At 38.6% G+C, this 72,089-nt stretch overlaps 1 long non-coding RNA gene across 1 annotated transcript; it reads right to left on the bottom strand.

Moving 5' to 3' along the window:
- Positions 1–5,023: 5,023 nt before the first annotated feature.
- LOC137502891 (uncharacterized) lies at positions 5,024–43,592 on the bottom strand. The gene is made up of 3 exons (XR_011018900.1): positions 43,485–43,592; positions 30,393–30,475; positions 5,024–5,159 (listed from the first exon to the last, which is right to left on the bottom strand). It is a non-coding gene; the product is annotated as an uncharacterized lncRNA (long non-coding RNA).
- Positions 43,593–72,089: the final 28,497 nt, after the last annotated feature.

Below are 72,089 nucleotides of genomic sequence, written 5' to 3' on the forward strand. Positions count from 1 at the left end.
AAGAACACAACATCTAAAGCATTCATTTTAGCAAGCACTTCAAACAGTTTCCATTGTTCTGAAATTCGTCGCTTCGCTTAATACAAATGAGTTGTAACTCTTTTCCAGATTATAAAAACGACGTAAGATTCGCTTACACACGAATTTTCATAAAAATGATTTAACACGTCAATTTTTGAGAGGCAATGTTGTAGAACTCTAAACTCCTCTCTTGAAAATCATGTATTTTGAATTGTAATTCTTTCGTTCTGTGTCATCGAATTATACAGCCATGCCCAATCATGCATTAATTCATCATTCTGGTAGAAGCTAGGAAATTACAGCGAACCAATAACAGAAAGTCGGCTGCCCTCAGAAAGAAATGTTTGTTAGGCGGGGATGTACCCCACGTCTGTTGAGGGGGCCGTCAAATGACGATAAATCGGCTTGTCAATACCCTCAACGTATTCTTAGAATAGTCGACTCCATAAAAAAAATTAAAATTATCATGCTTTATCAAAATTCGAGCGATCCATTCAGGTGAACTCTGGAGTCCAAACTACGGACATTTCGGAACATTATTTTATTAATTTATTTTAATTTACTTATTTTAGTAATTTATTCAGAGACTTTATTTTCCGCAAAAGCATGAGGCGATTAAGTGCTTTTTCATATTCGTATTAATTTTCATCATATTGCAGTGGTGAATTATTAACATTATATTATAAATGGCGCCCAGCTTGCGGCTGTTAAGTATTTTATTTCATTCATATTTGAAGGGTACACAGGAAAAACGAACAATGACCAAAAATTCAAAAAAATAGTTATTAGTCCCATTCGTTAGCTTAATAGTGAGAAATATCAAAGAGAAACAATGAACGACGTCCGAGATATGAAGTGAAAAAGAAATGGTACAAAGAGGAAGAAAGAACAATGTATGCGTGGAACTACATTAAAACGAACAGAGTCCACCAACAGCTCGCCGCCATTGCAGTTTAAGGTGATTGATGGCTGTGTCAGATGATTTGTTCTGTCTCTGTATTGTGTAGGTTTGTTACACTAATATTTTATGTAGTACGATGGATGCTGTGATGGACACTCATGTCTACAATTCAAATGATGAGAGACTCAAGTAGCGAGCATGGGGAATTCTACAAAGAAGAAAGTTAAATTCGGGAGTGTGAAAAGTGTTATGAAGAGGTTACGAGATACTACGTATGAATCTGGTGAAGAATGTGACTGCAAACGATTACAATGTTTTAAGCGGGTCACTGCAAGTGAACGGAATAAGCTAATACATGATTTTAATAAGTTAGGTGACAGAAATGCCCAGAACTCGTATTTGGCGGGATTAATTACCTTAATTCCTGTTAAACGAAGGCGACCACGGCAGCCAGCACAAGAGGCCCGTCTGCATGATTTTTCTTATGTGTGTAAAGTTCGTGTCGTGCGTGAAGGGACACTCGCTGAAATTAATGTTTGTTTTAAAGCAATCTTATCTTTTTTGGTGTAACTGACCGCCGTTTACACACAATTAAATCGTCCCTGGCTACAACAGGACACTCTCCAATTGATGAAAGGGGAAACATGAGAATAGAGGCAAAGTAAACTTCCTGAGGAAACATACGAAGCAATGACTACATTTCTCAGTTCTCTTAAGGGACGCAAAGCTCATTATAGTTTACAACATACAGGAAAAGTTTACCTACCTGAAGAACTGAATGTGAAAATGCTACTTATCATGTTTCTGGAACGCTATCCGCATGTTCAAATTTCTTATGAGACATTCAGAGTAACATTTGTCACAAAATTTAACATTTCTTTTGGGTATCCCCGAAGTGACACGTGTAGCATATGCGATAAACAGAAAGCATCAGCTAGTAACTTAGAAAAGGCTAAAGAAACGTCATCTAATCTGGAGGAAATAAAGAAGGTTGAAGAAGATTCGAAGAAACTGGATAACGAAATGAAACTGCACAAAGTTAGAGCTGACTGGTTCTACAAAAGGAAGAGAAGCGCAAGAAGAGAAGGTAGAAAAGATACGAGGGAATAGCTATAGATTTTTGTAGAAATATCCCGTTACCAAACATATCAACCAGAGAGGCCTATTATCATAGACAACTTTCATTTTATGTGTTCAATATACATGTTTTAGCAACTGGTATGTCGGTGTTTTACACTTACGATCGGACAGTGGGAAAAAGGGAGCAGACGACGTAGTTTCAAAGCTACATCATTTCATAACAACCTACCTAGATCATTCTGTCCGTAAACTCCACATTTTCTGTGATTCATGCAGTGGACAAAACAAAAACTTCACCATGATTAGATTTCTTCAATATGTAGCAATAACTCTGAATCGCTTTGACCAAGTAGTTGTCACATTCCCAATAAGAGGACATTCATACATGGAGTGTGACAAAAACATGTGCCTAATCCAAAACAAAATCTCCAGCAGAAACTCCAGATGACTGGTGAGAAGTAATTAGAAATGCTCGAGTGAAACCTTCTCCTTTTGAGGTAGTCGATTGTAAAACATATGTTCAAGTCCTGGGGTAACTTCCTAACACCGATGTATAAGAAAACTTTTCCTGCTATAACCCGGCCCATCTTGGAACTTCAAATTACACCCAGATATCCACAGACAGTTGAACACCGTGAAACATACAATGGTCTCTTCAATTCCACCGTTATTACAGCAACGGCGTAAGAACCTGTTACACGGCCAACATGAAGTTGCGCAAGCATATTCAGGACCCATTCCTTTGCCTGAAGAGAAGTACAAGGACCTTCAGATACTGAAGTTTTGCCGAGATGACGCACAGGAGTTCTTTAGTCGTCTACCCGTCGTAAAAGGGTCGACTAAGAACCACACGAACGATGACGATAGTGATGTTTGATAAATTACTGTGGTAAAGGGATTAAATTATATCAATAATTACATAGGAGGACAGAGAAGTATTAAAATGTGTATTACGTTTCATATGTGTACGGCCATATTTAGTTATAAAAATGTTGAAATTATTGTTTATTCTGTTTACCAATTATTTTAATTTTTGAAGTCGAAAGCCAAACTTTTTCAAATTGAACCTTTTTTAGAAAGACATTGATAGACACATTTTAATATGAGCATATTTAAAGTAACATAACACATTAAATTCATAATTGACTATATTGCTTTATTTCAATTTGTGTTAATTTGAGTTCATTATTATTCCAAAACATTGTAACATAGTCTCAAAGCTATTTTTTTAATATATTGAGGCATTGTTAATGCTATATTCAAGGAATAATCAGTGTAATATCATGCAAGTGCCCATTCTTTCAGGAGAATCCACACGAAAATCGCACATAGTCCTTGAACTAATAAACTAAAAATGTATTACTACAGTACTTGTTAACCTAGAAACATCATATTGATGGATGAGATGCACATATATGTGACAATAATTTAGACACCTCCATACAAAAAATTATCTCAGTATTTTGTGTAGAAGTGTTCAAACTTTAAAATCTCTCTCCTGTAAAATTTGCTTTTTGTGACAATGTTAGTTTTTTCTGTGTAACCTTCATTTGATTATTTTAATTTTGTGGCAATGGTTATTAATGATATAAATCGTTATTCACATATATTACAGTGTGTAATATATTGTATATAATTCGTCGCCGTAAGACCTATCTCTGTCGGTGCGACGTAAAAAAATATTGTATATCCAGTTCGCACCCTAAAAGAAAATTCTTACAACACCCATTACAACAATTTTGGCGCTATCCAATAATCTCAAAAATATGTTGTCGAATATTATACTTGGTTGAAATTTTACCACATAGAAGGCAATGATGCGGACGAGTCTAACAAGCGCTGTCATTTCTCACGCAAATACGATATACATAACCAGGTGCATATTCCACTCAGACTTTCGACAGAAACTGTTACACACATCGTCCTCAACAAGGGCGAGACTCGTTTTCGGAAACTTCACTTGGTAAAATACCAATTATCGCAATTATGACGAAGACTGTGTTGTCGAAGAACTTCCCTCTCAGAAAAATTCTACCCTCAGACATCACTCGAATATGGACCCTCATCACTATGTGCAAGCAGATGAAGGTCAAAAAGATTAGATTTGCCAATGACCTTCCTACCAAATTCCTCTCACAGGAATGTGGACGCTCACCAGTATCTTGAAGCTGATGATGGCGAAGGGTAGACATCTTGGAAAACGTCTTACCAAATATATATCAAGAACATGGACGCTCGCCAGTATGTGTATGCAATTTTAGGCGAAGGGACAATTTCTGAGATAAACTTGTTTCCACACACCTTACTGAAAAGTGGACGCTCACCAGTATATGTAGGTGTTGCCGACGATGAGACTTTCAAGTAAACTACTTACCAAATTGATCACAGGAATAACGATGCTCACTTGTATGTGTAAGCAACTGTCGGCGAAGAGTAGATTTCTCACAAACCTTCGTACTACATTCAACACATGAATGTGGCCCCATCATTGGTATGTATAACCAGATGTCGCCGTAGACTCGACTTATGGAAGAACTTCCTACCACATGTCTCACAGGAATGTGGACCTTCACCAGCATGTATAACCAGGTGTTTGCGAAGATAATCACTATGAGAAAACTTCTTACCACATGTCTCACAGGAATGTGGACGTTCATCGGTATGTGTAAGCAGGTGTTGCCGAAGAGAAGTCCTCCTAGCAAACTTCTTATCACACTGATGACAGGAAAGTGGACGTTCTACAGTATGTGTTATCTGGTGATCGCGAAGATACACCTTATGAGAAAACTTCTTGCTGCATATTTTACAGGAATGAGGACGATCATTAGTATGAGTAAGCAGGTGTTGACGAAGGTGCGACTTCTGAGAAAACTTTCTATCACATTGATAACAAGAATATGGACGATCACCAGTATGTGTAAGCAGGTGTCGCCGAAGTCTCGACTTAAGAGGAAACTTAGAAGCACATTCATTACAACAGAATGCCCTCTGTCTAATGGGATGGATAGAGCTAGCTTCAGGGTCACGTAACACGTCTTGGTTGCTGTCATTATGAGTGGGCAAAATGCACATTACCTCACTTCCGTTTTTCAATATGTTGCAGCTAGTGTTACATGAACCCTCTGGAACTTCGGTCAATAATGCAACGTTCCCGAATCTAGAAAAAAAAAGTTAATATATTTTACGAGTAAGATAACAAAATGAAATACAATATCCAAAAGCAAATGCAATATATGTACCAAAATTGCTTCTAATCACATTGCATAGAACTCCAAATCAAAATAATTTCAGATAAAGGCCCTAACACATAAGTCCATATAATTTCCAATTGCCAAATTGAAAGTTTGCACTTAACAACAGCACATCCAAACAATTCAAGAGGGTCCAATATGGAAGGAATGACTGTGAGAATCCTTCTCTTAGTGATTTCCTTACGTGCAATCTTTAAGTTTATTTGTAACTGAAACTCATGAAATTAGGGATGCCAAAAAATACCTAATAATTAAGCTTGTAATTCGTAATAAGACCTTTAATTATTTCCAGACATTTAAACAAAGACATTAACACTGGTTCCACATGGCGACGACTTAGGTCACTGGCTATTGGCAAATCACTTGCGAAGCATACTGATCCCGAGGTGTCCCTTGATTAATTAAATACATATTTCTCCAAGGAATGTCTCACTCCTGTTACAACGACAGTACAAAACACCATTGACAATATATTAAGGCAACAATCCCCAGTCTGTCCTGTATTTGAATTTGATACCGTTACAGAGCATGAAGTAAGAAGGGAAGATATTTCAATAAAATCTCACGCAACAGGAGCTGATGAAATTCCCATTTCATTCGTGACTTACATAATCGTCATAATATTGCCCATTTTTACGCATTTACTTAATACCTGTCTTACTTCAGGCAAAATCCCAATTAAATGAAAAGATGCACTCATTGTGCCTGTCCAAAAAACCTTTCCTGCAAGCAATACATCTGACTACCGACCTATCTGCATACTCACAGCACTTTCTGAGGTTCTAGAGAAGATATTGCATAAACAAATTGTTAAATACCTTGAAAAACATTCTGTACTTGACCCCTTACAGTCTGGTTTTAAGAAAGGACACAGTAATGCAACAACACTAATCAAAATCACGGAAGACATTAGACGGGCTATGGACGAACGAAAACCGACAAAACTTATCGTTCTAGACTTTAGCATTGCGCTTGACACTGTAAATATAGACATATTGTTAGCTAAGTTACAAAAACTTCACATGGCTCCTGCTATTCAGCCAATGGACTCATACCTCAAAAACAGACACAAGCGAGTTGTATCAAACATGAAGACTACAGAATGGAAGACTTAGCTATTTGGCGTTCCCCAAGGGTCTATACTTGGACCTCTTTTATTCTTAATCTATATTGGTGACATTTCTTCTCATCTGAACGACTGCAACTATCATCTTTATGCTGACGATCTTCAGATATAATCACACCTTAAAGTCCTCGACATTGACAAAGCAATCCACCATATGAACTCGACATTAAATTCAATTAGCTCGTATGCTAAAGAGAACTGCCTATTTATTTAGCAGAAGAAAACGCAAGCAATCATAATAGGACAATCTAGACTTTTAAATACAGTAAACATCATACAACAGCCTAATCTCATGCTCTGTGTGAAACTATGCCTTTTCAGAAGTCTGTAAAAACTAGGCACTGTCAGGAATGACACATTAAACTGGAATGACCATATAACAAGTGTCTGCAGAAAGGTATATGCATCTCTTCACCCCCTAAAAATGAAACAATCCATTCTTCCAAACAGCATGAAAATAAAACTTATTCAAACTCTCATTTTTCCAATAATTTATTACTGTGATGTCGTATTAACCGATGCAACTGCAGAACAAACTATGAAACATCAAACGGCAGCGAACTCTTGCATACGATTCTCACCGCTCACCACCCTCTAGGCACCCCGATACCACCTAGGGGTGATGAGGTGAAAAACCTTATCCACCAGGGAGAGAGAAAAAGAGAGAGAGAAAGAGAGAGAGAGAGAGAGAGAGAGAGAGAGAGAGAGAGAGGGAGAGAGATAGAGACCCTGGTGAGAAGGTTGTTAGCGTGTCCGCCCCAAAATGGGAGTAATAGCGAACACGAGGAAGAAGAAGGGCACAAGAAGAAAAACACCGAAGTTCAAGCACAATTTAAAAACAAGAAATCATAGAAATAACTTACCGGGAGCAGCGAGGAAGACAACTAAAAGGCCGTGGAAGTTAATCAGAGGCAGTGCTCCACCGAACGTGGCGAATGAAAACCAGCATTTACATGAAGTTTAAAAAACTTAATGGAAGGGCAAATAGTAAGTAACAAACCAAGTTATTAAGATGATAAAGCCTAAGTTTATTTTTAAAACGTAATGGCAAAATGTAAATAAAATCAACATACGGTTGAAAAATGGAAAAGGAAATTAACAATAAGTAAAATAAGTTAGAATATACCCAGGTGGGGTTTTAAAGAAAATTAATTCATTACTAAATAACAATTAATGAAAGATAAATACTCTTTAACAGATAATAAATGGGGAGCTTTATGAAAACAACAAAGAAGGAAAGGGGTGACCTCCGTACCAAATAAAATGTAATCAGAAAACAACGGAAAACCAATAGACTCTCTTACATAAGTACAACTTGAAATAAAATGTGATCGATCACGGATAGTTATTTAATAAAAAAACTAAGTTAACAATTATTCAATAAACTGGATCTTCAACGCGGTCGTTTCTAATAATTACCAGATTTGAAAACGTTCAGTTTACACCAAGGACAGTTTCCAAGGCAAACAGAATTTTACGTAAAAATACCTCCTCACGCGGGGCAAGGAAATGGTAACACAACATTTAAGGAGGAGAAAATAAATAAATTAATTTAAACAGTAAACGATACACTCAACCCCGAAATATATATAATTCAAGATCCACACAGGCTCAACACGCCAGACAACAATTCACCCGACAACAATCCACACACGAACCGTCGCCAAGGTAACCACCAAAAAACAAGCAAGGCCTCCTAATACCCGGAGGAAAAACAGGCCAGAGAAAATAATTAAATTCACCCAAACCCCAGAAGGGGGGGGGGAGAAGAAAACCTACCAAACGAATTAGAAAACAAAACACAGGAAAGCAAACAGAAAGCCGAAAGAGGTAAGGTTCGGTACCTTGGAGACTGTACCTTGGTTTACAAAGAAAGTTACAATTTAAAATGCCAAAGTAGATCAGTAAAATTTTAAATTAATAATTCCAATTTAGTTCATGGTGAACCTTCCACATTACTGTGATTAGTTGCCGAAACAGTTTTCCAGATTTTCGATACCACACACGCAAATAGGAATAAATTTAACGGCGAAGTCCAAATATTTATTATTATTATTATTATTATTATTTTTCCAGAAATCTTCGAAAATATCAAAATCCTCTTCAGGACGACGTTTAAAGTGTGTCAAACACTGGTACGTACCTTAGGTGATGAAGAAATGAGAAGAATTTTTAACCTGACATTGTTGACGAAGAAATACAGTCAAGCCACCGGGATCCAGACCTCGTTGTGAAGTATCCAGACGAAAAATAAATCTAAAACATGGTCAGAAGGAATGGCAGGAGGTCTCCAATTAGTTCATCTGGGGCAAATCCCCGTTATCGGGAGATTACGGTGGTTTCCAGCTACTCCACGACTCCATGACGCCGGACACAAAACCACACGAGCTCGCTATCATGGCGGACTCAAGCGAACTGCCTCTCGCGTCGGCAAGCAAGCGAGGAGGAGGCCAGTTTTGCCTGGTAGCAGGTCTACGCATGCGCAACCAAACAGAGCTAGGAGATACTGCGCGCGGCTTACATTAGTTTAAAACGGTATGTCGAGCAGTCCATTGACAAAGATATTCTAGGGCTCACAGGCCAGTTCAAAATGTTTATAAGGGGGAGGCTCACATTATTTAATATTGTCACACGATTGATATTTTCTTTCAACTTCAGGACACATATTTCCCCTTATAATGAGAAGCTCTCCTGGCTGAAAATTGATCAACTGAGGAATTTAAATACTGCGACACTAATTTTTCGACTTCTGAACGAATCTACACCAGAATACCTATCCTCATATTTTAACATCCTCTCATCTAACCATGGACATAATACCAGATCGACTTCTACCCTTATGATACCAGTTAATCATTAATCTGTATACAGCCACTCTTTCCAAGTGTCTGGGGCAAGGCTATGGAACACACTCCCTGTCAGTATACGTAATAGCACTTCAACAGTCTCATTTAAACGGTCTTGTCGAGATTTCCTCTTAAATACGTGATCAACTTGTATGAATGTTAGTGCGTATGAGTGAGAGGGTGATTTAAAACTAGTGTTAGGTGCTGTAGATGTAGACAGGCCGGATAATATTAATCATTAAAATTACAATTATAATCTGTTATAATATTACTCCATAAATTCAGGTAGCTCCTAGGGACTGTTAATGTTACTTTACCAAAGTATGTGATTATGTACTGTACGTATTCGTTAAGTGTAAGAGAGGGCCATGGGCCCTGAAATAAATAAATAAATAAATAAATAAATAAATAAATAAATAAATAAATAAATAAATAAATAAATAAATAAATAAATAAATAAATAAATAAATAAATAAATAAATAAATAAATAAATAAATAAATAAATAAATAAATAAATAAATAAATAAATAAATAAATAAATAAATAAATAAATAAATAAATAAATAAATAAATAAATAAATAAATAAATAAATAAATAAATAAATAAATAAATAAATAAATAAATAAATAAATAAATAAATAAATAAATAAATAAATAAATAAATAAATAAATAAATAAATAAATAAATAAATAAATAAATAAATAAATAAATAAATAAATAAATAAATAAATAAATAAATAAATAAATAAATAAATAAATAAATAAATAAATAAATAAATAAATAAATAAATAAATAAATAAATAAATAAATAAATAAATAAATAAATAAATAAATAAATAAATAAATAAATAAATAAATAAATAAATAAATAAATAAATAAATAAATAAATAAATAAATAAATAAATAAATAAATAAATAAATAAATAAATAAATAAATAAATAAATAAATAAATAAATAAATAAATAAATAAATAAATAAATAAATAAATAAATAAATAAATAAATAAATAAATAAATAAATAAATAAATAAATAAATAAATAAATAAATAAATAAATAAATAAATAAATAAATAAATAAATAAATAAATAAATAAATAAATAAATAAATAAATAAATAAATAAATAAATAAATAAATAAATAAATAAATAAATAAATAAATAAATAAATAAATAAATAAATAAATAAATAAATAAATAAATGTTTTAATAGCTTCAACCTTAGTGTGGCTACATGTTGACAAGATTTCTCTATCATCTACATGGACATTGGCAAGGGCTTCTGGACAATTTGACATCCAATTTCTGATTCACATGTGTACTACAAAGCCAGGAAGAAATTTCTGACTGAAGCCACTCAGTTACTTCAAATGAGCTAGTACCTGTCAACACGGCGTCAATGAAAAAAAAGAAAATGCAAATAGGGTGAGATTCTGTATGTTCCTCAGCAAGTTGAACTTGAAATTTTGGAGCAAGAAATGTGGCAGAACTTGCAAAATTAGTAAGGTGGCAGTCTTTGATCTCTTCATCATAGGATTCATGCCTCGTAATATTCACAAGACATCAGTGGTTGGGATGTATTAACACAAATTTGTATATCTTAGCAATATCAGCTGAAAGAGTAACAACTTCTGAAAACAGTAGACAGGAAGTCAGGCTGAATTTCAGGATCAACAATTTACAAAGAGGTCAAAGCTATTCCATTTCAATGTTTACAACATCTGCCAAACTGAACACTTGGCTTGGTTTTCATGCTAGAATCTTTGAGCACACAATGATGGGGCATATAAGAGCTTAATGAATTAGATGTCTCAAGGAGTGCAATTTCCATGTGTCCCGTTTCACTGTATTCACCTATGAAAATTACATATAGCTGTTTCAAATCTAGAAATGCAGCAAACTTATTTTCAATGTGTTTGAGCGTTTTAACAGAATTATGCTTAGACTGAGCTACTGGTGACACTTCAGGACGAATAAGAAATTTGCCAACAAAACCGCCAGAATCATCCATTTGATCATTATTCAAGAAAATGTCCTTCACATGCCCTTTCTTCAGGAGTAAGAAATGGTTCAGGGAGTTCTTTAAGCTTCCAAAACCTTTGCCATTTTGTGTAAAGAGAATCAAGATTTATATGCCTGGCACACCGAACCTTGGCGTTATTCTTAACACAGAACTCGGGAATGGTGCCTGACAATCCCCAAACAAATTTGGTAAGCTACAAAGGTGGGATAACCTTCCTTATGCAAGGTATTAGAAGACAAAATTTCATAGTAGAATTACGTCATTAGCATGATATAATTGGCAGAATGCTGATTAAATATACTAACCCTTAAAATGATATCACGAGCAATATACCAACTGAAGCATTCAATTTGCTGTGCAGGAAGTTGGCTTGTGGTTGTATTCACGACTACACGGTTCAACTTCAATGTATAATCTTATGCAATAGAGAACGAAACAAGGTTGCATATTGATCTTCAATATTGCTTATACCAAATATAGGTAGCAAAAATCGTAGTACAAATGTCAAGCTTCGTGACAAGACTACAAGACACTAAGGATAAGTGACTTCCCCATTGTAAAAAAAATCTTTAATTGGACAATTTCTCCTGAACTGTTCTTCACTGCTAATCAAGCTGTGCTTAGCTAAATATTTGAGAGGGTGACACACTTGCAGAAATTCTAATATTTATGTCATCATTGGGAATCGTTTGGTCATTACCAACCAATAAGGTGTGGGGTCCATTGTACCAGGGACAGTTGTGTTGCTTACACTGTTTAGATAAAAGAAAAGCAAAGAAACATAGAGACCAAAGGTTATTTTCCCCAACAAACTTGCGGCAATAATGTTTGTTTTTTGTTTGTTCGAACTTTGTACAATCAGGATTGCAATGATTATCAAGTTTGCAACACTTACAATTAAAGGAGGTGCTCTTGTTGGTATTATGAAGTAAAATCTAAAATGAATGACAATGACAAAATGACCGTGAGTCTAAAACAATCAGTAGATCCAATTCACAATGCCTTATTTTCAGAGTTAATGCATGTTGTCCAAAAGGGTCCAAAATCCATGTCACTGCCCCTTGCAATAGTATTAATTACTGGTAATGCAGAGCCATGGCCATCCTCCAATGCTGGTAATAATCACAAGTATCACACTCATGGCATTTGTCGCATGGTGGTATTAATCACAGGTAACATACATAAATGGCACCACTCACAGGTAACACAGACCAATGGTGTTCCCCACATTAGGGTACTATTCACAAGCAATGCAGACCGATGGTATTCCACACATAGTGGGACTAAACATTCTCACCGACTAGATTAATGATGATGACGGCATTTCTTGTTTAAAGGGGCCTACCCGCAAGGTACCACACCCCACTGGTACGAGGTGCAACAGAATGAAATGATAATTAAAACTTCAACATATATTCATTGACAAGAATCTAAAGTGAATTACGATGACAAATTAGCATGTAATCAAAACAATCGGTGGATCTAATTGACAATGCTTTAATAACTTCTCTATGCAGGGTAAGATTAGAAATAATTTCAGGATAAAACATACAACTTAGCTTGGAGTCCCAACGCTCGATTCTGCATCAGCCTGTTTGCATCCCGTCATCCGTGTGGTTTCCTCCTCGACAGAGCGAGTTTGCTGTATGATTTATAGGTCCTATGGCCAAGAATATCCACTCAAGAGATGGTAAATTCGAATCCGCAGCTCAGAAGATAGTTTTAAACTGGTTTCACATTTTCATACAAGCTTCTTAACATAATGTCACTGTAGTGTGAAACTCCTCCTCAAAGACTTAGTAGAACTTGATCTCCTCCTTATGGAGTACTCGGTACTCATTTCCGTTACAAAGTTTAGTAAACCGCATATATATATCGAACCTCTTGACACACATACAAAATTACACCTTTATCGAATAGACCTAAATGAATTGCTGTTAAAATTTATACTTCACCCATTCAGATTAAAATAAATGCCTTCCTGACCACCACCATTAAGAATTAAATCCTGAATCTCTGAGTTCTGAGATAGAGAGATTTGAACCCCAAAAACTACAAATTCCATAACAGATAAATGTGTTGACACTTGTATTCACTTAGCTAACTGGTATTCATATGATCTTTTGACAGACAATTGGTTCATCATGAGATTCGACTATTGAGTAGTAAGAATGAAAACCTGCAACCTGTTTTCCAGTCATTGACCGGGTCAGGGAAGGAATGAACGAAGCCCCCATCTTGCGGCGAGGAGAGGAATTGTGCCGGCTGCCGAGCCCTGTCGCACTCCTGTGAGGCAATGATTAATAACTGACAGATGAATGACATTAAATGATATTCGAGTGTGTTGCTGGAATGAAAAATGACGGGGAAAACCGGAGTACCCAGAGAAAACCTGTCCTGCCTCCACTTTGTGCAGCACAAATCTCACATGGAGTGACCAGGTCTTGAACCACAGAATCCAGCGGTACGCGGCCGACATGCTGCCGCCTGAGCCACAGAGGCTACTATTGAGTAGTATCACTATTATAATTAAACTTACGTTTTAGTGGTCCAGCTTTTCAATCCTATATTATGCAATGTGTATAGACTATATAGTATTGAAAAAGTGGACCATTAAAACATAAGTTTAATTATTATTGTGACCACAATTCAATACGGATCAAAACCATGAAGTTCATATCCTATGATATTGAGTAGTATGGCAAGGCAACTATGAACTGTGACATAACAACTGCAACAAAACAAACAGAAAGCACCATCAGTAAGAAATATAGCACTTGCAGGAAAAGCTTCTTCCATGGTGTCTGGAAATTCTATACCACCACCACCACCACCACCACCACCACCACCATGAGGACACCAAATTGCGATAGAGAAGAACGCAGGGAAGCAGGCTAGGACCCTGGAAGACAGTGATTCCCCAAGCCCAAATCACTGCATGTAGCTTGCTGTTGCTCCTGAGGAATAAATCCCACTTGTATTGACTGGCAGAACACACACACACACACACCTCTCAATCTCTACATCAGAGTGATATGCTAGCACAGTTCCATGTACCAGTTGCGAACTACTCGCTGGTATTTACGCCATTAAATATCAGGATCTAAGCAGATGCAGCAAAAAACACCACATTGCTCAGAAAAGTACAACAACGCAGTGGCACAGCAACAAACACTGGTCTTCTTGACCCATTCTAAATACTGATGATTAGAAATCTGAATCTAGATATCAACCACTCACTTCCAATATAAAATATTATCACCAAGCTTCTGCCCAATGCCACAAGAGATTATTTCCTAGAAATTCGGTAGAGCAAAGATGGCCACACCACCAAAACTTCTAGAAATTATTACACAGTCCTAGTCAACAAAATAAGACTGGCGCATTTTGGACACATGGCGCAGCACAGAACCTGGCTCACAATGCGGCGCAACTAACTGCCTTTGAGTCCAGCCTCCACCTAGTCAGTGGTGGCACATGGGGTTGATAGCAGCCACATGGACGACGTTATTGCTGGCCATCTTCAGAAACAGGGACATCAAATATTCCGGCCATTCAGATCCGGAATTCTAACGGACACACCTCGCTGATGCGTATCCTCTCCCGGAATATGGCATAAATGAACCAGCTTCTGAGGGTTGGTTCTTCGCTGATCTACGTGAAGCGATATCATTTGGGAGGCCTCATGGTCATCTTGACATGACACTGACGGAGACACTGCGATCACTGCCAATTCTATGATCACCCTAAAATTACCTTGTTCAAAATATATGTGTGATTTGTAGTGGTCAACACACCTCAAGTGCTTTCACAAAAAAGGGATCACTCATATACAAAACTAGCAGTGAAGATCATCCACCTTCTCAGTTAAGTGCAAGGGTAAACGTTAACCTTCTCCCACTCAGCCTTCCACTCTTCTCCTACTTCTACTGAGAACATTCTAAAAACCATCACTATGGAGCTCCAGAATATTCTCCCATTCGAATGCCCTGATGTTCTGTATCAGATCCAGCTAGCGGCGCGATTCATCTTCCACACTCACTTTGACGGAACGTTCTCTGGGATGTGAAAGCACTGTGCATTATTTGTCTTTGATCCTAGTTCACTGTTGTAGTAAATGAAAGTTTATTATGATAATGTGTGTTCTTTAAGGGTCAAGTGACCGCTGCCCCAACAGACGTCACGGAGCGGTAGCAATTAGTATTCATAAATCCATCCCTCCAGAACAACATTATCATTCTTACATGAATATCTATCTGAAAACTTAAAAATAAAAATCACAAATGGAAAGAAAATAATAGCCTTAGCAAGAATTTATATGCCTCTTGGCTATTGCCCACCTGAGATATTTGTAGAATATACCAATCATAAATACAGTACTTACATCATGATCACATATTTTAAAATTACATCATATACACAACAATAACAAGAAACTATTTACGATCAACTATTGCATGATGTTGACTTACCATTCCCTTTCCCCAAACCGTCCAACATCAAATACGAGCCCTGAATGTCTGATCCTCAGCCCAAACCTAGCAACGAACTGTAACATTACCATTCTACCTTCAGTGGGAAATGACCATGTCCCTGTCCTACTGAATATCAAAACTGTGCTAACAAACCCACAGCAACATAACTAACATCCCCAAACAGTCACACGGTATATATGAGCCTATTGGGTAGCACACAGACAAACAATATAATTTTTTTTTTTGCTAGGGGCTGTACGTCGCACCGACACAGATAGGTCTTATGGCGACGATGGGATAGGAAAGGCCTAGGAGTTGGAAGGAAGCGGCCGTGGCCTTAATTAAGGTACAGCCCCAGCATTTGCCTGGTGTGAAAATGGGAAACCAAACAATATTACACATGCTGAGCCACCTACTTCACAGCACCAATTACAAGATAAAATAAATTAGAATCCCCACTAACTATTGTCAACCGACTACATATTCCCCACCACACCTCCAATCCTCCCAAACCTCCCCTGCCATGCTAAGCACTCCAAATATTAAAATATTCCCATGAACAATAGAAGGCATACCTTCCAACCTGTGACCCAAATATCAGGAAATACTGTTAGAGATGCTTGATCATTCATCAAGGCTATTAAAAGAAAAACATGTGCAAATACTTGCACTGAGTTTTCCAACACCACTGACGCTCGCAAATACCGGACCAAGTTAAAACAACTGACAAATTAAAAGCAATCCTACCCCTATTATCTAATAATACTTAACAAATCTGCACTCAGTGATAATAAAACAAAGACTGACATTTTTGCATTTCATTATAAAGTAATTTTCTCGCCATCTTTTGATCCCAATATCTACCATCCTGACCACGATACAATATCGGAATATGCGGGTATCATAAAAATCCTATTTGCCCTATCTTTGAATTCCCTCCAGCTCTTGACTCTCGACATCCCCTGAATTATCCTATTACAGTCTAAGATACACAAGACACACTCAGGACTACAAAGAACACTGCCCCTGGACTAGATCAAATTTCTTACCGACACATAAAAGAAGTTCCATATCCCTTCCCACAACTCTGAAATAAAGTATACACCATAATTCTCGATACTGGATTCTTCCCCTATCTTCCACCCAAATTGGGTACATACCAAAATTTTGTTATTTTGAAAACCCCGAAAACTACCATCCCAATTAAATTCATATCGTCCCATAAGTCTGCTAACAGTGTGTTCTAAAATATTAGAAATCATCTTAGCTCACTGTATATACACCTATCTCGACTCCCTCCATCTCATACCACAGTACCACGCCAGTTTCTATCCTCGGCACTCCATAAATAACCATGTCTTTCATATCTCTGTATCCATCATTCATTAAATCTCAGCTATAGACGCCCAAGAGAGTTTCGGTTTACTCGGTCTGCCATCTAGTGGGCCTAGAGTAAAACGGAACGTCGAAACTGATGAGCAGACAGACAGATGGCGTCAAATTGAAATGTCTGCACACGGTACCTGAGGCCATATGTTTATTATTATTATTTATTTTTCTGTATCCATCACAAAATATTTACCTACAAAAATACGTGCAGCCCTTACCAGTCTTGATGTTGAGAATGCCTTTCAACGGATTGATATATAAACTCCATCACCTTCCAGTTCCAATGACAATCACCCATTTCCTAGCCAAAATCAGTATCCATAAGACATTTACCTACAAGTTTCCAATTAAAGCAGGAGTACCACTCTCACCACTTTTGTATGTCCTGTGGCTGTAGAATCCAATATCTGATCCTTGCAATCCTGTCTTCAAACCAATTTAAATGATCTCGAACAATCTCTGACAAATCAAAATTAATTTAAGCAAAAAAAATATATAATTTTTTCCTAATCATAATTTGTAGATGTCGTCCCAATAAGAAACTCCTTCTAACCTTAAGTAATCAACCCCTAGCTGTAACGACCACACTTACATACCTAGGCATAACGTTTCAAAATAATTTTCAATGGAATGTATATTTGGACCAAATTTATAAAAAGGCATCCCACAGCATTCACCTCCTGCACTGGCTGTTAGGTCAAACCTGGGGATTAAATGCCATACAAATCACACCTCCTACCAAGCACCGCTTCCGATTCAGACAATAGATACATTTAAACTCAAAATGGAATTATGGACAAATACAGATCACACGTCTCATGCCGAGGTTCTTCAACTTATTTTTCTCATTTAAAGTTAAAAACTTCATGATTGTTCCGTATTGAATAGAGAAATAAGAAGATGTACAATATTATAGGGAAGGATCCACCTTTCAATACTCCGTAGTAAGTTGAACTAAAAAGTAGTTACAACCTGTTTATAAACAGGTAATATTGTACATCATCTTATTTTTCTCTTCCTCAGAAATTATGACAACTTGGCTTATTCACATGGAGAGGAATTGGTTAATGATGTTATGTCATCGATTGTATACTTAAATTTAAAATATATATAAACTAGCTGATGTACCCGTGCTTTGCTACGGGATTCTCAGAAAGATTGACTTTGTGGTTTTCCTAACTGAAGTCAACATAGATAGATAGATAGATAGACATGATTTATTTTAACTGGCAAAGTTAGGGACACGTGTCCCTATCTTACACTTAACCAGTGAAATACATAATTAACATAAAAATATATAACATGCTGAATAAATGAAAAAAGAGACTGAAACAAATTACTACGGTACTATGCTATCCTGCTGTACATAAAAATAACTATTATAATACACAATATAAATTAACAGTTTGCTTCCTGCGAAGAAATTAACATACAACAAAGATCGAATTACAATTTCAATAATAATAATAATAATAATGTAGATAAACCTACTAATATTTACAATTAATTGGTCCAATTCCAGAAGTATATCACATTGACGAATGTTCAGTTTTCATGTGATTGCTGTGGGTGAAAAACATTGCAAAATGGGGATAGGGATAAGGATAACTATGCAGGAAACCACAGCTGAGTACTTTCTAACACTACTGATGAATAATAATAATAATAATAAGAAGAAGAAGAAGAAGAAGAAGAGGAAGAAGAAGAAGGACCATGGGGAGAAGAAGAAGAAGGAGGATGAGAAGAAGAAGAAGAAGGAGGATGAGAAGAAGAAGAATTACCATTAGTAGAAGAAAAAGAAGACTGTCGCACTACGGGCTCGTTTCATAGAGATATTTTGAACACACACTTTTAAATCTTCCGTGGTTTGATATCCCTCTGACCTCCTGCGGAAGGAAGTTCCATTCACAGCTGGCCACAACAGTGAAGGAATTGTTGTAGGTTGAGGATTTATGCTTAGGAATAGCGAGCAGTGTCGAGCTCAGCGCTCTGGTGTTTTTATCATGGTGTTCAGAAAGGCTATGAAATCGTTCATACAGGTAAGATGGGGATTGTAAGGTAAGGATTCGGTGCAATGAAGTCAGGGTATGCAGCTTGCGTCTGTCTTCAAGGCGTAGCCATCCGAGGTCGACGTAAGACTGGGTAACATGATCTGAAAATTTCAGATTACATATAAATCTTACACAGGCATTCTGTGCACGTTGTAGTTTATCTCGAAGCTCGGTTTTCACATCTTTGTAAACTACGTCACAATAATCGAATATTGGAAGAACGAGGGTTTCAACTAGTTTCTTCTTTAAACTGAACGGAAAAGTAAATTTGAAATTGTTTAATGTGTGCAACGTAGCAAAAACTCGTCTACTCACAGATATTACCTGATCCGTCCACGAGAGGTGCTGGTCAATGGTTACTCCGAGATTTTTTACGCTCTTGCAAAAGGGCAAAACTTGATTTTGAAGTTGAACGTCGGGGATGGACGTGCGGAAATTGTCGGAAATAAGTCTTGGGTGGGCAATTACTATAGTTTGGGACTTTTTTGGGTTCAAAATAAGTCCATGCTGGTAAGACCATTTACTTATGGCCTCTAGATCCATGTTAATTTTCTCGATTGCTGTCAAAACGTCTGTTGGTTTTGCATGGATGTACAATTGTACGTCGTCAGCATAGATGTGACGTTTACAATGTGTCAGCTGATTAGCTAGGTCGTTGATATAGACAGAAAATAGCAAAGGAGCAAGGGTTGACCCTTGTGGGACACCTCTTTTTACATATTGCCACGAAGAAAATGCACCTTGATTGGTGACACGTTGTTGACGTTCGTGTAAATAAGCTCCCAACCATCTCAGAGTACTGTAGGAGAACCCTAGGTGATAAAGTTTGGATAGGAGCAACTCATGGTCTACAGAGTCAAATGCTTTGCTAAAGTCCAATAATACTAGGATAGTCAGTTTTTGCTCGTCAATAGCCTGCCTTATATCGTCAGTCACGCTTAGTAAAGCAGTACATGTACTGTGATTGCGTCGGAAACCTGACTGGTGTGGGTCTAATATGTCGTGGTCGTTGAGATAGTTGGTGATTTGATTATGCACTATATGTTCGAGTCCCTTGGCTACTATAGACAGTATATTTATAGGTCTGTAGTCACTGTTTAGTCTAGGAGATTTTATCTTTGGTAAAGGATGCACCAGGGCCATTTTCCAGACAGTTGGAAATACACTATTTTGAAGGGAGAAATTGTATATGAATGTCAATACTGGAATAATAGCGTCGATAATTTTCTTTAGCATTATAATACATATATTGTCCACCCCTGTGGATTTAGTTTTGATTCGCATGATAGCCGCTTTCACTTGAAGGGGTGAAACATAACTAAAATAAAATGTGTCTCTGCCTACGGGTGGTGTGTTGTAATTTGCACACAAAAGATTTTCTTTTGCTTCTTCGTTTAATTGTACATGGGAGGATATGAAGTGATTATTCAATTCATCAAGAGAAACTTCCAAATCGTCTACCTTGTCCGGTTTATTTAGTCCAAAATGGCGGATTGACTTCCATAAAGTAGCGGGTCTTACGTCAGGTTTTATAAGGTCATGGGCGTACCGTAGTCGAGCGTTTCTTACTGTCTGAGTAGTTTTATTACGTAGTCGTTTGTAATAGATAAAGTTTTCCTCTGTCGGGTAATGTTTATATTTCCTATGAGCTGCATCCCGCTTAGCCATCATTGCTCTAATATCATCATTTAGCCACGGGGAGAGTCTTTTACAGACGCGTGCTGTTCGTATAGGGGCATGTTTGTCAAAAATTTGTAGTATCATGTTATTGAAAGTGGTGACCATGTCGTCAATATTAGTTTTATGAGTTATCTCCTGCCACGGCATCGAAAAAGCGTCTTCCAATAATTTTTCGTTGTTAATACGGCTATAGTCTCGGTAAGTCACGTACTTAGGTTTATGTTTAGGGCATTGCAGTGCGTAAGACATAAAGATGATGTCATGGGCTGACAGTCCGGGAGCAGATGTCTGGCCGTGATGTAATACTCTGTCAGGGTTGTTCGTTACTATTAGGTCCAGTAGTGTGTGTGAAGTTTTAGTGTGGTGAGTGGGAGAAAGTGGGAGGACAGCCATGCTGCATGCCTGGAACGTATTCAATAGATGGGTGGCTTCGGAAGAATCTGGATCTAGAAGATTTGTATTAAAATCTCCCATCATTATAAAATGTTCGTACATAGGTAACAGTCTGTTAATATCAGTCTCTAAGTCATTCAGACGGCGAGCTTTAGGCGGTTTGTATACTACACCTACCAAGCATTTAACAGTAGCGACCTGTATCTCTATTAACATGTACTCAGGTTTACGCTCGTACTGTTGAGGCGACTGACAGATAATTTGAGGTTTCAAGCGCGAAGAGACAAAAGCACAGACCCCACCTCCCCCTTTGCCAAGTCTGCCATTCCTCAGAAGGCAGTAGCCAGGTAATTCAAGATTCTTAGCTTGATGTTTGACTTTCAACCAACTTTCACTGCATAAGATGATATCAAAGGACAGTGGAATGAAAATCGCTTTTAGTTCATCTATACGAGTTTGAGAAACTAAACTCTGGGCATTAAGGTGACATATGTGAAGCGCGCTTTTATGTCTATTTAGAGCTGATTGGAGAATGTGTGTTGTAGCTTCAAGGGGTGGGGTTCGGGTCAATGGACTAGCAGGTAGACAGGTTGAAGGGCTGGGCGGGGAAGGGGAAGTGTGACAAGAAAAAGTATTGCAATGGTCAGAGGGATTACTGCTGTTAGTGGTATGCATTGCCAATTGCTAAAATGAAAACTAACTAGAAGTAGAACACAGCATGCGAATACATCCAATGAATAATCAGCAATTTACGTATTTTAGATAGCTAAATTGTCTATAATAATAATAATAATAATAATAATAATAATAATAATAATAATAATAATAATAATAATAATAATAATAATAATAATAACGTGCAACAGTAGATTACGCGTACAGAATAACTCGAGTAGGAGCTTATTCTACGTAGTGTAGATGTTAGATCTATGTAGACGTAAATACGGGGGCCTGATTTAAATTTGATCCAGTTAGGAAAGTGATTAAAGAGTAAGTCAATCGACAGATGGTAGGATTAGAAGACAGATAAGCTAATCGATATTTAGATCAATTTATACGGTAAATGGATGGTTAGATAGATAGACAGATGATACATAGATAGATAGACAGATAGATAGATGGATTTTCTTAAACTAAATAAAAAGATAGCTTCTCGGCTGTGACTTACGGTAAAGGATGGGAGTAGACTCACATTGTCAAGTGATAAAGCAGCACTGCAACAGAAACTTATGCCATAGGAAGTTCCTTTAACTGGCAAACTCTTAATTTCATCCCGTCCGCCTTCTTGATTATGATGTCTCCTGAATCAGTCCAAGTGTTTGTAAGTCCAAAACGCTGGATTGCTGTCTTCAAGATGGACATTCTGACAGCCGTAAGATCTTCACGGATTGTTGTAGATGATCCTTTCAGTTTCCTTTTCTTCGTGAAAACGTCCTGCCGTGAACGATAAGATACAAATTTCACTAGGATAGGTCGTGTTTTTCCTGGAGATCGAGGTCCTACTCTGTGACACCTATCGATGTCATTAAGTCTCACATCTGCACCTACTGCTTTGCACACGTTGAGCACTAGTTCATCGCAGTTTTCGTTCGAACTTTCAGGAATGCCGAAAATTCTTACATTATTTCTCCTGCTATATTGCTCCAATGAATCACACTTAGCGTCCATATCCTCCTTCAGTTTGCGGATTTCCGCCTCCTTCTGATCAAGTTTTTCAGTTAACTCTGACAACGCTTCGATATTAAATTTTAAACTTTTTTCAAGTTCTTTTATGACCACTTCTGTTATGCGGGTCGAAATGGCCTGCACAATTTTTTCAAGGAAGCTGTCCGAGTTAATGAAGTCGTCCAGCGCGCACTTCACGAGGCGGTCTACGTTGGCAGCACTGGTAATGGCTGGGCTTCCAACTCCGTTGTTTCGGCGACCCATTTTCTTTACAATGCGAATTTCGAAGAAAAGAAGATCAATACCAACAAAACGTGTGTGTATATTGATTGGTAAATACAAATATTACACTTCCGCAAATTTTTGTCACTTTCACTGCTGTATAACACCTTCAAATCACTTGATTACTGTGGAGTCTCACTCACTCACGTCCATCACCAAGCCCGTTTATCAATGACATAGGTCATTACAAAAATGTCCTTAGGAAAGTAGCGATTAACAGCAATTTTATCATATAAAATATGTGATCAAATGAGGAACCGCACATTTTCTTACCTTTAACGAACAGTACTACGGTGCCGATCTAACAGTCCAAAGTTGCAGAGCTGGAATGACCATACCGCAGACAGCTGTGAGCACTCCTCTGTCATTATAGCTAATTAAAATCAGTGCCTCAGAGCAGGGATTGAATTCTATGATCCTAAAGAAGGAAGTTATCTAACTCCCCAGCTACTTCCCGTCAATATTCAGGCAGACTGTTACACACTGTACGACCAGGCGAGTTGGCCGTGTGGTTTAGGCGCGCAGCTGTCAGCTTGCATCCGGGAGATAGTGGATTCGAACCCCACTGTCGGCAGCCCTGAAGATGGTATTCCATGGTTTCCCATTTTCACACCAGGTAAATGCTGGGGCTGTACCTTAATTAAGGCCAAGGCCACTTCCTTCACACTCTTATCCCCTTCCTATCCCATCGTCGCCATAAGACCCATCTGTATCCGTGCGACATTTGGCAAATTAAAAAAATACTCGGTACCCAGCAGTAATCCTATCTATCGGAGATGAGTGGCAACAGAAAACATAAATCACATCACAACAAACAATGTTTAATGTAATGTTACTGTTGATCAAGTTTATGAGCTTTCTGTATTGTAGGCCTTCACATTTAGTTTTCATTCGACTCTGATATATGGGCGCCATATAAAATTACTTACAGTGCACACTGTAGTTCTTTATTCCCCGACTTTACATACCGATTTTCATTAAATTCTGTTTACCCATTTTCTCGGGACTCGGCGTTGATATGGACAATCCAAATTCATAAATATCTCTGTAATCATAGTCGGTACAGTAAGAATGCATAAGACATAAATGATCGGAAATTAAACAACATATAACCTTAGTTATGTAGTATTTATCGATACGACCACTAACAACATTTTAAAAAGTTCATTTTTCATTTCCTCTAAACTACCATTTTACCCAGCGTGAATAAAATTATTTGTCACAGATTATAGCGAATTCTTCCCCGACTTTGCATACCGATTTTCATTAACATAGGACCACTAAAAAATATTGGAGCATTACTTTTTAGGCCTTCCCCTAAACTACCATTTTTTCAGCGTAAGAACAATTATTTATGGACTAGATTTTAGCGACTTATTCCCCGGCCTCGCGTACCCATTTTCGTTAATATACAACCATTAATAACAGACATATTTGCGAATTTAATGTCAGGGCTTCCCCTAGACTACCATGTCTTTCAGCGTGAATACAATTATCTATGGCTTATATTATAGCGACTTATTCCCCGACTTTGCATACCGGTTTTCATTAAGATATGACCACTAATAACATAAATATTTGAGAATTAAATTTTATTAGTTCCCCAAACTTCCATTTCATTCAGCGTGAATAAAATTATTTTGGGGCTAGATTGTAGCGACTTATTCCCCGACTTTTCATACCGATTTTCATTTAATTCTCTTCAGCCATTTTCTCGTGATGTGCGTACATATATAGAGACAGACAGAAATTACGAAAAATTAAAAATCCTTCTTACTGTGAACACGACTGATACAGAAATACCATCCTTTTTAAATTCTGAGCAATGTACAGACAAAACTCTTATTATATATATATATATAGATGTATCTAAGTAAAAATATAAAATAAATATATTTAACACTGTTTTACTTCGGGAAAAACAATGTTTTCTGTTCTGTTATTATATTTGTAGTGATTCAATACTATAACAAGACAACTATTTTTATTTCTGACAACATGTTTTACAAAAGCAGAAGAAAAGTTTTGTTTTTTATTTACATCCATAAAACGTGTGAATTTAGCACACAACCATAACTAAAACGAATATCTGTAAATGTAATTGGCCAAAGAGTCCATTTGTTAGACTGATGGCTCACTCCCATAATGGGGAGAATGAAATAACTATTAAACTAAAAATATTGGTTCATCTCTCTTTGCCTCTCTCTGTCATTAGGAAAATATCTACCATGAAACAACCTACCCCGGGTTATATTTGCAAAGATTGTGGAAGAACCTTCCTCTGGGGTTGCAACAAGAGTGTCATAAGATCTCGTAATAGTTCAATTTTTGGTGCAATCAATGTAAAAGCCTGTTCAAGAACCCTTCCAACGGCAAACACTATGAAGAAACCTGCAGTGTAGTTTCATCCAGAAAGAAGTTTAAAGAGCTCAAATGTATTCTACCAGATAATAATTTATTTATGAATACGTCTGTAGCCGTACAGTAGTGGGCGGGAGTATCAGCTGTTTCCGTGCAGTCGATCCCTCTCGATCGATGACTAGTGTGACAAGGTCAATGAATTTAGTCGTTAGTACTCGATGGCAGTTGGTCGCTCTTGATCGTTCAATGCTCTGTGTTTACCAAAGTTGAGAGATGGATGGGTGTTTGTACCATATTTAGAATTAGATAACATCTTCTGAGCCTAAGTTAGTCTATATAAACTTGATATGCTACTAAGTTTTTAATAATGTTATTTGTTTTACGTCCCACTAACTACTCTTTTTTTTTTTTTTTACTAAGTTTAAGTTCACTTCTGACTATCATTCTTAGATCAGCCTTTCAGGCTGATGGCCATACAGTATATCAAGACTCAAAAAGCTAGTGCTCTGTCACCTGAGCTACTCAGCCTAAGTTAGTCTACACAGACATGAAATGCTGCTATGTTTCAACATCACCTCTGTCCAGTGATCATGAGATCAGCCCTTTAGACTGATGACAGTGCAGTTTTCAACATGCAAAAAGCTACCACTCAGCTCCTTTAGCTACGCAGTATAAGATAGTCTACACAGACATGAGTTATCTTTTTAACACATTTTTAAAGTTCTTAACCTAAACCTTTAATCCCTAAGTGATGTAAACATTATGGTAGTGCGGCCCCGTGGTGTAGGGGGCAACAAGTCCACCTGTCACCCGGCGGCCCCAGGTTCGTTTCCGGGCTGGGTCAGGGGTTTTTAATTGTAATGATTAATATCCCTTGCCTGGGGACTGGGTGTTTACGACGTCCTTAATCTTCCTTTCCTCACATACAACATTCCACGCTACTGCCATTCTAATTACGTTGCAGGTTCATACAATGTGATGCCAGTAGGGACAAAAGATCCACATGGGTCGATGCCCTGAACAAATAGCATTTACAATAAAAAACATTATGGTACGTAATTAGAAGTCTCTAAAGTTCAAATCTATAAGTTAGAAAGTTAAAATCAACAAGTGAGTGACTCTGTGGTCGCTCAGCTCTGAGACCCTGAGATCGACCTCCATTACATCCATAGAAGCAGTTCAAATGTGTAAGGCCTTATACCACCTCCCTAGTCCCATATAAATAATGTATACTCACTACAATGTACAAAACTACAAGTTAAACTCTGAGTCCCTCAAGTTGCCTATCATTATGCCTCTATCGGTATTAAAGATAGCATCTTCCCAGTCCATTAGCTAAATGTGTAGCCACCATCTTGTTCCAAGTCCAGCAGCAAGTCCCGAAGATCACCCTCCAATATGTCCCCCCTATGAATAAAGCATACGTATTAAACCTTACACCACGTCCCTAGTCTCATTAGTACAATGTGTGGCCGCCATTTTGTCCCAAGTTCCGATCCACGGGAGCTCATGCTTCTGCACATTGCACAAAGATAATTGGAGGTATGTTGTCAACGTCAGAAGCAGCATGTGGCTGAGTATTTCGAAGGCTGTTAATGACCTCGATCTCTGTGAAGTAAAGATTGGAGCGAGAGAGTGATAAAGGCTGAGCTCTGTTTGGGTACATATTTCTGCTTTCTCCGGCTCATTATGGCTCCCTTTAAATTTCTCACTGAACGTTGAGGCAATGGCCTCAGAGGAGGCAACTATTGTCATTAGAGTAATATGCACTTTGTGCTGATTTGTCATGTTTATTATGAAGGTATTAACATTTGACTTTACTGTTGTTACTTATCTTGTTTATGTAGTTTTTGTATGCTTTGTGGATGAGTTTCTTGGTGGTATTCCCCACGCATTTATATTTCTCCCACAGAAGATTGCTTGTATCCTGTTTCCACCATTTTGACTATTTCTTTTGTGATCTATGGAGAGTTCTTCTTGGTAACGATGAGTAGATGTCTTCTTGGAAGTTATGATAGCAGTTCCCAGCCAGCTTTTTTGTAGTAATAGATTTGTCTATCACATTTTTTACTGGTTTTTTCTTGTATTTTATGGTAGCTGTAACTGCTAGGTGTTCGGAGGAGCAGAGGATCACTTCTGTTTTCAGTACTGAGGATGGAGGGTTAGTAAGGACAAGAGTTTTCATTATTTGGGTTAGTTCAGTAATTAATTGTTCCAGGAACAATAGGCAGAATTCTACAAAGAAGGTTGCTGCTAATGGACTGGTGGGAAGAGGCAGGAGGTGAGGGCAAACATTCTGCCAGAACATTTCAAATGGAATAATAATAATAATAATAATAATAATAATAATAATAATAATAATAATAATAATAGACATTATGGTATGTAATTAGAAGTCTCTAAAGTTCAAATCTATAAGTTCAAAATGATAAAACAAACAAGTGAGTGAGTCCGTGGTCGCTCAGCTCTGTGACCCTGAGATCGACCTCCATTATGTCCATATATGCTCAGAGTGCACAGGGTTGTATTCAGGCTTCATGGCAATAAGTTTTCCTCCTACTGAGGTTTCCTAAATACTGTGTATGACTGAGGTACCATTTGTATGTCATAGATTTGAAAATTTTGGCAGGATTCACTAACGCATGCAACTGGTGGGTCTAAGGCAGCAGGAGTAGCCAGAACTGCCAGTTTACGCTTCACATATTTCAGGCTGTCAGCATTCAATCAAAACACAGTAATGGTCCTGTTTTGTGCAGTCTAATATTCTGAGTTGCTACCATCACTATATACAGAGTTTGACATCATGTTAAAGAATGATTTTGAGATTGAGGAGAACTACATTTCCAACATGACCATGTCTGCACCATCGAGTTAATTTTCTACAGTAGAGATGTATTGATCATTGCACATATTCTCTGAACTGGTGAGTAAAATAATGTACACGTCACAAATAGATGATTTACATGATGTTTAGAATTACACACGTTACACAGGCATTTGAATGAGAATTCTGAGTTTGGTCCTGCGTTCAATTCCACATCTCTACTAAGAGCAACTGAACGCATCACAAGGTGGGGAATTGATACGGGCGGTTTGGCAACTTTGCTCCCTCCAGCAACTCTCAAACCCCCAGATGTCCGATACCCATTGCTGTGGTGGACGGTAGACTTTCACTTCTACACCATGCCCAAGAATTATCTCACATTTAGATACTACTAATAAGCACTTACTAATTTCTAAATCTGTATACAATTCTCTGTTTTCAAGGAGTGCTTTGATATTATTCTTGCAGATGTTATTACACTTAATACCATTAAAAACATGACACAAACTCGGAGAACTCTTATCACTACGGAGCTTCTTCCCACCATACTGAACTATTTTCTGGTTATTTTGTTATTATGAGCTGCAGATTTAAATATTCGAGAATAACATTCTTGCAAAAGTAGACATTTGATTCCTTCACTTTCATCCAACAGAGCCAGACAAGAGGCAGTGTTGTCAACATTCCTATTCCAGAATATACTTTCCACCTGCCTCAACACTGAGGATGCCGAGGCCAACCTCTCGCTCTGAATCAACCCCCACTTTTGTTTTTGTTTACTCACTTAATTTAACCATACGAGGCTCCCTATCTCAAATAGGTAGCTTACCTGTTACTCATGAGCATATTTCAGTTTTATTGATTTGATACAGTAGGTCTTGGAATATTGTGATGAGTGAGTGAGTAGTGTTTGGCATTTCTATTATACATTGCCAGATTGTGCAGAAATCAGCTACTTATTACAGGGTCAGATGTAAGAACAAAGATTGTGAAAGAGCAACAGGAGGCCAAGTTAAATGTCTGAGAGTAATGAAGTCTTGACATTTAGACAATTAAATATCTCCAAATTTCATGGAGCAGTGTTTATAATGAGGTGACAGAGGTGAAGAAGAATAAACAAAATACAGATGATGGAATATAACACACCAGCCTCTGTGGATCATTGCTGGATTTTCAGCCACTGGATCCCAAGATCAAATTTTAAAAGGTCAGAATAAATTCTGAGGATGGAAAGCAAAGTGAGTATTAGAACATGGTCATTCAACTGCAAATAATCAGGCCTTGAAATATAAGAAAGATTCCAGGCAGATGTCTCATGTTATTCTTCCATCTGAAACAACATTAAAAAGTATGTACCTAACAACACCAAGATAAAAATCTACTATGCCATCATACGAGCCATTATGAGTAATGGCTTTGAAACTTAACAAGCCACTGAAGTCGACAGTAAATATATCAATATCACAGAAAGAAGGTATTTGCGAAGAGTTACTAATGAAAGAAATTGGGGTTTTGATAGAAGAATGCAAAGACATACAGAGGTAAGAAAAGAAGCAGAATCAAGTGCCTAATTCACAGCAGGTTGATTCGCTGCACTGGTCATGTTGCAAGAATGGCAAACAGCAAGGTCATGGTCAACAGACATCTCAGGAACACCTATTACAAAATGGAGAAATACACTGGGATGGTAATATTAATCATCATTGTACTGGATCAGATACCAAGTGGTGCCAACTAGGTGGCCTGCTTATCACTAGTTAATACAGGCTGATTTAAATTTTGTAGAATTTCCTCATTAGCCAGGATCAAACCAACAAGTTCAGGCCATGAGTGAAGCAGAGGACACAGAATTCAAGAATGATCTGGATGGACCTCAGCTTGCCTTGAAAGTAAGATATTGGGATATTGAGGACTTCACACTAACACTCGTCTTCAGAGGGAGCTGCTGAACACATTAATACCAAATTCCATTTTGTCGAAGGTTAAGGGTGTAAAATCTAATTAAGCTAAAGAGTACTTACCTGTCTTTTTCTTTGAAACAAGCGACCAACTGACTTACTGTGTGTTCATCAACGCATATTTCATCCTTAATATTGGTGGAGGGCTGTAAGGAACAAATATGTAAAACAAAGTAAGAAATGTAGAGTAAGCAGATAAATTAAGTAAAAGTTCATAAACAGACATGACATACCTGACAAAATAAACTGCACAGTTGCACAATAAAAATATAAATTTATTATCTGAATGTGAAAAGGAAACAAACAAACAAACAAGTGTCAAGTCAAAATTATATGAAGAACAGGAACAAGAAAAGGAACTCATGAAAGGATAAAGTAGACAGAACTGAAAGAGGGAGCAAAAGAAGAAGAAAACATGAAGGACAACAATAATCTCTGCAATTTTTTCTCTTCCTACAACTTCCTCACATCGTGTTCATCCTATTATGTGTTGTTAAATGACTGGTCCCTTGTTTCTTTCCTGTGTTCCCACAGATGACTCTGATTGTCAGACAGACATACATTGGATCTTAACCTGAGAAAGGTCAATCTCCAGCCTACCATGTTCATGTTTGTACAACAAACAGTCATTTGTTGCACTTTTCATTGAATCTAGACAATCTGAATACTTTATCAATATAGATTTACAACATTTAAATTCAGATTTTAAGGGACAATGCTGGCCATGTTTTCTACAGATAGCAAGTACACCACATTCCTGAAAGCCCCAGAATTGATTTTTGGACAAGTCACAGAATATTAACAGAATCTGATGGCTAGTTGCTGGTCCAGTCAGGCTATATGAGAACAAAGGTGTTAATTGATAGAGAGGTAGAGCACTTAGTCTAAAAAGGCAAGAAAAATGGCCAAGAAATGTTGTTGGGCTGATCAGGCTGAGCAGCAGTCACTTGGCAGAGTAATGCTCATTAGTGCTGAAGAGCCAATCTCTGTTCAGAGAGTTTAAAACTACCTAATATGTTTCCTAGACATGAGCAGAATAGCCTAACATTTTTATAAATCATCATTCAACTCATGTTGTCTACACTTGACTTTGTATGCAATGTTAGATTAATGTTATCTCTCGGGTTTCTTCAAAGAGAGAAACCTTACAATTTGCTTCCTCACAAGTTAACTTCCCACTTTTCTAACAAAGGTGAAAGGATTAACTTTAGTTAATGTCATTGAGTACTTCATCAAAAGAGCAATATTCAAATTAATTCATCTATCTAAACCTTACTAATTAAAGTTGAAGCATCATTACTAATGTCATATAGTTTGAAACTAACAACCAGCAAAAGAAAATCCTATTGTCTTGTGTAGAAATTGCTGCAAAAAGAATTCACGGAACCAAAGCACATGGGTAAAACTGCCCTGGAAAATCACAAGGCTCAATTCTTCTCAGATGTTTCTCTTCAGGATCGGCTGCATCTATGGATATGCCACATAGCACATGTAGAATGATATTAACTTTAATGTAAAATTTTATATCGGAAAGGCAACCCCATTTGTTCACAACAAAAAAGCTTTAAACAACAATCTATATTAACTTCATGAGAATAAACATGCTTTAAACAGGTGATTCTCCAGATCTATCCATAAAATATTTTAAATGGACTGGTCATATGAAGATTAAGTAGGCCACAGGTGGATGAAAACAAAAATGATGTTTAATTAGCTCTAGAAAATGAAGGTGAACTGAACAATGGGAGATAAGACTGTTGGAACTTTAATAGTTACAACACTGCTGCAGAGACGCCATGCAATGGAATCTAATAATGTCACTGACAGCACACGTTAGCTGCATACCTACCTCACATCACACGCATGCAAACTGGCACATTAAACACAGCCTTGGGTTAGCTGGCAATCTCAGACAGTGCTGTCACAATGTTTTTGAAACAGGAACAACGGAACTGGATAAAGGTTGAATGTGCCAGACGTCGTACAGCATGACAGTGTCTTCAAGGTCTACAAGAAGCCTGCAGCAAGACTGCATAGCCTTACAGGACGGTGGCACAGTGGGTAAAATCCTTCAAACAGGGATGCCAATAAGTGGTAGGCATGTGTCAGTCAGATCATCATAATGTGTCAGTGAAGGACACTGGTTGTTGTCATATGATATGTGAGTTGGCCCGAGACACCGGGTTAGCAAATACAACTGTGCTGCATAGAAGAAGGAACACCTGGGCATGAAGAAAATTTCATCAAAATGGGTTCAGCATGATTCGACAGAAATGCAGAAATGATTACGATATGATGATGCTCGTAACCATTTGGAGTACTGTAAGTACGAGAAGAGGCTTTCTTATGCCATATCGTTATGCTGGATGAGACATGGGCTAAATTGTATGAGCCACAGCTGAAATTCTGATCGAAATAATGGCATTATTATGGGAAGCCACACACAAAGATTGAGAGTTCATGAAAAACCCAGCAGTGTGAAAGTTATTGTTAAACTCATGTATGACTGTGATGGTTTCATCCCAGAGCACTACATTCCTCCACAGCATTATAGCCTACGCAGTGGCTTCCACAGTATGCACTAGCCATGCGTATTGGTGGGTGTGCTATTTAACAACTGATGAGCCCAACCTAGCACACCGGGGCGAAATGCTCGCAACTGGGATTAATTAGCTGGAAAACATAAAATGTCCGATAACGGACCAACTACTATAGTATTATAAATTTACTCATTCGGGACATATATTTCAGGTTCCCTATGGGAATCAACATCTATATCATTGGATGGCCAGGCAGGCATCAATTTTGGAAATGAGACAAAGCCACTCATAATGCACTGGCACTGCCAGCGACTCCAAGTAGCCTACGCAGTGGCCTCCACGGTATGCACGAGCCATGCGTATTGGTGAGTGTGCTATTTACCAACTGATAAGCCCAACGTACCACTGGGGCTAAATGCTGGCAATCAGGAATGAGTTAGCTGGAAAATTGATAATGTCCAATAATGGACCAACTACAATGGTATTATAAATTTACTCATTCGGGACATATATTTCACAGCTGCACATATTTACCTCTGTCTATTTACTGGATTTGTTAATAATAGAGGATTTTACCACCCGTACAAGTGGATACAGTTTAACAGAAAATAGGACTTCTTAAGAAAGCACTACCCATGAACGCAAGCACTGATTTATTTTTCAACTATACTGGACTCAAAACAAGAACATAGACATACGCAAGACGTATAAATTCATTTCAACGAAGTGTTTTATAGTTATTATTGTAAAGGATTTTAACATCTACCGTGTATTTTAACATGTGATTTTAAAATGCACTATGTATTTTAAAGTGTTTAATGTACTTGCAATTTAGAATTAAGTTTATGTTAGGTTCCACAAACGAATTTTAGGCCTAAAAGACAGCTCCACACCTAAGTAGCTGGATCGCATTGTATAACTATTGTACTCTCAAACATGCCCAATTTGGATGCTTAGACATAATGCTTCCCCATGGCTTCTCCATTTAGAAAGGCATATTAACTATTATTTGACATATGTAAAGGTATCAATGTACAGCTGATGATGACTGTTTAGGGTCGAAACCAGTCCTGTAAGTTAATTCTTACTATAAGAAAATTGTATTGATAAGGTGGAACCTTGTCTTATATATATATTTCAGGTTCCCTATGGGAATCAACATCTATATCAGCTGATGGCCAGGCAGGCATCAATTTTGGAAATGAGACAAAGTCTCTCATAGTGCATTGGCATGGCCGGTGGCTCCAAGTATCCCACGCAGTGGCCTCCAATGTATGCACTAACCATGCGTATTGGTAGGTTTTGCTTTTTACCAACTGATGAGCCCAGCTTAGCACACTGGGGCGAAACACTGGCAACCTGGAATGAGTTGGCTGGAAAATCTATAATGGCCAATAATGAACCAACTACATTGGTATTATAAACTTACCAATTTGGGATAAATATTTCAGGTTCCCTATAGGAATCAACATCTATATCATACGGAACTGTTCCGTACCAACCTATAAATGTTTGTAGTTGTAGTTACTAGCAAGTGATAAGTCTTGCACCACATGTAAATTACACCTTGAAGTTCAGTAAAACTTCTAAATGGAATCCACCCTTCTTAGACCACAGAATACTGTATCAAAAAACAAAATACTATCTGCTTGCGCTTGTTAGTAAACAAACATGGCTGATGACTATGTAGATATCTTAAAGTGGTTAGAGAAAGATAATGAGAATGATTTTTCTACAGAAGACAGTGCTATTCCTTACACTAATAATGATAGTGTTAGGGAAAATGATTCTAGTGATGGCAACTGCATGGACGATGTAAATGAAGACTTAGGTGCTGTGACTGCTTTACGAGATGGATCATCAACATGGAATTGGACAAACCTTTTCCAATACACCGAAAACAATTGCATTCACTGGTCTTTCTGGTCTCAGTGCCGTTGTTTTGAGAAGACTGCGTATTAGATGTATGTTCAGAATTCCTTGGGGACGAGATCTGGGAAATGACTGCGATAGGAACCAATGACTATACTGCCTTCCAGGTGAATAACTTGATGAGAAAAAATCTGAAATGTGATAGTAAATGGTATCCTTGCATGGTTGATGAAATAAAAGTCTAATTTGCTGATGATTCTCATGAGTCGGGTAAGAAAACCTAAACTCAAGTTGTGCTGGTCTAACAGAAAGTTCCAGAAAGTAAAATATTTCCAGAGACTATGATATTTGAACTATTCCAACAAATTTCACTATTTCTGCACTTCTCTGATGACATGTTTATTGATCCAAATGACTCGCTATGAAATATCAGACCAGTTATTTCATATTTGCAAACAAAGTTTCAGAATATCTACAATCTTGACACAGATATTAGTATTGATGACAGTGTTATGAAATTTCTAGTTAGGCTCCCATTTGTGCAATAAAATCCTTCCAAAAAAGCCAGGTTCGTTATTAAAATTTATAAACTATGTGAATTAGCTTCTGGATACTGTTCCCAGTTCAAAATTATACCAGACAAGGCAAACAGGGTGTTATTCCAGCAACATAAGCAGCAGTGTTGTAACTAATGGAAGCAAACTTGAACCAAGGATATATATTATATCATGATAACTGGTATGTTTCCCCTGAACATTTTTGCACCTTGCTGGAGAATGGAACTCATGCTGTGGGTACCGGATGCTCTAACAAGAAGAACGGGCCTCCAGAGTTTTGCAGTAAAACTGACGAAAGCTAATAATATTCTCGCCATAAATGGAAAGACAGAAAGGATGTGCATTTACTTTCAACTGTTGATAAGGACTTGGACTTTGATGTGAAAATTCGAAGAGAACAAGGTGGAGGAGAGGAAGTAGTGAAAAACTGCAAGGGTATTGGAAGATACAACCGGAAAATGAATGCAGTATATCATCAAGACCAAGTCCTTGCATGTTTCCTGTGACGCGATGGACTATCAAGGGTTATAAAAAGATAATACTGTATCTATTGGATATGGCTATCTTCAATTCATACGTTGTGTTCATGAAGCCAGCTACATTATACAGAAATTCTCACAGCATTTGCCAAGCAATTGTTGCAGAGGGTTACTCTCTCACCTAAGACAACAAAAGGGAGAACACGCAGTCAAGACGGCCACCTGCGGCTTCAGGCAAATGTAAGGGGACATTTTCCAGTGTCTATTCCTCCAAGAGAAAGGAAGAAACATCCTTCTTGGCTCTGCAAAGTTTGCAAGGGTCATAAAATAAGGTCCAGAGTGAGGTGGCTATGTGAATAATGCCGTGTTCCACTCTGTCTGAGGAGCTGCTTCTAAAAATATCACACAATGATTCACTACTGAAGACTGAGAAACAGTTAATGAACAGTTAGGCATTGACCTCTGATGTATATAGCTTTGAAAAGATGCCACTTTTTTACCAATCCTCAGCAAACAAAATTAAAGCATAATTTTCAAAAGTAAATAGAGTTTTCTGTCCCTGCAGGTTAGACTATTAGTCAGGTTCCAATGTGTTAATTAAGGTATAGTTTCAGAATTTGCCTGGTTTGAAATTGGAAAACCATAGAAAATCATCTTTGAAAGAACGGCTGAAAGAGAAGTGCAAGGATGTTCAAGGCCTTATGTTCCTAGGAAAGGTAGAATCTGCATGCAGGAAAATCAGGAAGCTTTTGGAGAAAGGAAAACTAGGTAAGAAAGAGTAGTGATGGGTGATATGACAGTACAATTACAAACCATCACTCTCATTTTTGTTATGTATTCAAAACAGCAATTCACTTAGTTTACAAAGATATTTATTACCCCACCTATTCAATACAATTAATACCATGTTATGTGGTTAAATAAACATAGAAATATTAAATTTTAAGGGGACATGTTTTGCCCTTCTTTTATTGGGAATTATCAGCCTTATTTAATCTTAAAACAAGCATTGTTTAGGGCACATTGACATTTATTATTTATAAAAATTGAACTGTGATTTCTTAAGGTAATAATACTAAGGAATAGTAGTTATAAAATATGATGATGGGACATAATATATACAACACATGTTAAAATCATTGTATACAAATTTAAAAACATTGTCCAAAAGAAAATTTGTGTCATATAAAATTCTAAAAACGGCACGTCTGACACAGACGTGGATCCTCTTCATAAGAAAATTTGAGCATATACTTGCTTATTATTATTATTATTATTATTATTATTATTATTATTATTTATTTTCCTTAAATTGTACATGTACAATTTAGGGGTGGTAGATGGAAAAAGGGCAAGCCCCACATATACAGAAGTGCCTCCATCTCCACATGTGTACATAAACTCTCCTGAATATTTACATATAAAGTTATGTAGATAATTTTAAATTTACATATTTACACTCCAAACACTGTACCCTTAGAATAATAATTATCTTGATTTATCCTAAAAATATTACAGTAAGAAGACCCAGTCATTTATACTCTCACTCATACCCCTGTATACACACCCATTCACAACCACTCCCACATGCGCACGCATACACATTCGCACACCTACACCTGCACTTGCACCCATCCTTCTTGCAATTCTACTTTATACAAGTTATATACATCACATATGGGTTTCTATTTACATATACATTTTCTTTACTTCATGGAGAAAGTGAGGAAGAGGAAGCAGCTTTACCTCAGATGGTAGAAGGTACCAGGTATGAGCAGCCCTTGCGAAAAACCCATTTAAATATGAGGTTGTTCTAGTGAAGGGAGGGAGAAGAGTAACTCCTTGGCCTCTTTTAACAGAGCGGTAATTAAGCTGCAGGCGGTGGAAAAGGGAGAGGTGTGTATTGTCTGTGAGGGATTTCCTATGGAAAGCTACGTCTATTTGTGTACATAACGAGTTCACTGCTGGCAATGACCTGACTGTCTGGACACCCTCTAGTTTCCTCATATTTTCCATTGTCGTTGGATGCCAGGAAGGAAGGCCATTTAGTAGTATGGGCCGCACTAGGCAAATATAAGCCGTTCGTAGGGCTTTACTTCTTCCTCCCAAGAGATATCTACGGACGAAACCTAGCGCTCTGTATGCCTTACACCTCACTTCCTCCACATGTTTATTCCATTTCAGATTGTTCATAACGTGAATACCGTGCAGTCTGATGGAGTTAGAAGTCGGCAGTTGGATCCCACATAGAGTAGGTTGGTTCTGGAGTCAACACAAGTCTTCAATAGACTAGAATGGTTGAAACATTGAGGTTGGATTTTGTTTATTTTTTGTAAACCAACACAAAAAATATTGGCTAGGTTGAAATGTGAATGTTTTAAATTTTCTTACTAAATTGATTGATCCAAAAATTATCGTAATAAAACCAATGCAAAAAGACGTTGATGTGCTGGTTGAAGCTGCTTTTGAGACGAGTATATCAGAGTACTTGACAGGTATGTTAGGCCGTCACGTGAAAGTGTAGTCCCTCTAGAAGATGTAGAACACTGTGGAAAATAATGTGGTTATACTGTAATGATACAAAAAACCTGTTTGATGTGTGTGTTTAAATTGTATGTTAATGCTCAAGAATTATGTATTATGTAAAACGGGTACTTACTCATTCGCCGTAACTACGTCTTAATGTATTAGCAGCATTGGCCTGTGTGCAGTTCCTACTCCTCGCGTTGTATCAACGTGATAGAGGAGATGGGGAATGCTGAGGGTAAGCGGAGGTAGGCGGAGCATTACATGTCAATATTAATGTGGGAGGGGGATTGTTTAGAGGGGCAAGTGCAGGCTTAGTATTTGGTGAGTTAAGGGGAGTTTTTGATTCAAAGGATTTAAATATTCGTGGGACTCTGTTTTGATTTGGATTGACTATTTTTAATAACTTAGGCGTTAAAGTATTTAAGAGACTTTTGACTTTGGTATCATCATTAAGGTTTCGATCCTTATTAAATATTTTGTCCAGAAAAAAATTATATATATATATTCTCTAATTCCTTTAAAAGTTTACCTTTTAATAAAGTTTACCATTTAATAAAGATCGAAACTTTAACGATGATACGGAAGTCAAAAGTCCCTTATATAGTTTAATGTCTAAGTTATTAAAAACAGTCAATCCAAATCAGAACAGAGTCCCGTGAATATTTAAATCCTTTGAATTAAAAACTCCCCTTATCTCACTGAATACTAAGCCTGCACTTGCCCCTCAAAACAATCCCCCTCCCACATTAACATGTTGGCCAGGAGAAATGGTGAATATTTTAAATTATCTTATTAAGGTGATTGATCCAAAAATTATCGTAATTTAACCTCCCCTCATCCTCTATCACATCGATACAATGCGAGGAGTAGGAACTCCACACAGGCCAATGCTGCTAATACATTAAGACGTAGTTACGGCGAATAAGTAAGTACCCGTTTTACATAATACATAATTCTTGAGCATTAACATACAATTTAAACACACACATCAAACAGGTTTTTTGTATCATTACAGTATAACCACATTATTTTCCACAGTGTTCTACATCTTCTAGACGGACTACACTTTCACGTGACGGCCTAACATACCTGTCAAATACTCTGATATACTCGTCTCAAAAGCAGCTTCAACCAGCACATCAACGTCTTCTTGCATTGGTTTTATTACGATAATTTTTGGATCAATCAATTTAGTAAGATAATTTAAAACATTCACATTTCAACCTAGCCAATATTTTTTGTGTTGGTTTACAAAAAATAAACAAACTCCAACCTCAATGTTTCAACCATTCTAGTCTATTGAAGACTTGTGTTGACAACTGCCCCAAGCAAGTACAGTATATGCTCAAATTTTCTTATGAAGAGGATCCACTTCAGTGTCAGACATGTGCTGTTTTTAGAATTTTATATGACACAAATTTTCTTTTGGACAAGGATTTTAAATTTGTTTAAAATTATTTTAATATGTGTTGTATATATTATGTCTCAACATCATATTTTATAACTACTATTTCTTAGTGTTATTACCTTAAGAAATCACAGTTCAATTTTTATAAATTATAAATGTCAATGTCCTCTAAACAATGCTTGTTTTAAGATTAAATAAGGCTGATGATGCCCAATAAAAGAAGGGCAAAACATGTCCCCTTTAAAATTTAGAATTTCTATGTTTATTTAATGACATAACATGGTGTTAATTGTATTGAATAGGTTGGATAATAAATATACTCCTTTTGTAAACTAAGTGATAAGACAGTGCCGATGGATTGGTTATGGAGGAACACAGTTAACAGCTTGCTGCTAATCCTATGAAACTGCAGTCCAATCATTGGGCTCACTTCATATGTGCACCTTTCCCACTGTATCCAAGGAAATCCCCTCTAAAAGAGCTCAGATAGAAATAACCACTAGGGAAAAAAAGACAAAGCAGAAATATGGCAGGAACTTATCCAACACCAGTATCAAGGTAAAGAAGTAGATGATAGGGTTCTGGAAAAATAAGAGGCTGCCTATGAAATGGGAGTCCCAATTTTGAGGTCAGAATTTGAGAAAGTTTTGACAGACCCAAGTATAAAGAAGGCATCAGGAATTGTCGACATACCCTCAGATTTACCGACTGCTTTAAGAGAAACCATCATGGAGACGTTACTCTATTAGTGTGCAAGATGCATGAAAATGGAGAACTGCCATTCAACATTTGGCAGAATCATGTTATATCTAATCCCATGAAAGCTGGTGCTGACAAGTGTGAAAACTATCGCAGCATTAGTTTAGTATGGAAAGACAAATTGAAACCGAGTTGGAGGACATCAATTTGGCTACAGAAGACATGTAAGAACACGTGAAGCAATCCTGACTTTACGCCTGATCTTAGAGGATTGAATTAAGAAAGATAAGCACACATACATAATGTTAATAGAAAAACAAAAGGCATTCATTATCAGATAGCGAGAAAGAATTATTTACAATCTGCACCAGAATCAATCTGATGCGATAAGAATTGAAGACTTTGAGAAAGTATCAGTACACCATAAGGGAGTGAGGCAGGACTGCAGGTTTCCACTCCTTCAGAATGTTCATATAGAAGAAAGAGCCAGTAAAGAAAATCAAAGAGGAATTTGGAAAGGGTATTGCAATAAAATGAGAGGAAATCAAAACTCTGAAGTTGGCTGATGATATTGTTATTTTATCTCAGACTGCAGAAGATCTGGAAAAATCGCTGACTGGTATAGACAGAGTCTTGGGGAAAGAGTACAAGATGAAAATAAATAAATCCAAAACAAATGTAACGGAGTGCAGTAGAACAAAGTCAGCTTACGCAGGAAAATTACATTAGCAAATGGACTTCTAAATGTAGTAGGTGATTATTGTTACTTGGGTAGTAAATAAACTGATGACAGCAGAAGTAACGAGGACATAAAATGCAGACTGCAAGCTAGAACAAGCAAGGAAAGCCTTTCTTCAGAAAACAAATTCACACTTTTCAAACATTGATAAACGGATTACTTAGATGTTTTTGAACACATTTTTCTTGAGCGTGGTGTTGTATGAAAGAAAAACATGGACAATAACCAGATCAGGAAAGAAAGAAGGTAGAAGCTTCTGAAATATAGTGTTAAAGATGTATACTGAAGATAGATAGCGAATTAAATTGGTGAAAGATCAACTTGGCTAAATTTGACATGAAGAGACATATCTTAATACTCCCAGGACTTGTTCAGTTCATTTTTGAGGGAAGTGCAGTCAGTAAGAACAGTAGGGGTAGACCAAGATATGAATATGACAAGCCGATCAGAGCAGACGTAGGATGTAGAAGTTATCTAGAAATGAAAGGGATACCATAGGATAGGGTCGCATGAAGGGCAACAACAAACCAGTCTTTGGAATGATGACTCAAAAATTAACAAGTGAGAAATTGTGTCCTGGTTAACAGGGACCGCAATTCCCTTCCAAGAGGGCATGCTGAGAAACCGGTTATATTCATTAATCAAGATGAACAAGCCAGTCCAGTGCATTTATAAATAGACTGTATTTAAGCTAAACATGCTCATACCATACTACACCTTTCTCCATATCACCCAGAAATGAATCCCATTAAGCTGATACGGGCAAGTGTCAGGAATGACATTTATGAACCTAATGAGATGTTCAGAATGGAAGCATTACAATAATTTATGGTATGCAAAATGCTTCTATTAAAAATGAGGACTGGAAGTAAAATTTCTTAGCACTAAATAAATTTGAAAACCAGTAATTTCAAGTGAAGGTTTATTGGACCATGGTAAACAAAAACATGGGAAGTGAAATGGACAGGAATCATGTAAGTGACGGAAGCAATACTGAAACTGCAAGAGAAAGTGATACAAAAACAACGGACACTGCCAGCAGAAGTGAAATGGAAAATGATACAGAAAATGATGAAACAGTGGGAGGAGCATTTTCTAAGAGATTTACTATACCTAGCAATAGTGAGACTGAATGATCCATAGTCTTCTATCATGTCACTAACCAACTTAGTTATGTGTAATGTGCATTTATGTGTGTAATTATTGGAAAGATTTGTGAAATTTTCTTAGCAGGAATACTACAATTTACGATAAGATTGTATGTTTTATAAGGCATGCATTGTACATCCTCACTTATACCCTCCCATGTACGCTCGATCCTAGTCTTGTCACCTTCCACTACAGCGCTCTTCCTGTCCTGCACTTAAATGAGTGTTCTCCACAATTTGCACAAGCTGTACACAAAAATTGTAACATTGTCAACACAACAAAATGGAAATCTTTCTGATGTACAACATACAGGCAGACAGGTTAAAAAAATTGTATATCTAGGGAGTAATATAGGACCATTCTGCTGAAATCAAATGCTGGATAGAAGAACAGAGTCCATATTCATTAGCATGTGGCAACTCCTATCTTGAAACGATGTCAGAATAAAGCTCAAAAAGATAAAAACAACTTGCTGGGTCCTCTCCACCCTATTAAATACTGTACAGCCCTATATACTTTATTACCCACAGAAAAGAGAATCCAAACTTTCAAGATGTGGATATGTAATAGCAAATTGTCTAATTCCAGTGGGTTATTTTCAGGTCGCAACAACAGACATAGGTCTTATGCCGACCAAAGGATAGGAAATGGCTAGGAATAGAAAGGAAGCAGCCGTTGGCTTAATTAAGGAACAGCCCCAGCATATTAGTCATTTGAAAATGGGAAACTACAAAAACCATCTTCAGGGCTGCTGAGAGTGGGGTGCCCCACACGATGAGCTATCGACCTCAGCTTGGCAAGGCAATTAAACTCAAGAAGCTGAAATACGTGTATCACATTATGACAAGTAGTATTTTGAGGAGAAAATTTAAGCAAAAGAGGATCAATATTTTGAAGAAATCAGTTGGAGTGATGAAACCAGCCACCAGATGCCATGCAGTGGAGGGGCTTTGAACAATAATAGCTGCTTTATATTACCTAACACAAAATTTTGAACTATATGAAGAAAATATGAAAATCATTTCAAAATATTGGAAATCTCACTATACATCTTTTCGAGGATCTTTAAAATGTCTGCCTTAAAAATGAGGAGTTGCACAGTAAAGTCTCTTCAGCAGTTTGTTACAATTTCAGTTATCAGAAAAATGTAATCAAAATATTAGATTACTTCAAATGTGTTCACCTGTGTTTCTCTTGGCTCTGCCAACTCTGATTTTGGTTCTTCTTTCAAATGCATCTCTTCTGATATAATTTTGTAATTGTCCTGTGGAAAAGTTTATATATTAGGCAAATTTTTCAGACACACCTTGAAATGTAGTTATACATGAGTGGGATTAACAATTCTTCATTTATTAATAAATGAGACAGTTTCAGTTTCAAATCTTCATTATCATTTGTCAGAAAATTTCTATGTCGAGTATCAATAAAAGCATGACAACTAAGGGACCTTCAGGAGTGGAGGAATGTCCTGTTTGAATGCTCAGAGATATTTTTGAAGAGCAGCCAACAATATAATATAAAACCTTCTAAAATAACACCAAATGATCAGAACAAAATACAGACATTCATACAAATAATCTGCTCATTATAAACAAACCAATTCTGAAATATTTGGAACTTCATAATTTATCACTGTAATCATTCACATCCTGTACCAACAAATACAACTCAGCAGGAAATATGTATCTTCCATATTTCCTCCTGTAGGGAAGGTCTTCACAAGAAACATAATGATTCAGGTTTCAATGTTCTCGGTAGCTATTTCCAAGAGGTGAGTGATTCTACACATTTCAGGCTTCAGGCCAACTCAACTGTGCATCTATAACCCCAGTATCCCTATTGTTACCTCAGCAAATATTTATACAACTACATCTTAAATAATCTTTGTCACTTGGCAACATCGATTGATGGTAGTCCACATTTTACAGAGGAGAGTTTTTAAAAGAAAGGAAAAGTTGGGCTATTTCACAGTCATTCCTCGGAACTTAGATGTTTAATGAAACAGCAATTGTTGCGGGACAATTAACAGTTTTGTGTCTATGTTGACTTAAGTGAGGGATATTTAGATATTGGGGAGTATGAAGTGGCCAAGGAAGCATTATACTTTATGCTGGTAGCACTGAATAGGAGCTCAAAAATACCAGTGAGTGGAGGGCGCATACAAAACAATCATAATAGTCAGCAGCTGTGATGGGATTGTGACTAATTGCCTTAGGAATGAAGTTTGTTGGACTGAACTGCCAGTGTTCATTTCCACATCCAGCAGAGTTTGAGCAAAAGGCATTACATTCCCCTGATGCTGCTCACAATATGAAACTTGCAATGAATTCCCTAGCAGAAAAGTAGGTTCTCGTAGATGGTAGTGCTCCAGACCAAGAAAATATTACTGAAGTGAAATACCTCTCAGAACTTGGTACTATTACAGGAAGTGAAAGGCCTGCACACTGCTTATAGATTAGGGAGGAAGAATTTAAAGTGGGTGAGACAGAAGATAAATATTTCGTTAGGTGCATAAACCTTCATTAATTCTGTGGCTGATATCCTTAAATTTTACAATGATATGAGTCTTGAAGAGTTTACTGATTGTGAAAGTACCATTCAGTGTGCAATGTTCCTAAATCTTGCATTTGATTTAATAAATTCATGCCATCTTACGTGTAAACAAACCAAGGCTGCAAACAGATATTCCACCAAGGCCAAAATCTGTACTGATATTGAAAAATGCATAAGTTATCCTAATAATAGTATGCTAACTGATGGTTCATCCCTCTGTAACTCTAAGAAAATAACTGCAATGAATGTACACTGACTGACAGAGCAAATGCAACACCAAGAAGGAGTGGTCAGAACTTTATGCCAATTGCAGGGTAGACTGACGTCACTGAGGTATGCTCATGATGTGAAATGCGCCGCTGTGCTGCGCACGTAGCGAACGATAAATGGGACACGGTGTTGGAGAATGGCCCACTTCGTACCGTGATTTCTCAGTCGACAGTCATTGTAGAACGTGTTGTCGTGTGCCACAGGACACGTGTATAGCTAAGAATGCCAGGCCGCCATCAACGGAGGCATTTCCAGCAGACAGACGACTTTACGAGGGGTATGGTGATCGGGCTGAGAAGGGCAGGTTGGTCGCTTTGTCAAATCGCAGCCGATACCTATAGGGATGTGTCCACGGTGCAGCGCCTGTGGCGAAGATGGTTGGCGGAGGGACATGTGGCACGTGCGAGGGGTCCAGGCGCAGCCCGAGTGACGTCAGCATGCGAGGATCGGCGCATCCGCCGCCAAGCGGTGGCAGCCCCGCACGCCACGTCAACCGCCATTCTTCAGCATGTGCAAGACACCCTGGCTGTTCCAATATCGACCAGAACTATTTCCCATCGATTGGTTGAAGGAGGCCTGCACTCCCGGCGTCCGCTCAGAAGACTACCATTGACTCCACAGCATAGATGTGCACGCCTGGCATGGTGCCGGGCTAGAACGACTTGGATGAGGGAATGGCGGAACGTCGTGTTCTCCGATGAGTCACGCTTCTGTTCTGTCAGTGATAGTCACCGCAGACGAGTGTGGCGTCGGCGTGGAGAAAGGTCAAATCCGGCAGTAACTGTGGAGCGCCCTACCGCTAGACAACACGGCATCATGGTTTGGGGCGCTACTGCGTATGATTCCACGTCACCTCTAGTGCGTATTCAAGGCACGTTAAATGCCCACCGCTACATGCAGCATGTGCTGCGGCCGGTGGCACTCCCGTACCTTCAGGGGCTGCCCAATGCTCTGTTTCAGCAGGATAATGCCCGCCCACACACTGCTCGCATCTCCCAACAGGCTCTACGAGGTGTCCAGATGCTTCCGTGGCCAGCGTACTCTCCGGATCTCTCACCAATCGAACACGTGTGGGATCTCATTGGACGCCGTTTGCAAACTCTGCCCCAGCCTCGTACGGACGACCAACTGTGGCAAAAGGTTGACAGAGAATGGATAACCATCCCTCAGGACACCATCCGCACTCTTATTGACTCTGTACCTCGACGTGTTTCTGCGTGCATCGCCGCTCGCGGTGGTCCTACATCCTACTGAGTCGATGCCGTGCGCATTGTGTAACCTGCATATCGGTTTGAAATAAACATCAATTATTCATCTGTACCGTCTCTGTTTTTGCCCCAACTTTCATCCCTTTCGAACCACTCCTCCTTGGTGTTGCATTGTCACTGTCAGTCAGTGTATAATGTCTGATTTGTTAAGTGTGCAAGGTCTTGCAGAAACATATGTCTGGGGAGAGAATTCTGTAGTAAGATACTTCCTCACATGGAGGTTAAGCCACGATCACCTGGAACTCATCCTCTCATGTGTGAGGAACAGAGATGATAATATACTGTAATTCTGGTCAACTCAAAGCTGCATACAGAAAGTGTCTCACTGGTCAGATCGACCCATCATGTAATTCTTATATGTGTTCTTGAAAGGTACTGTTTTATTGAACCCTGGTCTTGTACAGACAATTCAGCAAGAAATTGATTTTGACAGACTTAATCAAGATTAAGACACCAATTATATAGTCCTTCTTTATATCCCTTTCAGACCCAGAAGTTCAAGAATTTTGAAGTCTTATAGTCATGAAATGTTTTTTTTTTTTTGGTTCAATGCTTTTTCCACTTTAGTTCTAACAATCAGTGAATGTTAGAGTATGAAACACATATATTCTATTTTCCTGCATACTAGTTGTCTAAGTAACTAATCTATACAATTGTGTAGTCTAGGAATGACATAAGGAACATGGTTTTTTTTACCACAAAAGAAAGCTTTCTTGAAAAATATTTATGATGTAATTACATCAATGAGAACACTCAGCAAAATGTAAGGGCTACGTGAAAAAAAGAAAGAATATATAGTCTGTTTTCAATCAAATTTTTGGTCATATCTCCCAAAATAACTTAAAAATCCTCTGGCTACTCTCATGGTTATGTGCGAAACACTCTGAAACAGATTTTGTCCTTAGTTAAACACAAATACATGTTGCATTTTTCACATTGCACTCTTCACCTCGAGGTACAACCTCCCGTTTGGCAAGCCCTAGCTGTTGACAGGGAATCAAGAACTGGCCAATGCTCATAGCCATCTGTTCATTTGTCCTCACCAGGAAAGGTGCTCGTCAGTTTTGAGGTCTGGTTTGTGGAGACGGGTTTTCTTCATCATCCAAAATTTACCTGGGACAATCAGGGCTGCAGAGGAGAGCTTCAGTTAGGTTCATCCTGAATTTCAGCAAGTCAATGGTTCGGAAGTTCAAAATGCCAATTTTCCTACTATCTTCACGGAACTCCAACCAACTGTTGACAACAACAAGATCCAGGAAGTACTTTGAGTGTCCACTTTTTAGTTTTTATCCATGTTCTATAACATTCTAACAACTGATTGAAGAGATCCCATATACTTATTATATTTTATTACAAGGGCAGAGCAGTTTATATCAACATTAGCAAGGTCACTCTTCTTCCACCTTGTATCCACACCAATTGGAGAACTTCCAGTCACTCAGGGTAGAAATGTTGTACAATTATTGTCCTTCCATTTTATTGCAGCAAACTTCCCATCAGAGGAGCAAAATTCTTCAAAATCCCTCCAGTGATATCCCAATCAGAGAAGAAAGTGAAGCGCTTCAATCTGTTTGACATCATAGTTCCTGTAGCATAAAAATTTTCTTCATACGGCTTTTCCATCAGGAACACTGTTGTAAAATACCTGTCAAAATATAATACAATGAAGGGTGGAATGGAATCCTTCAGTCTGAGAAACACAGATGAACCAAGTCCTAATGTATTTTTCTCTGGGAGATTGCTTCCTTTCCCTTGGTAAATTTCAAAGTCCATCATCAGCCATGCAGATGTAGTTACAACAAAAAATTGTATTCCAACTGGCCTAGTCTTGTTTGGAACATACTGTTTTAATGTACATTTACCTGTGAAGGGCACCATTTGTTCATCAACTGAAAAATTACCAACAGCACGTTCAATACGATAACATGCATTACGAACTTCATCAATCACAGGCTTCGACCATCAGGAGGACTGCTTGTATCAACAACATGAAGACAGTTTCGCAAAAGAAAACAGCGATCATGTGACATAGTCTCTGCCAAAAACACAGTGAAATTCCTGATTGCTAATACATCCAGATATGTGGGTATGGAATACAACCCATTACTGAATGCATGCTGTACAGTTTCTTGATTTCAGTAGCATCAGTTTTGAGTTCCTTGCCTTCTGTTTTAAGACAATACATAGCTGTATATTTGGCAGTATCATCAACAAAAAAGAATCCGAACAGTATTTGCTGACATATCCCAAAGGAGTTAAAATGGTACATTACTCTTCATTTCCTTCCTCAATTTGGGAATATGGTTTTGAAACAAAACTGTCCTTATTGCATGAAATGCTCATAACGTCACACAGTGCATTTTTGCGGATCACTTCCTCCTCCGATTCCTCTTGTGTTAAAATAGCATCTCGCTGGAGAATATCACAATGATCATCATCGGAATGGTCTTCAATTTCTGAGTCATCATTCAACAGAGAGTTCAAAATTTCATCAGCATCTCTGGTTGAATCCAACGAACCGGTAAAAATGATTATTATTATTATTATTATTATTATTATTATTATTATTATTATTATTATTATTATTATTATTATTCCAGATAGACCCCCAGGTACAAAACATACCCATGTTAATACACATTATTCATGAGAAATGACCCATTCTCTACAGTTGCAACATATACTGCACATATTTGGCTTTACCCCCAAATATCTAACCTACACAATTGTGCAGGTAAACATTCAAAACAGAATTCTGTTGATACTACTAACTACTTGGAAAACAAATTCCACACAACAAAACCAACATCTGTTTATACATGAAATATCACAACACTCTCTCTTAAATAAGCATAATGTGAAAATATAAGCAGTCCTTACGGATTGCCGCCTTGCCAGCTTCAGCCATGATGGCTACACAACAAATTAATGCAGTGCTGCCTCACAGTGGAGAGTGCAGGAAATGAACTAAAATTCCAAGGAATAGCTTCATACCTACACGATTGATGCACATAGGTCTGGCACTAATAATCAGTTCTACATAGGAAGCATAAAATAGAAACCCAGCCTACACACTTGTGTACGTTAGGATTATAGCCCTACCTAGAAAATTATGTACGCAGAGTCTGAAAAGGATACAGTGCATATGCTGATTATATTGCAAGAAGTGTGTAAAATATATCACTAATTAAATTGTGCAATACTTGCATCTTTTGCATTGTTACATAATATCAGCTTCATATGCGTACTGGCAGTACTGAATTATACACCTAAAAGACTTTATTACATCCCCCTAATCAATACGAACTTCTGGGTAACTTCACTGATAACTTCAGGCCATGCTGCCAATATGAGATAACACGGACACTGCACTAATGCAATTCTTATCTTGTATTGAATATGAGGATCTAACATTTCTATAAAGGTATAATTCTTTTCTAGTGCACAAGCACTGACACATGTGGATTGGTGCAGTGTACTGAGTCTACATGAAACATATCCTTTTCTTATCATCATAGTTGAGATGCACAGTATGGAAGATTTGACACATTTATTGTTCTTCACGTCAGTGCTTAGACATTCCTGATTTCCTATAGGTGTCCGTTCAAAAAATCTGCAACAGGGAAAAGTTAATATTATTATCAATATTCAGAATTGCTAAATTAAGATTCGAAGGAACATTCCTTGAAAATTTTGTTTCATGCTTATTCTAATATCAAGACTCTTCCTTAATGGGGCTGACTGATCAAAAATTACCAAGGAGGTGAATTAAAAGTGAACCAACACTCAAATCAGATAATGTTTTTGTTTATCATGTAATAAGGCAATACACTGATGATTGTATGTAGGAATGCATCTAGTATTTTGTACTGTATAAAGAATAGAATATATCTTCCAGAAAACAAGACCGTGCTGCCAATAGTGGCAAACACGGGCACTGCGCTAATGCAATTGTTATCCATGAGCACATAATGAAATGTCCTGTTAAAGGAATAGATACATACATACTTCTTCATTAAAGACTATTTTTCCTTTTGGTGTACAGCCTGCAAGCCTCTGAGAATATACTAATCACCACAACAATCCACCATTTCAAACTAGTTCTATATATCTTATCTTTAAATCATTAGAAACTGAGTCTAATCATCATCATCTTGGTTTCCCTGTATTCCACTTACCCTCCATGACCAACTCCATCATTCTCCTAGCTAATCCATCCTGCTCCATTCGCCTCACATGACCTTATCATGATGCGCTTCATGAGTACAGCTCCATCCATTGAGTTCAATCCTAACTTAGCCTTTATCCCTTCACATCAAGTACCTTCCTGCCGTTGTTCTCACATGATTTTACCAGCAATCATTCTTGCTACTTTCACGTCTGTTACTTCTAAGTTGTGAATAAGTTATCCTGAGTCCACGCAGCTTTCACTCCCGTAAAGCGACGTTGGTCTGAAAACATACCTATGTAAAGATAGTTTCATCCAGGAGCTGACTTCATTCTTCCAGAATACTGTTGATTGCAACTGTGAGCAGACTGCATTAGCTTGATTCAAGTTCACTTAATATATTACCAGCCTGGGAGTACACACATCCTAAATATCTGAAATTATCTACTTGTTCCAACTTCATATCCCCAATCTGACATTCAAATATCTTGGATGTCTTACCTACTGACAACAATTTGGTCTTAGGAAGGCTTACTTTTATACCATACTCATATTTTCAAGTTCCAAGACAGGAGACTGCAGGCTTTTGGCAAAATCTGCTGTTAACCTGAATCCGCCCTGCATGCCATGTATGGCACGGCAAACTACACTGTATTCTTGAACTCTTATTATTGAAACCATGCACACTGAATTATTTTTTTGCTAGTTGCTTTACGTCGCACCGACACAGATAGGTCTTATGGCGACGATGGGACAGGAAAGGGCTAGGAGTGGGAAGGAAGCAGCCGTGGCCTTAATTAAGGTACAGCCCCAGCATTTGCCTGGTGTGAAATGGAAAACCACGGAAAACCATTTTCGGGGCTGCCGACAGTGGGGTTCGAACCTACTATCTCCCGAATACTGGATACTGGCCGCACTTAAGTGACTGCAGCTATCGAGCTCGGTGCACTGAATTATTAACAATGGTATTGTCGTGTTCAGCAGTGTCCCACCTAACATCTTACGTGTTTTTTTTTAGTATATCGTGCTCTTATAGCTACAAAAAAAGAAGACTTGTTTTCACAAGTGCCAGTAATAGCTGCATGTTTGAAGTAAGTAATTCTTGTTTTACTTCTATAGTTACTTCTATGGACCCTGTTTTGATATATTTTTCTCTAAGGTGCTTATATGTAAGGTGATTAACTTAGGCATGTCTTGGTGATGATGTGTGTCCTTTCGTTTGAAGTAGAAATTTGGTGGTACTTATCTGGCACACTGGGTGGAAGTGCTGTCCTTCTGCCCGGCACAACTCAGCCTAAAATTAGCACAGTTCAGATGTTACTGCCCATTCATTTCATTCTTCTTTATCAACCTAGCAACGCATAATAGTGCAGGGTATAAGTTATCGGTTTTAATTTAACCATTTTTAATCACACAGAGTAAAATGTTGACACTTCATTGCTCTTTCCTTGTTGAAATACACTGACTGACAGAGCAAATGCAACACCAAGAAGGAGTGGTCAGAACTTTATGCCAAATGCAGGGTAGACTGACGTCACTGAGGTATGCTCATGATGTGAAATGCGCCGCTGTGCTGCGCACGTAGCGAACGATAAATGGGACACGGCGTTGGCGAATGACCCACTTCGTACCGTGATTTCTCAGCCGACAGTCATTGTAGAACGTGTTGTCATGTGCCACAGGACACGTGTATAGCTAAGAATGCCAGGCCGCCGTCAACGGAGGCATTTCCAGCAGACAGACGACTTTACGAGGGGTATGGTGATCGGGCTGAGAAGGGCAGGTTGGTCGCTTCGTCAAATCGCAGCCGATACCCATAGGGATGTGTCCATGGTGCAGCGCCTGTGGCGAAGATGGTTGGCGGAGGGACATGTGGCACGTGCGAGGGGTCCAGGCGCACCCCGAGTGACGTCAGCACGCGAGGATCGGCGCATCCGCCACCAAGCAGTGGTAGCCCCGCACGCCACGTCAACCGCCATTCTTCAGCATGTGCAAGACACCCTGGCTGTTCCAATATCGACCAGAACTATTTCCCGTCGATTGGTTGAAGGAGGCCTGCACTCCCGGAGTCCGCTCAGAAGACTACCATTGACTCCACAGCATAGACGTGCACGCCTGGCATGGTGCCAGGCTAGAGCGACTTGGATGAGGGAATGGCGGAACGTCGTGTTCTCCGATGAGTCACGCTTCTGTTCTGTCAGTGATAGTCACCGCAGACGAGTGTGGCGTCGGCGTGGAGAAAGGTCAAATCCGGCAGTAACTGTGGAGTGCCCTACCGCTAGACAACGCGGCATCATGGTTTGGGGCGCTATTGCGTATGATTCCACGTCACCTCTAGTACGTATTCAAGGCACGTTAAATGCCCACCGCTACGTGCAGCAAGTGCTGCGGCCGGTGGCACTCCCGTACCTTCAGGGGCTGCCCAATGCTCTGTTTCAGCAGGATAATGCCCGCCCACACACTGCTCGCATCTCCCAACAGGCTCTACGAGGTGTCCAGATGCTTCCGTGGCCAGCGTACTCTCCGGATCTCTCACCAATCGAACACGTGTGGGATCTCATTGGACGCCATTTGCAAACTCTACCCCAGCCTCGTACGGACGACCAACTGTGGCAAATGGTTGACAGAGAATGGAGAACCATCCCTCAGGACACCATCCGCACTCTTATTGACTCTGTACCTCGACGTGTTTCTGCGTGCATCGCCGCTCGCGGTGGTCCTACATCCTACTGAGTCGATGCCGTGCGCATTGTGTAACCTGCATATCGGTTTGAAATAAACATCAATTATTCATCCGTGCCGCCTCTGTTTTTTCCCCAACTTTCATCCCTTTCAAACCACTCCTCCTTGGTGTTGCATTGTTACTGTCAGTCAGTGTATATCTTTTATGCAGTTATTCATCCTGTTTTTTCATGTGCTTCATATTTATGGATTACTGCATTTTTCTAGGAGAATTTCATTACGAGAAGTACAGTAGAGTCTCGATTATCCGACGTAAACGGGACCTGGAGTACGTCGGATAATACAGAATGACTTTGAAAATGAACTGAAACAAACAGGAAGGCTAAAATAATGACATGTTTTACGGTGCTCTACAGTACATGCAGTATTAAACGAAAACATTCCAGATGTCTTACGAAAAGAAACTTTCCTCCACAGATATTAAGCTACCTAATACCGTACCATTTTTGCCACCGATCACGCCACCCAGCACTGGCAGGAAAATTAGGGTCCCCTTCATTAAACTCCTTCTGGAAATACACAGCCTTTTCCTACAGAATGGTGCCAGATATTGGCAGGCCCTTTTCCCGGTGTTGAGATACCAAAAAATAGTGCTTCACTTACTTTTTTGTACTGACAATTTTTCATTGTTTTTCCCTGCTCTGGTAGAGCACAACTTTTTAATTTCTTCCCTCTGTTTTTTCCAGTCTCCCACTGTAACACGTCTAACACCGTAATCTGAAGCCACAGTTTGAAGAATTTCCCCTTTGTCCAGTCTCTTTAATGCACTCAATTTGTATTCCATAGAAACAGTCACTTTCTTCCATTTACTCGCCATACTCACAGAGGATATGAAAACCATAACATCCGCACCCAACCAATACTACAATGACTGAAGACTCACTGCACCTGTCCTTGAGAAAAACTCAGTCACTGCCGCCAGCGTTCAGGCCAGTGCTTGTCGCATGGTCGCACCCTCCACAGCGGGTGTGCACGAATTTAGTCTCCACCAAAAGTTGAAATGAAGTCTAACAGTGTCGGATAACACGGAATGTCGGATAAGCGAAGGTCGGATGAGCGAGACTCTACTGTACTTGACTTGTTGGAAATTGATGAACTTTCCGACGTAGAAAATGTACTCATCGAGCCTCCACACACTGCAGTTTGTTGGACGAAGACAGCAGGGATGAAGGCGGAGGTGGCCTCGCCGACAATTTACCTGGTAGTCTGCTTCGAGTGAAACTCCAACTGACTATCAAGACTTTGAAAAGGTGCCTGTTGAAAAGGATCAAGCTGAGTTGGTACAAGCAAGACCCAGAAAGGTACCTCGAATTCCTGCAAAATGGGAAAAGCAAAACCTTATCACACGTTCAGGAATATTTCCCAACAGTGACTTCACTGAACTTTGAGAAAACCCGTGCGTTGAACTGTTTGAGTCACTTTTTACAGATGACATTTTTAATCACTTAGTTTGTGAATCTAATAAATATGCCAGCTTGTTGAACTGTCCTTCCCCGAATATTAATAGACAAGAAATGAAAGTTTTCATTGCAATTTTGATTTTATCTGGAAACAATACCGTTCCTTCAAAGAGATCATATGGGTAGGATGCGTGTGATGTGCACCGTTCTGTCGTGGCTGGTGCTATGCGGCGAAATTTGCTGTTTAATTCACTGTGCTGATAACATGAACCCAAATTTCAATGACAAAATGTGGAAGCTGAAACCTCTGATTGACCTTCTACATGCTCGTTTCATGGAAAACTTTCGATCTGTAGAGCACTTGTCATATGATGAGTGTATGGTGCCATATTTCGAAAAGCATTCCTGCAAAAGATTTATAAGAAAACCTATTCATTTTGGTTTCAAGGTATGGTGTCTAAACACTAGTCATGGATATCTTGTAGATTTTGAAGTATACAAAGGAAATATCCTAACGCCAATGCCCAATATGAAGCAGAATTTGGGAAGTGTGCAACTCCCCTTGTAACAATGCTGGATAATATTCAACCAGACTTGAAATATTTGCCCTTCAAATTATACTTTGATAATCTCTTCACTAAAATGGGATTGCTAACACATCTTGGTGCACAGGGATACAGTGCTAAAGGCACACTTCGAGAAAATCGCATTCCTAAGGATTGTAATCTGAAATCTTCTGCTACCATGAGGAAAGAAAAACGGGGTACATATGATTACCAGGTTTGCCTTTGGGTGGATAATTCAGTATTAACTGTAGCATATACATTTTACGGAGTGCACCCTGAAAAACAGGTATCTCGTTACGTGAAAGAAAAAGGACAGGCTAGAGGTGGAAAAGTCAGAGTGTCTCAGAGTGTACAATATGTGTACAGGAGGTACTGATCGTATGGGTCATAACTTAACAGGTGTGCGAATTGGAATAAGAGGAGAAAAGTGTTGGTGGGCATTATTTACCTGACTTGTCGATGTAGGAATGCATAATGCATGGCAGCTGAAACACATGTCTGGAGAAGGCATTTCTCACATTGAATTACATCACACGCTACAAAGCTGCTCCCTTGTTCAGCAGATCTCATTGTTTTGGACATAATGCTGTGCAGAAACTTTGGTACGAACAAAAACGATTTTTCAAAATTCTGGCAAATAAAGAAAATATGATCCACTTCCTCTGAACCACTGATTTCACCCTCCCTTCCAAGATGTCAGTGAACACCTTGCCTGGTATACTGATTATTAAGATACCTTGAGGTACCTTACTAACACTCCATGATAATCTTATTATGAAGCCATTTCAACCCATCCTTCATAATCTACTTCAGCATTTCAGGTCTAATTTCATTTATTCCTGCTGCGTTATGACAATGGAATTTATCTACCATCCTTCCCAATTCCTTAAAAGTAATTTCAGCAACATCATTGCTCTCTTGACACAAGAGTGGAGAAACAATAGGGATCACAAGTAATATATGACACAGTGATGTTGCAGAAGAAAGACTATGTTCTATGACCGAGAAAATTATTCATGAGAATTAATTTGAAGAGTATGATGCTGTACTTCACGAATGGCTAAAGATGGTATTGTTGAAGAAAGACATTATGAAGGGGCTAGAGGTAAAGGCTACATTCTACCTTATCGGAGTGTTTTTAAGGACAGTGCAACTATGCAAATTAGGCCCATATTTGACATATGCAGTGAAAGGAAGAGAGAGTTTTCACTGAATGACTGTATGACAAAGGTCCAAACTTAATCAAACTTATGCCGGGCTGAGTGGCTCAGACGGTTAAGGTACTGGCCTTCTGACCCCAACTTGGCAGGTTCGATCCTGGCTCAGTCCGGTGGTATTTGAAGGTGCTTAAATACGACAGCCTTGTGTTGGTAGATTTACTGTCATGTAAAAGAACTCCTGTGGGACTAAATTCCGGCACCTCGGCATCTCCGAAAACCGTAAAAGAGTAGTTAGTGGGACGTGAAGCAAATAACATTATTATTATTAATCAAACTTATTCCCTCTGTTCTGTTAAGATTTAGAGAGAGGCTAGTGGGTGTGATCTTGGACATAAGAAAGGCATTCCTACACGTGTCAATAAAGAGGGTTGATCAATTTCTCTGATGGCAAGATAATACTCATACAAGCTTCAAGGTCCTTCATCATTGCCGAGTGGATGGGAAAGTAGCAGGCATTTTTCAGGGACAGAAGACTCAGTCTCTCCAGTACTGGGGCTGCTAGGTTTTGTCACAAAAACATTGCAAAATTCATAACGAACCTGCAACAAGGTGAAGTATTTTACCTGTCTTTGTCCCCGTTGCTTTCTCCTATCCTGTGTCCCTGATGCTGAAGGTTTTGCTGCAAGACATTTGGGAGCAGAAAATAAGTTGGGACACAGAGGTACTATCAGAAACAAAACACATCTTCACAAAGTGGAATGAACAATTACCTCGATAAGCTTGTATCGTTATACCGAGACGATTTACCTTGGCTGACTGTAAGGAAGTATTATTAACTTCTTACATTCTTACATTCTTACTTATTAACTTCATACATTCCGTGATGCTAGTAAATAGGTTTATGTTGCAGCTGTATCAAGGAGAATGAAGCATCACGATGAAATCAGTCTGCAGCTAATATTTGCAAAAGGGAGGTTAGCACCATTTAAGAGAACTACAACACTTCGACTAGAATTACTTTCCTGCCGTATTGGTGTTTGAATGTTAACCACTATAAAAGACAGTCTCATGCTTATTGATGTGCACTGCTATCTTTGGACACTGCATTGGTATGGATAACGAAGGGTGCCTTTGTACAAAATAGACTGAAGGAAATACTGACTTTCTCCTACAGCGCAGAGTGGCAGCATTTATGAAGAAGAATTTATCCAGTTGATTTGCCTTCATGAGGCTGCAATGTGGATGAGTGGAGGGAAGGTCCTGGTGGAGTTGGGAGAAGAAAAGTGGTCTTGCAGTGAAGTTGCCATGTGAGAAGAGGAAGTTGATCATGAAAGAGGTAAGGAAACTGTGACTTATGCTGTCACCTCCGGGGAGCCTCCTTGGTATCTGGGATATACTTCTTCTATATCAAGATTGCCTGAATGGTCACCTGGTTGTTGCGGTTTACTAATAACAATAAAAGGAATGTGAGAGAAACAATTGTGGGAGAGACAACAAAGGATGAAATAAAATCATTAGGAAAGTTACTCATTTGATTAGTTCAAGAAGAGGTTTTTGGGGTAGAATGGATTTCCAGCTCGAAGTCACTTTGCATGATATAAGACTGTGAAGTAAATTTGTGTATAAAAACAAAGATCATTGAAAGAAAGATAGTGAGGACTTAAGATGTCCTATGGTACTAATGAGTAAACATCGTCTGGTGCAACTTCTAATTCATGACGAACATGTTAATATTTTACACATTGGCACTTGCATGTTGCTATTGCACTTGCATAAAAGATTTTCATTTATACAAGTATGAAGAAGCAGCCAGGCCATGCTGTCAAGATGTGAGAGATGAAAAACGACATGAAGCTAAGAAGGTGGATGCTGATACCGGAACTCTATCGGAAAACAATAAAAGACGCTGTGGTATTTGAGGTGACATGTGCAGACCTTACGGGACTCTTGATACTGAAAAATAAAATGGAAGGGGTGGATTATGCTCTTTACCTATGTCGTATGAAGGGCAGTGCATTTGGAATTGGTCAGCAATTTCATAACGAATGGATTTTTACTGAGTTTTCGACAGTTCATCACTTGATCACAAAGACCAAAAGTGTCTACAACAACAATGGAACATATTTCACCGGTACAGGTATTTGTTTTGAACTGACGACTAAAAGCTCACAGAAAGAGAGTACACAATACAGCAAATACAGTAGAGGATTAACCCTCCCACAGCAAGCTAGTGGGGTGATTGTTGAAAAAATCTGATTCAGATAGTAAAGAGAAATTTGAGATGTGTCCTCGGGAGAGCTTCACTGTGTTACAAAAAATGACGACCGTATGTGCGAGTGTGAAGCCGTGGTTAATTCCTGTCCTCTTACCTACTTGCCTGAGAAGCCTGAAGATCTCAACCAACTTTCACCTTCATGTATTTTGCAAGACGATGTCTGCATGGGAATACTAGATTTAGATCAACTGGATTCTGTGAACCTATCAAGGACATTTTGATTTCTAGTACAGCTGCAACAAGATTTTGAGAAGAGTACCTAAATCAGTTGATCCAGAAGTGGAATAAGATGTCAACAAACACTGGAGAAGGGGATGTGGTGCTGGTTGCAGCTGACGGGAAGAACTGGATCGACTGGCCATTAACACGAGTGCTGGAAGTGTATCGTGGGAAATAGTTCAAAGAGTTTTGAGGTTGAAAACATTGTCAGGTGTGGTGACTAGTCCACATCAGTGACTTCTGACACTGCTAATGAGGATGCTAATGACTGTCTCAGTAAATTTCACTGTCATGAACAGTCTGACGCATCAGACTCCTCAAAGTGGTATTATGACAGCACGTTGACTATTTCACGTGAATATAATAACTAAGTGATTTACAATAAATGTGAAGTTCCTTTCAGGTACAAAGGATGTTTCTCACTGGATAATGCTTTAGGAATTAAGATTCTAAGACATTCTGTAAAGATAACTCCCTCATAAATCCTCCTATCAAAATAGTGTTCATGAGCAGAAAGTTTTACAAAACAGATTTCCAGTAATGTTGGTAGATTTCAAATAAGGTTGGCCATATACATTTTTTGGGAGAGTAAAATCACTGTTTTGGGTTTTCACATAAATCCCCACTCACTTCATGGATGATGCAATTATACTGCAACTAAAAATTATCCACAGATAAGAGGATTCTAAATGTGGGTTCCAATACGTCCAGTAGATTTTCAGTTACAAGAACTCAAACAACAACAACAAAGGCAAGACCCCGAAGCTAAAACATATTTAGGTATCATTATTACACCTGAAATGGATAATTATAATAAAATGCTCTCAAAATAATCAGTACATAGATACACAATTATTACAATTTCATTTAAGAGATTACAGTCTTTACTAATACGCATGGCTTATCAGTCCATGGATTAGAATGATGCAGCTTTCCATGTCAATTTATCCTGTCCCATTAGCTTCTTCTATAACTAGTGCAGTGTTTCCTCCAGAATTTTTGTCAGCCAAGTATCAGAAATGAGTGGCCAGGGAGGGAAAACTACGTACTAAAAATTTTAATTTATTCCCCTCAGGGCATTCGCATTAACAGACAGTAACAGTAACTGCAAAGTTGAACTTTTTAGTGTTATTATCATGAAAAATAACAAACAGTATTTTGAACTTTTAATGTTGTACTGCTTGTTCATAACAATTCAATACCGGGGATTACCATTCCATTGCTATTCCATTGTGATGTCATGTGAAGCTCCTAAACATTTAAACCCTGATGTAATTAATGTATCTTTGCTGAAAATAATGTCTGCATATTTAACTAAACAGTTATACACTATGTAATTAGCGCATATCCAGGTTACATTAGAAGGGTGGTGTGCAAAAATGGCAGGGCAATGTGTCCATTAGAAAGGTCTTAGAGCACTGTATTTGAACTTATATTTACTACAATCCTTTTATAATACTAACATTAACACCTGCCCTACCATTCTAAACCTCTAGACTTGATCCCAAACTAAACTGCTGAAATCCTGCAGGACTTTGTTTCTAAAATGATAACAATAATAAGATTGTTACAACATTTGTTCAGTTGTTGCAGGTTTCACAGAATATTAATACAGCTGTTGCAGTACCTACAGAAACACAATCACGTCAGGTGATACCAGTGTTGTATTATTATGGTGGAAAAGGAGGTTAAAAATTTTGCCATTAACTGGTTTTTAAATTAAGTATAAAGTGACTTTTCTGATCAGAGGAATACTTAACCATCTCGCTATCCACATGAGCCCTGTAAATTTCACACCATGAGAGAGAATAAGAATAGTACTCCCCTAGATTTATCTATCTGTGCAATCTCAAAAGCAATGGTGTAGGAAGCCTTAAGAGCATTGTGACAGTTATGCCGTAGCTTGAAGCATTGCAGTTATAGTTATTATAATTCTGGAAATTTCAAAGATCCAACAGGTTGGGATTGAATCTTACTGATGAATAAAAGTTGTATTGCTACCTGGATGAGTAACTCTCAGGCCGCTGGATTGGACTCAGTACTGAGAACGACCTGGTGGTGTTTACATATCCTTCTAGATTGCATAACTTTTGTTGTTATGGGCAAATATTTTGATGGCCTTCTTTAAGTACCAATACTCAGTACTTACAATTGCAAGGACACTAATTTCACAAATTGCTCCTACTGCTCCATCCAGAAGTGCTGTCAGCATTGCCAACAAGCCATGACCATCCTGAGCGTGCAATAGATTGTTCAAGTAGAGGAGTATAGGTGGTGGTGGTGGTGGTGATTATTGTTTTAAGAGGAAGTACAACTAGGCAACCATCCTCTATATAACGCTAATCAGAGAGAAAAAATGGAAGGGGTCCAACACTTCGAAAAATGAAGGTATCGGCCAAAGAAAGACAAGGGCCACGAAGGGCATGAAAATGAAAGACTCCCTAGCCCTAGCAAACCTAATAGCGTCGGGGTTGGAAAAGAACAAGGGTTGACCAAGGGAGGTCGGATAGGATAGATGAAAGTGAGGAGCCTGGCACAAGTAAGTGGAAGCAATGCCAGGACTCAGCTAAGGGCCCCGTGGTCCCCAACCCACGCTTCAAAGTTCAGAGCCTCTGGGGCCCCTTTTAGTCGCCTCTTACGACAGGCAGGGGATACCGTGGGTGTTATTCTACTGCCCCCACCCACAGGGGGGTAGAGGAGTATATATAATCCATCCCCCTCCCATAACTCTCTTAAATTTCTTTTTCAGTGGCCTCAACAGCTGTTAGATGTTCTGCTTGTTTCTCATGAATATCATTCACAAAAACTCAACAAAATGTTAATGTAGTTAATGTAGCTCTATCAATGAAAAAGGAAACTATAAATTATGTGGAAAGAGAGGGAACACAGCACAAGAAATTGTAGAAAAAACAACTAAAGACTTGATAAAATACACCAAAAAAACAAATTCCCTCCATAACCAAACAGGCTAATTATATAATTAATTGAAAAATCCAGTTATCAAAGTTGAGCATCAGTGTTAGAAAATCTATCAAATCAGCAGAAAAGATGAGGGAAAAAAAATCAATAATGAGCAAACTCCTCATATACACGTCAATATAAATATGATGTTGCCAAGGAGGATAATGTAGAATGATCAATACTGCAACAATGGACTCGATCCTCCCAAGATTTTAGGTGAAAAGGACCTGATCTGTCACAACCAGTAATTTTGTCATGAACAGTAACCTAAATGTCACTATAGTTGTCTTGCCAAATGAGAAAATGTCCATAGGATAGGATCCTGAATCAGCACTAAGTTTCAGGTACTGATATCTCAAACTCACTGGGAATCTTACCAGGGCCCTGTAGGTAAGATGAAGGTCCTCATTATCTAAAGAACAGGGCCTGCCCAGTTAATATATACTACGGACAGATCATGTGTAGCTTGGGTGCGCCGTATTTACATCTTTAAGTAAGAACAGTACTTCATTTATGGTTTCCTGGCAGTGTTCATGACAATATAATGTGTACTCAAGGCGGGTTAATGTTATCTTGTAAGTATATCATTGTTTAATAGTGTTTTTAGACACAAATATTACATCACTTTTGTGTCATAACTGGCAGCCATCTTGTTTTAACTAAAAATTGATCCATAGATAACAGTCCGAAGAAAGGCACTTGATATCATGTTTACAATCTTTGCCTAACGTGTCAGCCATATTAATCGATTTGTTGAGACTGCCATGGAAACCATGAAGAAGGCAGGTACATTGTATGTTCCTCACGGCGTTGCCTAGGGCACAGAGGTTACATAAATTATCCCCGATAAGTTGGAAACGGGTTGGCGACAGGAAGGGCATCCGGCTTTAAAAGTAAATAGCCAAAACCATACAAATATGACAAGTTCTACAAGATTAGACTCGGAAACTGCTAGGACGTGCCCCAGAAGCGACGCGCAAGGATTCCGCCTACCCTTTGTGAGAAATGAGCGAAGGATACCGGGCCATGGGCGGGCCTGGCTAAAGAAGCAATTTCAAGTGAGAATTGGAACACTGAATGTTGGATCTATGACGGGGAAGGGTAGAGAGGTTGTGGATCTAATGATGAGGAGGAGGATTGGAATTCTGTGTGTTCAAGAAACTAGGTGGAAGGGTAATAAGGCAAGAGTGCTTGGCTGTGGTTTTAAGTTGCTGTACAGTGGAGCAAACAGTGCAGGTAGAAATGGTGTTGGAATTATCCTTTCAAATGACTTTGTAACCTGCCTGGTCAGTGTAAACAGAAGAAATGATAGAATAATGAGCGTGAAGCTGTGCCTTGGGGAAGAGTTCACAATTATAACTGCTTATGCTCCACAAGTTGGTTGTGAAGAGGAAGAAAAGGATGATTTCTGGAGAGACCTGGAAGAAGAACTTTCCAGCATACCAGCAAATGAAAAAGTATTCTTAGGTGGAGATCTGAATGGTCACGTTGGAACCAGTATGGAAGGAGAAACATTGAGAAGAGTGCATGGAGGTTGGGGATTTGATACAAGAAATGAAGAGGGTGAGAGAGTGATAAATTTTGCCTTGGCTTCAGATCTGGCGATTTGTAACACCTTCTTCCAGAAAAGCGAGAGGCATCTATGGACATACAAAAGTGGAGGACGGGAAAGCCGAATAGATTTCCTCTTGTGTAGAAGAATGCATCTGAAGGAGGTAAAGGACTGCAAAGTCATACTAGGGGAAGACGTAGCTCCACAACACAGAGTGCTAGTGCTTGATTATGTATGCACAGGGATGAAGAAGAGAGCAGTAAGGAAAATGACTCCAAGAATCAAATGGTGGAGGTTAGAAGATCCAATTTTGAGAAGTGAATTCAAGGAAAAGGTGATCCAGGAAGCACAGTTAGTAGAAGGTGTTCAGAAATGGTGGACAGTAAACGCTGAAGCTATCAGGAAAGTTGGTATGGAAGTTCTCGGTATGACATCTGGTAAAGGCGCTCCACTTGATAAAGAAACATGGTGGTGGAATGATGAGGTCCAGAATGCGATCAAGATGAAAAAACGAGCCAAGAAAGCCTGGGAAGAATCTGGAATAGACGAAGATAGAGAACACTACAGACAAGCTAATAAAGCTGCGAAAAGAGTTGTTGGAAGAGCAAAGGCATTGGCATGGAATGAAGTCTACGAAAATTTAGAGACCAAAGAGGGCGAGGCAAAGCTCTTCAGAATTGCTAAGGCACAGGATGTAGCATCAAAAGATCTAACACACATCAAGCAAATGAAGAATGAACAAGGAATGGTAATTCAAGATGAGAACCTAATTAAGAAGAGATGGGAGGAGTATTTTAAAAAACTGCTTAATGAGGAGAATGAACGGCTTGTGTTTGAAGATGGCATTCCAAATTATAATGTAACCACTGACATATGCAGGATAGAGGTTGAAACTGCTATGAAGAAAATGAAAAGTGGAAAAGCAACGGGCCCCGATGAAATCCCTGTAGAGGTCTGGAAATGCCTGGGAGAAGAAGGAATAAATATGTTGTTAAACCTATTCCAACAAATATTCCAACAGGAAATAATGCCCAATGAGTGGCGGAAGAGTACCATAATCCCCATTTTTAAGGAAAAGGGGGACATTCAGGATTGTGCAAATTACAGAGGAATAAAACTCATGTCGCACACTATGAAAATCTGGGAAAAAGTCATTGAAAGTAGGCTTAGGCAGGAGACAATAATAGCAGAAGAACAATTTGGATTTATGCCAGGGAAAGGAACCATAGATGCCATTTTTTCTCTAAGACAGCTCATGGAAAGACACAGAGAAAAGAGGAAAGAATTACATATGGTGTTTATTGATTTAGAGAAGGCTTATGATCGTGTGCCCCGCCAAGAAGTATGGAGATGCATGAGATCCAAGGGAGTACCAGAGAAGTATGTGCGCATCATTCAGGACATGTATCATGGGTCAAAGACGCAAGTTAGAAGCAGTGTAGGGCTAACGGAAACCATTCCAGTTGAAGTTGGTCTCCATCAAGGATCTGCGCTGAGTCCTTATATCTTTAATCTGATAATGGATGTTCTCTCTGAAAGTCTTAGAGATCCAGCTCCTTGGTGCATGCTATTTGCAGATGACATCGTACTATGCAGCACTAATAGAGAACAACTTGAACTTAAACTAGAACACTGGAGAAAAGCACTGGAGGATAGAGGTCTTAAAATCAGCCGGAATAAGACAGAATACTTGTGCCTGGGTGGAAAGGGAAATTATAGTGTGAAAATGGATGGAAATCAACTCCTCGCAAGTAACTGTTTCAAGTACCTCGGATCAATTGTATCTGATGATGGCAATCTAGATCTGGAAATTACACACCGAATTCAGGCTGCCTGGTTAAATTGGAAAAGGCTGTCTGGTGTCCTCTGCGACAGGAGACTAAATGTCCAAGTGAAAGGGAGTGTCTACAAAAGTGCGGTGAGACCTGCCATGATATACGGTGCAGAAACTTGGCCAATAGTACAATCGCAAAATAAGCGGTTGGATGTAGCCGAAATGAAAATGCTACGATGGATGTGTGGTGGTACTAGGAAAGACCATATCAAGAACAGCTTCATACGAGGCAGTGTTAAGGTTACTCAAGCATCACAGAAAGTTCAAGAAAGGCGGTTGCTCTGGTATGGTCACATTAAGCGCAGGGATGAGAACTATGTAGCAAGAAGAGTGCTTGACTTGGAGGTGAAGGGCAGGAGGGAGAGAGGCAGACCTAGAAGAAGATGGATGGACTGTGTGCGAGAAGACTTCGCAGAAAAGCAGTTAACTGAAAACACCATTTGGGACCGAGGAAAATGGAAAAGACTTGTCAAAAACGTCGACCCCGCATGAGCGGGAAAAGACGAAGAAGAAGAAGAAGAAGAAGATTAGCGTTATGTAACCAAACATTAAACTATCCATCAGGAAAAGTAATGTCAACAACTATCCACTATTTTATATAACAATGAATGAAATCCAGCATGCCATCATCACTCATCTGATGGCCACTGACAGCGACAACATACAGCACACCTACCTGACTACCACCTAGATTTGTCATGCCATGAAAGGAGAATACAATAAAACATCCGACAAATTACCTTTTAAAAGTTGCAGAGTTTATGCCTCTTGTTATGCACTGAACATAATTCCAGAAGAAATACTTTGTAACATATAGCTCTGAAAATGTTGTGAATATCAATTAAGTTCCAATCACTATAAAGTAATCAGGCATGATACTTACTAAGGATGTATTCGCTGTGCCTTCAAGCCAGACAGGTTCCACCTTGATCTCTATTTTCCTGTCCTTGTCACACTGCAACAGAAATTGTTATAAGAAAATGAGCCAGAAATTACTTCCACTGACATTTACTGAAAAAAGGCGCCGGAAATGTATATGATTATTAACATAATCATTAGGATCATCGTTTATTGGCCAATGAAGTAAGCACGCAGGCCTGTAGCTCTCCATTGTTTTAATGTCTTTATCGCAGCCAAACATCCTCCCATCTCCGATGGAAATCAAATCACAGGGACAAGGCCTTTATTTCAAACATCCCACATGCACTGGCTGGGACTGACTGCTAGCAGTACATATTTTTTTTAATGGAGAAATCACTTCTCCTTTAGCAGATTAGCAATCCCTACTTTCTAACACTGCGGGATCATGCATTTAGTCTGCCACTACCAAGCAAAGGCTTACAGGTGCATGCCAATGAAACTGATGAGCCAAGTGGCATGTCTGGGTGAAACTCTGCATATGCACACGGCATCACAACCTAAAAGATGGTTCTATTCCCAAGATACTAAAATATCTCCAACTTGATTTTGACTGGTATTATGAAAAGGGGGCTGTCTTTATCCTAAAAACTCCTCATCTCTATTGTTAATGGCAATTAGGAAGTGAGTTTGCCATTATGGTAAAAACTCCTGAACTCTGTTTTGAATGGTAGTATGAAATGTGGCCTGCCATTATCATCAAAACTCCATAAAAGACCACCTTACATAGGAAACAGTGTATGGGGTCCTCCCCATCTTGTTTCCCAGATAGTGCTAACGGACATACAATTTTATATAATCTTACTCACTGCGTGTACAATAATTTACGTAGAAACTTGTATACAAAGTAGAATACAGTAGAATCACAGGTACATTAGCTAGGTTGTAAAATTTCTTTGAGGAATGTTTGGGATTATGAAACCACATGCATAATTGTATGCCACTAACAGTTTTCTTGTAGCTAGTTGTTTCCATTTTGTCATTAACACTATCATTGTTTCCTTCCTTACTTTTTAAAATTTTTTGTTTAATGGGTTACTTGTATTACTACCAAGGCAGTCTTTTATTAACCTGGCACCAGTGGGTAGTGAGGGAATTGCTCAATACTTGATTTTGTCACACTGCACAATTATTTTGCACCCATGACTCTCCTTTTACATATTCCGACTTTATTATCTTCTGCATCATTCTGCGACTGTTGCATGTTGGTGAAGGTTCGTTGTTGTCATCCTAGCAGTTGAGAGAGATTTTCCCTCACCTTGCATATTTTATATTTTTACATTAGTATTTCTGGCATTGTTGAATACTGTAAATATATTGACTATATTTGCAAATATTGAAGTGTGGTTGTCGAGAATGCACAGACACTGTTGTAATGGGTAGATCAAGTGGAAAATGAGATAAACAGGAATAAAGAAGCAGGTAAAGATTTAGAATATATAACTGACATTTGCTATTATTATATAGGACAAATTAAACAAAGTTTTCTGGAATTGAAACAGAACCCGTTGTCATAAATTCTGACCGAGTGGTACAAAAGAGACCCTATACAGAGGGAAGGATGGAGGAACAACATGGGATGTACACTGCAGAAACACAACACATAATACTACGCATAGGATTCTTGTGAGACATCTACCAAGTGCCAGAGGAAAAGCACAAAATGAAAATTCAGCAATGGAAGCATGGCATCTCTTTTCCCTGCAGACACAACAAAGCTAATTGTGCATTATACCAATCTCTAATTGGCAGAGATGCGTCAATAAGTCACCCGTGAAAGAGATGTTCGTGATACTGATTAAACAATGTAGAATACTCTACATTTGTAAATAAAATAGCATAAAACTATAATAATTCTTATGAAAATAAATACAAGAAGCTTTAATTAAATAATTAATTAACCAATTAAATCTAAAACTGTACCATAAAGCTTGCATCTTTCATTCATTTCATGTGTGAGAGATGATCTTACTTCTGTCCCTAGTAACCTGTGCCGGAAGTAATGAAATTTTATATTAAGCTACTAAATTCCATGTAAAGCTTTTCAGTCATTCTGAATCTCCAATAACACTATGTTCTTATGATTTTCCTGCATTTAGCTAATGCTTCTCCTTATCATGTCCACCCTTCCTTCTTTGGGGGCTGTGATTAATATGTATCTCTCTTCCCACGGTTATTGTATCCTATCTTGAGTGGATTGCCTTTTGTTTATTGGAAACAGATTGTTACGTGAGACTGATGTGTCTGTGATGGTGGGCACAAATTTATTTCCTTAATTGTGAGAAATGTTGGAAGTTTTTTTAGGATTTAGATTTTGTGAGCTTCTCTTGGTGATATTTTTCAACTTAAAATATTTTTCTTCTAAATAATATTGTTTATTTATTTGGGCCTTATTTTTGGTTTCAACAAACTGGGAATTTATTAAGTTTTCTCCATTTTAATATAGTTCATATTAAAACCATGAGCTGTGAATTATGGTTAAATTCAACTGTCTTATACCATATTTTAATAAGGGATCCCTAATCATTATCTTAATTTACAGGAAATTCATTATCTTCAACTTAATTATCTACATATCATGAATCATGTCATGTTTTACTATTTCAAATGTACTATTCAAGTTATTTTAATTTATAAAATCTATTGTTAATGGTAATGGGTGGTCTCTTATCTTCCATTCACGCAAATGTACAGAACTTATCACAATTCATTTTACATTCTTTTCGAGACCCTCTTTATTGTTCTCCATTGAATGGGCCTGTTTTCACCATCACTTCAGTTCGGTATTTCTGGAATTTGGTAGCATTCAAATGGTAAGTCTGTTAAACAATGCTCCTTGTACTTGTGGTTTTTCTTGTTTTTTATGTATATCGTGTGGTTTTCACTAGTGGCTTTACGTCACACCGACACGGACAGGTCTAATAGTGACGATGGGATAAGAAAGGGTTAGGAGTTGGAAGGAAGCAGCCGTGGCCTTAATTAAGGTACAGCCCTAGCATTTGCCTGGTGTGAAAATGGGAAACCACGGAAAACCATCTTCAGGGCTGCCGATAGTGGGATTCGAACCCACTCCTCCAGGATGCAAGCTCACTGCTCCGCGCTCCTAACCGCAATGCCAACTCATCCAGTCGTGTGGTTTTGATGGGCTTTGTTTTGCTTGTGTTACCTTACACTTCCCTCAATTTTCTGTTCACACACAGAAGCAGTAAGGGGTAATATAGACCATAGTGCTGGGGTGTTGCAACATAATGCTTCAGCATAAGGGATGACACTGTGGGGAACTAATAAATGAAGGGAGAACATGATAAACCAATTACAACTTCTTATCATGAAATAGAAAAAATTAACTATGCCTGTTTTCTTCCTATACTACCGCTCCTAGATGGTTGCCAGAGATATATATTTTGAGAAAATAGGTATACGCACCAAAATAATTAATGAAGAGATTTAGTAAACATGAGGCGGACACCTTCAAATACTACTGGACCGAGCCAGAATTGAAAATGAATCACTCAGCCCAGCATATACAACAATAGCTCACAAAAAATGTAATATCAGGAAACTGAACTTGAGCTACACAGGTGGAAACAGTTTCACAAAACATGAGGTAGAGGATGCAATAAGGATGCACCAGGTGGTATTGATGACAACATAAATGAAATAAATAGATAACTTCTGGATGACCCTGTTCAATAAGTGCTTACTTCTCAAATGCTTCTCTGTATTCCTCATTATTAACCAACAATATTTTATCTTTATCTTATGTTTCTCCCCTTTTCTTGCATTTATCTGCCTTTCTTCCTATCCTACATTTTCCACATCAAGAGTGAAGAACTATGAAGCTGGACCCTCGATGATTTCCGATGCCCGCCCTCCTGATGAAGCCAAGTCAAGCCCCATGGCACTACAGCCCTTGAAGGGCCTTGGCCTACCAAGTGACCGCTGCTCAGCCCAAAGGCCTGCAGATTATGAGGTGTCATGTGGTCAGCCCGACGAATCCTCTCGGCCGTTATTCTTGGCTTTCTAGACCGGGGCCGCTATCTCATCGTCAGATAGCTCCTCAAATCTAATCACGTATGCTGAGTGGACCTCGAACCAGCCCTCAGGTCCAGGTAAAAATCCCTGACCTGGCCGGAAATCAAACCCGCTACCCCTACACCATGGGGCCGGCACCTCCTGATGAAGCTGAGAACCAGAAACCAGGCTGTCAGAGGCTGAAAGGAGAGGAATTTGGATTGGCGAGGAGAAAGCCTGTGGCAGTGGAGATGGTCATTATCATTTTGCATTATCATGTTTGTCTTCATCTCCTCTTTCTTTCCACACTGAACTCAGATTATATTCATCCTATTATGTGTTCATTTTTTTGTGACATTTATTTGTTCCTCTCAATAATTATTGCACCTTTTGTGATTGACCCATGTTCCTAAACTTTTACGTTCTCTATTTTTTATCTTATATAAGATCTGTCAAGGTGGCCCCCGAAGGAGTGTTAATGTCCACCTTCATCCTGAAGCTGGGAAAGAACTCGTTGGGGACACTCTCTCTCTCTCTCTCTCTGTATGAGTTGATTTGACGATTGTTTGTTTCTTTCCAACGCTTATTCCTCCACCTTTTGATTGCTGTAGGTTAGACTCAAGACAAACCATCAGGTGATCTCTCCCGCTATCCCTGTAGACACATAAGCAGCTTTAACAGTCACCCCAAACAGACAAAGAATGGATCTGCCTGCTCTTGCAATCAGAAATAAAACCATGCATGTAAATAACCTCATAACCTTCACTGGCTCAAAGGGAAAGAGAGAATTTCAGGGAATGAAAGAGCAGGCCACAAAGCAAAACAGCACCCAGCTATCTACACTTCATTTCCCATAGCTCAATATCAACGACAAGATGCACGAATTTACTGAAATAATGAAAATCCATAGCCTGTTGTCAGTCATTCAACTGGGTCAGGAATGGTGGTGGTGGTGGTGATTATTGTTTTAAGAGGAAGTACAACTAGGCAACCATCCTCTATATAACACTAATCAGAGGGAAAAATGGAAGGGATCCGACACTTCGAAAAATGAAGATATCGGTCAAAGAAAGACAAGGGCCACGAACGGCGTGAAAATGAAAGACTCCCTAGCCCTCGCAAACCTAATAGCGTCGGGGTCGGAAAAGAACAAGAGTTGACCAAGAGAGGCCGGATAGGATAGATGAAAGTGAGGAGCCTGGCACAAGTAAGTGGAAGCAATGCCAGGACTCAGCTGAGGGCCCCGTGGTCGCCAACCCACGCTCCAAAATTCAGAGCCCCTGACGCCGCTTTTAGTCGCCTCTTACGACAGGCAGGGGATACCGTGGGTGTTATTCTACTGCCCCCACCCACAGGGGGAAAAAGGTCAGGAATGGAAGGAATGAAGCCGCAATCTAGCAGCAAGGATAGGAACTGTGCTGGCTACCAAAGCCTGCTGCCCTCCTCTGAGGCAATTATTAATGACTGCCAGGCGAAATGAAATTGGAATGAATGATTACAGGGAAGACCAGGGAACTGAGCGAGCCTCTACCTTTTCCATGAAAAATGTTACATGGATTGAACAGGAATTAAACCACAAAACACAGTGTTGAGAGCCCAGCATGCTGCTGTCTGAGCCATGGAGGCTTTTACTTAAATAATATTACAACAAAATCTCGACTGAAACTAAAATCAACTCACAGAAGGTTTCTCACTCTAAACTATTCGTTCCAAGCATCTCCCATACACTTTCTGTTGTGCCTAATTAAATCCACATGCAATTCCTTATAAACCAAGGATGCATTACATCACCCATCCACAGAATAAACATAATTACTTCCCGACTTTGTGACAGCCCAAAGAAAACACGACAAATCACTTACCACATCATGAAAGAATATACTCTCTT

Source organism: Anabrus simplex, chromosome 13, assembly GCF_040414725.1.
Source record: "Anabrus simplex isolate iqAnaSimp1 chromosome 13, ASM4041472v1, whole genome shotgun sequence".
Classification (NCBI taxonomy): Eukaryota; Metazoa; Arthropoda; class Insecta; order Orthoptera; family Tettigoniidae; genus Anabrus; species Anabrus simplex.